Source organism: Dermacentor andersoni, chromosome 2 (assembly GCF_023375885.2).
Source record: "Dermacentor andersoni chromosome 2, qqDerAnde1_hic_scaffold, whole genome shotgun sequence".
Classification (NCBI taxonomy): domain Eukaryota; kingdom Metazoa; phylum Arthropoda; class Arachnida; order Ixodida; family Ixodidae; genus Dermacentor; species Dermacentor andersoni.
The window spans coordinates 68,666,033-68,738,121 of NC_092815.1; the positions used below are offsets into that span (position 1 = coordinate 68,666,033).

Here is a 72,089-nt window from a genome sequence, read left to right on the forward strand (position 1 = left end):
AGCTTTCCTTGAACATGGGGGTGGAGCGTTGCCGAGCCTGCGTGTTTGTTTGCGGAGCCTCCGCGTCTGGTTGCGTGCGGTGGCGAGCGTTGTACACAGAATTGGAGGCTTGCAGCGCTTCGCCGGCACGTCTGTGCAACACCGCCACCTGCTACTTGAGCATGCACGACAACAGCGAAGACGAATTGGCCTTCACAGCGGCGTTAGGTAAGGCCTTCGTATCACTAACCGAAGCCGCGGCAGAAAAGAATCTTTCGCGAGCCTTCAGCGATGCGAAGCGAGCCATTGCGTGGGCTTACCTTGCAGTGGTTACTAAAAACACTGACCGGCCTCCCCTGATGGCTAATGTTGCCCATGAGGGTGGAGAATCATTATAAAGAAGTAATGGATTTAACGAAGTAATGGATGTAACGAAGCAAGTGCGCCCTTTCCCCATGATTAAGGTGAATAGTGAAATAAACAAAAAATGTGCAGTAACATTTCAGAAGCATTAAGTATTTAACAGCGATAAAGTACGCCCAGCCGTGAGTTCGAGGCGGGCAGCAGTCAGAGTTGTGGTTGGTTACAAATACAAGGTGAGAGACAAGACCTCGCATGCAGCGTATACGGACTATTTTACGGAAGCATTTGAGTGTCGATATATCGTGGGATGGTCTACGCTGATGTTTTCCCTATGCAGCAACCAAATGCACAGCACTGCAGCCGACTTGCGAACATGAACATTTCTGTACAGGCGCGTTCTGTTTTCAGGACCAAACACGTAAATTTGATAAAACAGCGCACGAAACTGAGAAGCTGTCACCTTATCAGCGACGAAGGGTTGTGATAGATGCAATGACCCTAGTTCAGGACGTGTGTCCAACCATATCGAATGCCATTTATTGAACAAACTTCGCATTTTAAGATACAACCTCAAAATCCTCGCGTCGATATATACGCAGTCCAACATATGTTCGTGTCTCGCTCTAGTTCACATGCATGAAGAAATACTCTTTTTTTTCAGGGCCCCTTGAGTTCGCTGACCTTACGTGAAGCTCGCCAGTATAGGGAAGGCGATGTGAATATGAAACCGGTATGCAGTACTCGATTAAATAGAGAATCATTTGATGCATGGTTATGTACTTTCGCTTATATGTGTGGAACAAACTGGAAGTTATTCGGGAAAATATGGCTGACAGTCACCAGCTATAGAGAAATATTGTGGTGCTTCATGATTCGCAGAGTGACTTCATGCACCTACAGCTGTTGATACTAAATATTAGTATACGGGCCTTTCATTTTCCCGACAGGAAGCTGTAGCAGTGCCCGAATGACATCTTTCCGTCATTTCGTCGAACTCGGCAGTTTCACGCTGAAGATAGCGATGCCTATAGTCTGAGAAGAAAGAAACCCACAGTTCGGGCAAACCGTGGTCATGAATTCTTGTTTCTTAGTGACTGCCGTCAAAGTTTTCGCAAGTAGTCAGGAACCAAAGCGGGGAAAAAAAAACCCGTAATTAAAACGGTGGTTGTTGAACCTCCGATGCCTAGACAAAAAAGGCGCCGTATGCAGCGTGGTTCCTCTAGATGTGTGTGTGTGTGAGAGAGAGAGACAGAGAGCAAGCAACGGGCGCGTATCTGCGCATGCTCCGCCGAGGTTTCCGCGAACCTTTTACAATCAACATTTCTGGCTTGTGACTCCGCTGTCTGAGCGGCGCCACGCGTTGACCAACACCGGTGACGCAAGCCCGGCATCAGTGGCCAAGAGGATACTGCGTACACACGACTGCTTGTTTCATCCTTTGCTTCTTTCTCACACCAGATTTATCCGTCTAGCAGGCGTACATATAGCGCGCACTCGGGCGGCAGCCGAAGCACCGGAAACGCGGTCCGCGATGAATGAGTGAATCAAGTGAGTGGGCCCCCTTCCCCGGCGCTGTCGGTCGGAAGTCCCGAAGCCTTCTCCACCGCCGGTCGACGCCGCCGCCGACGCGCTCAACGACGTCGTCTTTCGACGTCTGCGAATGGCTTTGCGATTTTTACCCTCGCCCGTCAAATCGCGCGCTCGCGAGCGTGTCCCTCCCCCCTCTTTTTGTCGCGCATTCCGCGTCGGTTGCGGGGTGGGTGGAGAGGGGAAACCGAGGGAAGCGATTGTCTTGCACGAACGAGTGGTGCTGCGTCCCCCCCTCCTCGAGCAGCTTCCATAATTGAAGGCCCTGCTGCTGCTTATAGTATCATGCGCGCCGCATCACGTGCAGGACAACCCTGGGCAGCGCCTGGCTGGCAGCAGCAGCAGCAGCAGCCGGAGTTGCCGGGGACACACACACGCACACACACGTTCGCGAGCAAAGGGGAAGGTAACGGTATGAGGAAAGGTTAAGCGTATACGGCGCTGGCTTTTTGTTGTCGGCTGTTCCACCTCAGCTCTCATTGGAGGGAACAGTGAAGGGGCCGGTATCCTGGGGGGTCCTCGTCGGGCCACCCATAAGCAGGCTACGGCGGCGCGCCTCGCTTCCTATTGGCCGAAGCACTCCGGAGGTGGGGGGGTGCAAGGGAGGGAGGGAGGGAGAATCGATGAATCTTTTTCGAGTTCGCCGTCTCGTCGTCGTCGCCGTCGGCAGCAGCGGCGGCGCGCGATCGGAGGCGCAAGAGAAAAAGAAAAATAAGAGAAAGGCCAGAGACCAGGTGGGGGGTGTTGCGGGGGCTGGGAGGGGGGGGGGTCCCCCCTCCGAGAGAGGCAGAGGAAGAACAAGAGAAAGACGACACGGCGCGGGGAAAGGGGGCGAGGGAGAGAAAAAAAAAAGGGCATCTGCGCGAACGTGGAGACGGCCCGGATCCAGAAGGGTCCAGGACAGGTACGGCCGACATGCGCTCGCCCTGGACGACAGCCGCGCGTCGAGGTGTGGTTCGGGCCAGGGTACGACGCTGAGCGGCTCCGCTATGGCGCCGCGACGGTCTTCCACCGCGCCGCCGCAACGACAACGCTGGGCAACAACGTCGTCGTCGTCTTGGTGGTCTACCGTCGTGCTCGTGATGGTCTTCGTCCTCTTGTGCTTCTGCTGTCTGCCTCCGGGATCAGAGGCAGTGGGCTCCGACAATGTGGCCAAACGCAAACCGGGCCGAGGCCGAGGATCTAGATGGTGGTGAGTGACCGTTCCACTCGGGATCAACGCTTTTGCGCGAGCGCTTTTAGCCATTGAGAAACCAAATGCGCGCGCGCGCGCTCGACGCCGCGGACAAGGGCGTCGTCGTCAATGTCTCTTTCCCTCACTAACGGGTTGTTGCGTAGTTTCGTCCTCCGAAGTCCTCCCTTCTCAGGTCACGACTCTGCATAATCCGGGCTGCCTAATTATGCCCCGCTGATCGGTATCGTGCGCGCCGATGCCGCCGCGTCGGCGTCCGTTCATCCTTCTCCGGCGTTTCCCTCCCGCGCAGTGATATTCCCCCACCAGTTCGCGGACGGAGGAAAGATACTCCTTCAGCTTTGCATTGTAAATCAGCTCCGTGGCGTCGGCCTCCGACGCCTTATCGGCTGGGACGATCGATGGCAGAGCGCCAATAATACGAGAGCTAACACCAGATTCAATGAACTCGCGGGTCACCCGCCTTTTCACTTGAACGCGTTCCAAGTTTGTCTTTCTTATATACGTTCCTCGTCCTTCGAAACAGTTCGCAACCCAAGTGGGGTAATATTTCGTCAGGCAAGCAAACAAACATGCCCCAGCGCGCCAAGGAACGAAGACGTCGCAGGGACAGTCACTTTCGGAAGCGCTCTATCGTGCTGTGCCGTATGTGATCACAGGGCTTCCTCTGGTTCTATTAACAGGCGTACAATGTAAGCATGTTCCACGAAACTTCGTGGCCTCAAAGCATTCACCGCTTCTCGACGTCAAAAACAATGCTGTGGCCTTGAGAAAATGTCCCACCTCGTGCATTGCTCATTGAATGTTTCTCCATCGAACCTACTCGTATGATCTCACCTGGCATGACGCCTATCCAATGCGTTGCGTTTTTTGTGGCGCCTTCCCACCGAAAAGCAAATGTCACCAAGAGAAGTTCAGTACTTACTGTATATGGCTTGCGCACACACATTAAAAGGTATGGGCAAGTTGACCTTATGTGTAGGCACAACTGGAGATGGTTATTTCTTTCTTGGTGCAGCGACAATGAATGACGCGCGCCCTGTTTAAAGCTTATTTAAAATGAATAATTCTTCCAATATCCTGTATATAACGACGCTGAAAGAAAATTATTTGCCCCACAGCTCGCCTGCAGACACCTGCGTAAAGAGCGAAGCCTTCAAAACGCAATGGACTCGTCCAGGCGAAACCCACCTGGCAATGACGCGTCGGCGCAGGGACAAAGCGTCAGCAGAAAAAAAAGCAAAAAGAAGCAGGTTTTTCGCCTCCTCCAACTAGAACGGACGGACTGCGCACATACATTGTGAGACACGTGTAACGCCACTCACAGGCGCACATACGTGGCCACGGAGGCGCGAATGTACACGAAGTAATGTTTCGCACCGTCGCTTCGGATAATGGGCGCCCGTGGACGCGGATTCCCCGAAAGAACAGCCGCTTCGCGAAGCGACCCGTCCGTCGCCGCCACCCCTGCGTTCAAACGGAACCTGCCATTTTGGCCATCGAGCTGCGTGCCTTATAACGCACGCGTGCAGTCCGCGCGCACGTATATATACCAGTAATCGCGTATACACAAACAAACACGCGGCGGTGAAGACGTTTGACGCGTGTGCTGCGGTCGCACGCAAGCACGCACGCAGTGTGCGCATAGAGTGTTTCTCGCAGCGGCACATAATGGTTTTCAAGCAGCGTTTTGCCGGAGACCACATGACCGCGCGCAGTTTCAGTTTCCGGCCGAAGTGACCGCAGTATACGCATCCATGTATGCGTTCGAGACGCATGCAGTGCAAAACAGCAGGAAAACAACGTCGTATAGCTGGAACTTGTGCCGCTTCTTCGCGCCGCCTCCTCAAGGTTAAGCGCAGCTTAGTGACTTTCTTCAGGTATGGCGTCCGTCACACTTTTTATTTGTGATCTTCAACACGTGCGTTGATGTCGACGCCCTCGTTATTTTCACCTTTTTTTCTGACCTAAAGTGCGTCAGGCTTGCTCGAATGTTAAGAAAGTTAAAACTGCAGGTTCACCGGATGGCGTAGCCAATGTTTTGCGCCTGGGTGTCGGAACATCACCCGAAATTTCAATGATAGCCGCGAGGAGGTTGACAGGCTGCTTACGAGCAGCTCGCCGTATCCACGAAATCTATCGCAGGCTGGAAACACCCTCCAGAATTAATTCTTGGTTAGCCAGTGCCGAGCGTCCTTTTTTTGTGTGTGTGTGTGTTTGTTATCTTTAGAATTTCTTCAGACGCATATAAGAAATGAAATGCGAGGTCAGCACAGCTACATTTTTGAAGAGATCCAACATCTTTGTAGAGACAGCTGCCTCAGTTTCTCACGAGGCACACGGTAGCGTTTTGTTCGATCCTCGTGCCTAGCTGGTACTGTCATTGTTTAGCCTAAGCGTATCGCCTAGCAGTATTCGTATTTTAGCAAAAGCAGATATGTTATTACGTTTGATGACATCATTATTCTTGAATGTCTAAACTGAAGCATGATGAATGGGGAAGATAATAGAATCTTCCTATTTACAGGCGAGTAGTCAAATTTTGACTTTTCGCCAGCCAAAGCTAATGACCCATTCCTCAAATAATAGTGACGAGAAACTATTTTTTCAATGTTTCTTGTAAAGATGGGCGTTAAAATGCTATAGGGATGTGTGGGAGCGCTGGAATGGAAACTTCATGATTAAAAACGGTACCCTATAATTAACCTTTTGAAAACTACAGCACTTCTATAAAATTGGTGTGAGATAAAGTTGGAAACAGCCCATTCCATGTGAAAAACCGCAGCAGGCTCAAACGACTCATCCTGTGTTCCACTGTGGTGAGAATACTGTTCCCTCTGGGGCCCTTGAAAATTCATTAACTTCCCCCGACAGGTAAATGTAGGTTGAAGAACATGAATGCATATTAGCCAAAACAAAGAGTAGTCATTAAATAACATTCACGTATACTATTCATAAATTCGAACGCGAAATATTTTGAAACTACTTCAATCCAATATTGCGTTTCCAGTTTCACCTTGGATTAGCAGCTTCATTCAAACTCCAAAAACGTACACACTTAAGATTATCCTTTGCTTAAAAACCGGTCCTACCGAGCGATTGCGCGTCGAAAAATGCGTAAAAGGCACAAGTTGCTGTTCGCGCTTCAAATTAATTTTATTGCGGAGTTTTACATGCCATAACCAAGGTCTGATATTGAGGCGCGCCATGTAGGGGGATAGTGGATTAATTTTTACCATGTGGGGTTCTTTTGCGTGCACCGACATCTGTTCGCGTTTCAATTTATGAGCACTGCACATTTCCCAAATTATGCGCACTGTCCTTCCGCCATTATCTAATTCGTAAGCCTACGTGTTCCCGGTGACAGAGCCCGCAGAGAGGAAGCCACACATAACGCCACAGCTGTTTCGTGATAGAGCTACAATTTGAAGTGTATTAAGCGAGAAAATCAAACCTCTTGTGAGCTATAGCTGTGATTTTATATATATATATATATATATATATATAGCTTGGGATCACCGATAAAATGAGCGCGGATGTTTGAAATCTGCCCACAAAGGTTTGCGGAATGCGGAAACTGCGAGATAGTTTAGATACTTCACCCCTCGAGCATGCAGAATGCTCGGGGGAGTGAAGTGCAACACTTAGTGCAGAACCAAGAATGTGCTGCACTAGAGTACAGCGCCTTCTGCGGTACTCAGAACTAATGCCTGGGGGAGCGAAATATCTTGCCATTTCTTTCTCCCTGTATGGGCACTTTTCGCTTTACCGAAAGTTCATGTGCTTAGTTGTACGCATGCATCTCTGTAGAGGAGATTAAAAGCTGAAAGGGGATGGAAATGTCATACGTATTTTGGCGTTAGGCACTTAGAACTGTGACATTCCTGTACCCTTGTTCGCTAATTTCACATGTCAATGCTAGGCAGGAAGAGCACGTACGACTTATTCTTTTTCATTTTAGTCTTTTTTCTATAAGGTCATTCTCATCAGATGTTGGAAGGTACACTAGTAAAGCCATGACTTTAATAAGCACAATTGATGATGGTGCAAGAAATGCTGGTTGAGATAACATGGTCTAGAAACATTACTGACCACGTAACAGCCGCCTGTCCCAAAATCCTAACTTCGTTACTTAATCAACAATAATAGGAAAAGCAAGCAGAAAATATTAACAAACACTGTGCACATACAAGCATGTCAAAAGCAGACAAAAGTTTTTCTGGCACCAGCAGCGAAAACACAGTACACTCTGCCATTCGCACATTCTCCAAGTGCTCCACTGCAAGTTTATAAGAAAGTATCAAAGGCTGTAATTCAGCGCGACAGCTTGTAGTTTATAACCGCCTCTCTTTCAGTGCTTGTATACAAAGTTATACAAGCAATTTCGGTTCCATGATCCGGTTCCACACTTACTGCCTTGTAAGTCATGTGGTTCCGCCGAAACGTTAAAATGAAGGGGCTGGATAGAGATGCTCAGTACAAAAATAATTTCTTGTTTAATTTTATTTTTTTCCCTCAAGCAAATTTGGAAATGTCACATGACCAGCTCAGTTGGATTAATCAGGATGATTCGGATGATTTCTAAGAAAGCTACAAATAGGCTACTATGAAGGAGGTCACAGCGGAACACTTGAAGTTTCTTTCTTTCCTTCTTTCTTTCTTTCTTTCTTTCCTTCCTTCTTTCTTTCTTTCTTTCTTTCTCTCTTTCTTTCTTTTTAGCTCACGGCTGCCAAAGACACAAGGAAGCAAAGTGTTCTAACTTCAGACTAGATAATTCCTTGCTTTAGGGCAAAAAAAAACTATACCGTGCTACATGTTCTTCGACGTAGGAAGAATGCTTAACTGCAACGAATGACAGGGTTCCTATCGTCCCGCACACACAAGGTGTCACGTAAGGTGAAAAGCGGCGTATTCAGGCGGCTATCGTCAGCTGTACAGACAGAGCTATAGGGAGACAAAAGGAGTGGGAAAAAAATCAGGCCGAGGATGGTGTGGCGGGGCCCACTTGTCAGCTCTGATGGTGATGGAGCACCTCGGAATGTGGATAAGTGCAGGGCGCGAGCGTGTACACGCGTATACCTCCCGGGGGAGAGACGACGCGTTCTGTCAGAACAGCAAGTGCGCGCATTCTTTGCCGGTGACGATTTGTAAGCGCGCCGTGATAGATGACAACATTATGAATGGACGTGGGGAATTGGAGGAGAATAACCACGGCGCGCTAAGGTTTAAAGAGAGACAATTGCTGAAACCGAAAATCGCCGATATCCACACCCCGAGGGCGGAGACGGCTGAATGGAAAAGGCTCGCACGTGTAAAAAAAGTCTCGTATCGGGCTGGTCCTTACCATGTGCACCTATTTAAGGATTTACGCGGGCGCGCACGATTAGATTTTTTTTTTTGTGTGTATGTGTGTGTGTGGTTAGATTGATCATCTTGTTCGGTGCTCTCTGGTCTGTCACGTAAGTTCCCCAATACAAAACGAGCACTTCCCCTCGATGGTGCCTCTAACAAGTTGTTACCTAGGCTTACCAGAAAAAGCATTTTCTTCTACGTTCTGTTTCTCAGTTCGAGCATAAACGCGTGCCTTTAGTGCTATCATAAAACTTGGTGGGTCTGCGTCATTCTCGTTATTGCTTTCTGCATGCGAGTACAGTGCTTGACAAAGAGTTAGAAATGTGGCCCGATTCTACCTAATTGTGATACGAACACTTAGCGGAAATGGGACACCAAGTGACGAGAAAAAATATACGAATAGCACGTGCTCTCAGCTATGCGGTTCTTGAAACGATGACGTGCACTTTTTGAATGTACGCTGAGGTAGTAGAGAATTCATTCATTCATTCATTCATTCATTCATTCATTCATTCATTCATTCATTCATTCATTCATTCATTCATTCATTCATTCATCAGGCGTCACGTTTGCAACTCTGTGAGACGCCGGTATAAAAGTGAAGGTCATCAGTTTCGGTGCCGTTTGAATTTGTTAAAGAAGTGTTTGCAGTATACAATTTACCGTGAACTTGATAGTGTGCCACTTACAACAAGTGCATCCGTATACTACTCAAGTAGTTAAAAGCACGTTTGCGGAAATTGAGGGATCGTGTACAATGAAAGAGAGAAGGCAAAACTAGCTTTCACGTTTTCTATATTGCTGTAGATGGTAGGGGTGTGCGAATAGTGATTTTTGAGACTGAGTCGAATACGAATCGAATATTCGAATATGGAATACTTTTAGAATAGTTTTCGAATAATGAACAGCCGTTGTCACAATTAAAATAATACGATGTTCGCATCCCAGTATTTCTAAACTTAGCAAGTTTCTGTCATTACATAGCACGTTATGAAGCGTTGTTTATTAAAGGCACACATGGAGCATTGGAAGAAAACAGCAAACAGTTCCTTTGAGCGCACAAGGCTCTCCAGAAAGTGCGAATAATCGCTATACAGCCTGTAGAGTATGGCTACCTAAGTGACGTGCTTCACTACGCAAGTCCTCATGTTTTATGCCTATGTACTATGCCCACGGGGGCAGAAATTTGCCATACCATTGCTAGAATTTTATGTTTGCTTGGACGAAGTTGATGATGTTAAATATTCTCAAAGCATTCAAAAAAATATTCGCATTTAGGAATAAAAAAAGCAAATTTTACTTTGTTCTACAGAAAGAAAATGAGTAAGTGAGAGATTTAGAAAGAACAGATAAAATAAACTAAAATGAGATAAAGTAATCAGGAATTGGTTCCGCAGCACAAATTAGTGTCATGTGCCAGCGTGGGTCTCAATGCTGCGTGATTTCCTTCGAGATGCGCAATACGATATTGATCGTCTCGTGGTTTCGGTTAAAGCTTGACGCAGAGAGAGGCGACACTTTTAAAATGGCACACTGTAATTCAGCTGCGCGACTATGCTAATTCCAATTCACAAGTCAAGCGTGCGGCTAAGGTATCACTCAGGACCTATACTCTGACATTTATGACGTAACGAATATTCATACGTCACTATACGCGTCTTCTTGTGTAGTCCATTGTTTAGACGGTTCTGCTGTGGTATTCCAGTAAAGGCTCACACTGGGAGCGCCAAATGGTGTCGCAGTTTCTAGTCACATTCTAAAAATAAAAGTAAAGCGCCATCAACATCACTCGGGTCAATTAGATTCAAGGCCGTCTGCGATATATGCGCTCGAGAAATTTCTATTGAATATTTATCGCACGCACATTTGTTCAGCTATAACGAGGCGCAATGTCATATACTAACATACGTGCCAGCAGTAATATTATTTTGAATTGGCCTGATATGTTCCTGGATATCACACTAATTTCCCGCATAATTTCTGATAGAGCTGAAGAGAGAGAGAGAGAGAGAGGGGAGGGAGGGAGGGAGGGAGGGAGGGAGGGAGGGAGGGAGGGAGGGAGGGAGGGAGGGAGAGGGAGAGACCTGTGGGCAGATTTCTTTCAGCTGTGCAGAAATGAGTCGTATTGCGAAACAGTGCCATGACAGTGACCGAAAAACCTGAATTTCTTGCCGATAACGTCAGCGCATTTCTAAATATTTTTTTTTACATTTTATTTCAAGTACAAAAACAACAATGATTGACTTAAGACAAACAGTCGTGCGCAATAACCGTCACCCATAAGCAACGCTCACCGCATCTCATTTATGTTTCAGCGCTGGCCGGTCCCCGCTGTGATCGCCAGTCAAAAGTTCGTGCACCAGTGCATTCTAAATCGAGAAATGAAACTGCACCGTTTCGTCTAGCTTGTGTAGCGTTGTGTTGACGAAGCCTATGCGTGCACCGTAATAAAATGTATTCAAGATTTCTTACTTCGATATCTTCCGTGTGCTAAGGCGAAAATACTGATTCATTGGAAAAAGTTTTTTTTTTTCATTTGAAGCAGACAAATAAACGAACTGACCACAATTTTCGACATATGTAAAGTTCACAAGATATACGCACACGGAAAGATTTCCTGTCTCCGGAAATGTATACTTTGGCGTTGCATTTATTATGTCGCGCCGACACCTTTCACGATTGTTGAGTGGCAGTTACTGACGCCCGAAACGAAAATTACAACACAGATATTCGTGTTTAGGAAACGTTAGCTGACATGGCCTCTTGTAAACAAGCAACATTGTAATGTATTTTCAATGTAAAAAGTGTTGATTTAAGTAGCACATTATGTGCATGTGCCGCCAATCTGTGATGAAGGTTGGTATACGAAGTATAAAATGAAAAAAAATGCAACAGTTTAAAGCGCTAAACTCCAGAACTATATAATAAAACTGCATGGCGTCCTCGTAACTGACATAACCCAATCGGCAGGCGCATCCTAAGGCTATTAGCACCTGCATAAACGCTACTGTGTAGGCGCATGAAGCCAAGGCCTGAACGTATACTTGGAAGCAAGAGGGCCTTTTCAATCACGGTGTGTTTTCGATCCTGAAGCAGAAATCTTCGTCTGCTTCTCTTTCCACTAACAATGCTTCTCGCATAGCAAAGGTCATCGTATTTATATTTTCTGCGTCGAAAACACGCAGATGCGCAGCTGAGCTCTTCAAAGCGTGACAGTAAAGAAAACTTTACGGCAGCTTACGTGCGTCTCTTTTCTTCTTTCTTTCGCAGCATCATTTTACTCGCTTTTCGTTTCCTTGCATTCTTTCTCCACTCAAGAGCGAACTTCTTGGGGAACCGAGACGACGAGCCTGTTCCTTATACTTGCCAGACCTCCCGCATCCACCTAAGCAATTGACTACCACTTTCCAGCGCTCGCTTTCAGCGTCCCCACAATGTCCCCCGGTGAAACAGGTAACTCACTCCACGACCTCTGTGTCAGAGAAGTGAGCTCAAAGGGTTTACACGCCGCACTGAGCGATCTAAGTCACTACTCGCGAAGGCGTGTATACTTACCGTCAAACACGAGCAGTCGATTGTTTGAACAAAGCAAGCGAGCTATCCAGTATGCTCACAGCTCATGATCGGAAACGCAGGGGCTCAACTGACTTCATGCAGTCGTGCTTTCAGTGCCCGAACGGCTGTCCTTCCGTCGATGCTCGAAGTTCACGAGAGAGAAGTGACTCGAGGGGGGATAACAGCGGTTTGCTTTTTTGCTAAAGGGATCGAGAAGCGATGTACTGCAGCTGCCTCGGGAAGGGGGGCAGGGGATGCTGCTGCCGCCGTGGCTGGAAAGCCGCAGGGGCTTAGCGACCGCGTCGAACGCACGGCGGCGGCTCGAGGGGTCGAGCGCGGAAGTGGCGGAGCCGCAGGCGCAGGTGCGCGCGCCCACGCGCTGCTCGTGCCCTTCTCGTCCCATGGGGGTCTGTTGGCGCTGCCGCACGCAGGCCTTGCACGCGTACGAGCGCTGCGTGGCGGCGGCGGCGGTGCCGTTTCCCTCATGACCGGCGATTTCATCCTACACACACGACCGCGTATATAAACTGCGTAGCATCTTCCGCCTCGCTCCGCGATCATGACTTCGAACCCCCGCCTGTTACCTCCCCGTGGCTTATTACGCACGCGCCCTTGCCGACGCAATTCAAGTTCAGGCGCTGTCGAATGACCGCGCCCTTCTTTATTTCTCGCGAGATCACGCTGCCGTGTGCGCGGGCGTGATCTAGGAAGCGGCGCGGCCTGCAGTCAATCTTAGCCAATTTCCGCTCTCCGAGAAGGGGCCCGTTAGAGAAGGCGGCTGGCTGCCCCGCTTTCGAGGCGCGCCGAGTGTTTGTATTTGTGCGCGGGTGTGCGCCCGCAAGGAGGCCGCCCAATAAATCTCTTAAACCTACACGAGGAAGCGAGCGAAATATGGGTGGCGCGCAGGTACACCGCTGCAGGGGCTCCGCTGCGCGCTCGGTCCGTGATTGGGCACACCTCTCGCACGATCAGGATGGTGCGCCGATTGTTTTGTTATGTCTATATATACGTGCCTTTTGCACAATTAAGTATTCACTGCGGCGGCGTTACGAAGCTATACAGACTCTGCGTGAAGCCGCTGTATGAGGCACGTTATGTGCGATGTACTTATACGCACACGGCGTTGTCATCTTCATTCTTCTTTCTCTCCTAAGTTTCTTTTTCTTTTTTTTTTACCAGCGTCAGGCGTATCGAAAACGGTATTCTCGTAGTCACAATTTCTATGTGGTTCATGTATGCTATAGTTCCCTGTGCCTATCTTACGCGTATGTAGCACAGAGCAGCTTGAGACAGGATCGACAGAGAGTATACATGAACACAATGCTCATATCCAACCAAGATTAAGCTATTTGGAAAAGGAACCGCCGTTGTATGCTAAAAGGCAGGCGGTCAGGAAATGAAAAGCTACAGTGAGGCAAATAAACGTGCAAATCCAATAGAAAAGCAAACCAAGACCCAGTAGAAAGCAATACAAGGCACTTGTAATACGAATAACAATACAAATTCGCAGCTCCCTCTCCATCAGCGCTATACTAATGGCGCACTGGCGGCACAGTGACGGATCAAAAGCTGTGCTTTTTTTAAATACAGATAATTAGTTTAAATTAAAAGCTGCTGTTTGACGACCCTATGAGCGGTACGGTGATCTATGCGTGACTTCGTACGGAAGGAATCCAATTAACTTTGACTACATGGAGTTCTTCATAACGCGCATGCACACAAAGCATGCGATACACGAACGTTTTTGAAACACCGGCCCCGTCGTACTGCGCGGCTTCTCAGGCAAACGAACCCCCGACATCGTGCTCTTAAGCACGACACCCTGACCAATGAGTCACCAGAGCCGGGTCAACACATGGAATAAAATTATGTCTTGTAGTTTCCTCGGACATTAAAAATGCGACAAGAAAGTTGTGCACTATTCGAAAATCGTCAGGTTCGTGCGCACACGATTTTGTAGATATTTGTGCACTAAATTAACCAGAATCGTCACGCTGGCTATTCTATGGAGTGTTCCTGAAATATAAGTGCTGCATAGTAAACGTAGCATAACGTATTACTTTCTCCTAAAATAGGATGAAAAAAAGAACGACACATGCTTAAATTGGTATTTAAATGCTGTTTGATAATGTCGGTCTTACAATACGGCCACAGCTTCATGGATATTGCTCATTTTGATTTCTTTTCCGAAAATCCGCAGCTCTCGGGCGTGAGCGCTATAGCTATAGGACGACTGTTGCTTGCAAACACAGTCGTCTGGCATAGCGCCGTTTCTGGCATCTGTAAACTCGGTATTATAGCTGTTCCTGCAACCCTTGTTTTCAAATAAAAGCTGCCTTTAAAGGCGGTGTGAAACACCTTACCTGCAGTAATAAACTCAGCCAGCTTTCAGCAGTATATGTGGTATATAGCTGGTGTAGTATAGCTATGCAAACCGATCGGTTTCTGGAGCCGGCCCATCAAGAATCATTATCATCGTTTCTTCTTTAAAGTGATGCTTTCTTTTCCAGCAGATAAAGAAACGTGTCCAGCTTCATCGTGAGGTCAATTATACTAGCAAACTGGCGCTAGACAAGAGCAGGGTGTTACTCGAAAAGACCAAAGACCAGCATTAAAAGTCACAAAAAGCGTTCATTAAAAAGTCAGCTGCAAGTACACAGCCCGTGTCTCGCCCCGTTCTGTTTCGCGCTAATAATGTTCATAAAAATATTCTGTGCCAACTCGCCCAAAACAACCACCTTGTCGGCCACTGAAAGCTTCGCTCAAACCGTTTCCCGCAGCGCGTGGGATCCGCATAATTTTTTTTGAAAGATAATTCGCGCTGACTTGAAAACCTATACCTGTTACCTACGGGGAAGGACGTGGCAGGAAAGTGCAGTCCTTGCGCAAAAGTGCTCATTGCTTTACAGTGTCTCACAATTGTTGTTTCAGTTCCTTGCCGCATAATTATTCTTCGTTTAGCAAAACCGTATAAGTATCGTAAGTGCCTGGTGTAGCGTTACACTTCAGCGCATTTCATCTGCCTTCAGTGAGCGTCACACACTGTGAAACATTGATCGATCAATTGCCATTATTGAAACAGATGTTATTATGGCACCAGTGTGAGAGTTGGGTATCTTGGAAATGGTTTTAAGCGCGAAAAGTAAGACACAGATAACGGATAAAAGACGCGGACAGGCGCACACTCGCAACTGATGTTTATTTTCCCTGATGAGAGAGAGAGAGAGATGCAAATGAGAGAAAAGCAGGGAGGTTAACCTCCGATTTGCTACCCTGCCCTAGGGGAACGGAAAGGCGAAGTAAACACGGAAAGAGCGGGGACAAAAAGAAAGGGAGGAAAAATGTTCCTCGATGCTTCACTTATATACCCTCAGGCATGCGAACAGGAACATACACAGGTGAGGTCACATAAGATATAAACCAAACCTAATCATATCCTGTCAGCCATGAAACTAAAGTCATTCTCGTGAAGAGACAATGACGGAACGCTGATACACTGGTCACCAAGAGAGAGAGAGAGAGAGAGAGAGAGAGGAAAATAGAAGAGACCAAAAAGGCAGGGAGGTTAACCAGACGCAGGTCCAGCTTGCTAGCCTGCACTGGGGAAAGGGGTATCGAGATGAAGAGAGAGAGAGAGAGAGCACAGATTCACGCACAGTGGAAGGTTCTGATACACATCGCCTCTGCTAGTGCCCGTGCCTCCGTATCCTTACGTTTTCGTAATATGCATGCGTTTTCCAGCTAAGTTTCACACTTGCGCACTTTGCAGTGACACGAGCCATTGATAAATGATATATCAGCTGACTAATTTTGACAAGCTTCAATTTTTAGACCTTTATCCCACCCTTCATGAAAACCATGTTTGTTGGAAGAGCCAACCCCGCGCACAGAAAGAATTCTTGCCGTTTCATTCCACCCATTCGAAAACAGTAAAACGAGCTATTGCCATTTCTAGCTTACAGTTGGCTCTAACTATGTCTTGCCCCCATGTCATTCAGGAAAGCTTTAATTTGCAGGTGTCTAGGTTTGGCTCGGAAGGCTTCCCTGTTTCCTTGTTGCCTTCGGTGAGCAAAGCTTTGTTGAAGAAATTTCGGCGTCAGCCTACCAATGCTTCAGAAGAATGCGAAAAAAAAAAACGCAAAACGCGTCCTGTTGTCATTCCGTACATATACAAAGTTGCACATTCATTAAAGAATGTTGCTTCTATCGGAACGACGTTCCGGTAGTGTTTTCGGCTCCTCGGAAACTTTCTCGCATTTGCGCACGCCTGTCTTCCGTAAAGTGGCCGAGTGTCTAAAGAATCAAGTAAAGTGTTTCTTGAAAAAATGCTCCGCTGGCGTCGTGTATATTATTCCTTTAGACTGCGGCAAGGTATAGATCGATCAAACTGGGCGCTGTATAATTGACCACCTGCGAGAGCACGCTCTATCAATCAAGAATGGGACTGGATCGCTTTTTCCGTATCACTGCAAAGTGTGCAAGTGGGATCCTTTGCTGGAAAACACATGCATATTACGAAAAATAAGGATACGGTGGCACGGGAACTAGCAGAGGCGATGTATATCCTAATATCAAAAATCCTAATCCTAATATCAAAACGTTCGGTAACCAGTGTATGAGCGTTCCGTCATTGTCTCTTCACGAGAATGAGTTTAGTTTCCTGGCTGATAGGATATGATTAGGTTTGGTTGTTTGGTTGTATGATTAGGTTCGTACCTGTTCGCATGCCTGAAGGTATTTAAGTGAAGCATCGGGGGAAAATTTTCCCCCTTTCTTTTAGTCCCCGCTCTTCTTTCCGTCTGTACCTCCACTTTCCTGGCCCTAGTGCCGGGTAGCAAACCGGAGGCTTTAACTCTGGTAACCTCCCTGCCTTTCTCTCATTTGCATCTCTCTCTCTCTCTCTCAATCTCTCAGTAGCGAAAATAAAAATCAGTTGCGAGTGTGCATGCTCCTATCCGTGTCTTTTATTCCGTTTTCCGTGTCTTATTTTTTTAGCCTAACACCATTTCTAAAAGCCATGTACCAACTAGCCCGGCAGCAGACGTTACTAAAAGAGGGGGTAGATGACGATAGAAAAAAAAAAAAAGAAGGGTGAAATTACGTCACATCCGGTGGTCGACAACAGCCGAACGCGCGAATTCCCACAAGGCGTCTTTTTGGCACGCACGTCGCTCCTGGGTTTAAGATAGGCGTTTCGGGCACGTAAATGCTGGGTGATGTTTAACTGCAGTACACCGCAGAGATTGGGAGTTGAAAAAAAAAAAAAAATGCTTGTCTATTTACCCGTTTGCATCTATGCTGCTTTTCTTTTTCTTTTTTGCTTGATCTTTTCACTTGAGAACCAGCAAGATTGTCGATTTTCCGTTCAATATTCGATATCAGAATATTTAGAATATTCCTATGTGTTTCAAATCAAAGATTTCGTAGTTACCCTGCATTAGTAACAAATACATGAAAACAAACGTAGAAGCGATGCACCGATAGTATTATCTTGGTCAACAAGAAATTGTGTCTCACTTGCGAAAAATAAAATAAAAATAGTAATAGAGATTGCGATGAAGGACTCTTAGCTTTACAATTTGCACGCTTAATGGCTTAGTTTACAGACTTTCAGACATTTGTTATGTGCGCTGCTTGCAGAAAGAAACCGGAACGATAAAAACGCAATGAAAAAAAAAAAAACTAGGATGCGGACGAAGCGGAGAGAGAGATAGCAGTGAGGTATAAAAGATTGAGACATCTAGTCTGAACATAAAACCAGTGGCATAAGTTGCTGTAATCCTCGTCCGCTTAATATTGTATGCACACGCTGATTCGCTGACCTCCTTATACAGCTCTCGCGAGTTGTAGACGCACACCTTTACTGGTCCATCCTGCCCCTCTCATTTTCAGTTGGCCACGACGTTTGGTCGCTATAAAACTATATGCTAGCAAAAACGAAATTGCGAAGGTGATCTGATTTTATTTGTACGTGCGTGCGTGCGTGCGTGTGTGTGTAAATTTTCACGGCACTAAATTACTTTGGACTCATAAAGTGTGTTTCTCGGGTTTGGGCCGTTTCATCAAGCGAAAAGTTTCTTCAGAACTAGATAGGTTGAGTCTGTAGTTCATTTACAATGCAATGTCTAGTCCTTCTTTGTCGATAAACATTTACGGAAACTTTAACTCAAATCGACGCTTTCAATATATGTACATGACGTCGACGCTGAGCTGGTCCGGCAACTGCAGGGCGGTGTCGCCACCATCTTTCGTTTTTTTGCATATTCTCCGGCTTAGTACGTCTGCCCTCTCACGCTGCAGTAATTGCAGAAGCGCATATATGTAGTCCACTAATGTCGCTCGTATTAGGGTCCCCTCTTTAAGCTTCCTTTAAGCAAGCAGCAATTCGGCCCTCAAGAAGTTTTCACACTGCAGTGACGTGCACAGCGTTGCAAACACATATCCCACTTTCGGTACAGAAAAACGTGGAGCTCACGTAATTTGGCGATCGCACGCGCGCGTCAAAGGAGGGCCGCACTCTCAGCAGCCGTTCCATTTCTCCCCGCTAATCTGTGCGCCATGCACCGATGACGAAGATGTAGGGCGCATTCCTACAATAACTTCGGTGCGCGTTTCCACGGTCACCCAGTCTGCTGCCGGACGCATGCAGGACGAGACGGATTATCCGCCCGGTATCTCGGGGGCCCTTGTTTATGCGCGTGTCGTACAAGCCACGGCGAGTTTCCACGCGGGCTCCGCAAAAGCGCGAGACTCGGGCACTGCAGCACGGCGAGGGCGCTGTCGCGGCGAGCGATAGAGACAGATTATGCGCTCGCCCTCACTCCGGTGGCGCGTATGTATCAATTTATGCGCCCGTTATCTGCGCCCCGCCACTCGTGAATGATTTACGGCGCACGCATTCGCCGTGACAAACTGAGCCGCGAGCGAGAGCCTCGGAGGAAACTGGTTCTTGTTTGCCCCTGCAAAGGGAAAACAGAAATGCAAGGAAGATGGCGGCTGGCGGAGAGAAATGTAGAACGCATTTTTAACAACTCTGAGAGCGAGGGATGACGCTGGCGGTAGCCGATAAGCAAGTGTAAATGACTTCCAATTTTAAGAAGCCGACCCGCGCTTATCGGCGTGTCGGAAAGCCCTTCGCAGGCTCTTTTCTTCGTCTTGCGTCTCTGTCACGCGAGAGCGGATAAATGTCGATTTAGTTAAGTGGGTTTTGAAGAATGTGAGTGGGTAGACGTGCTACAATAACTGCAATGTGGCGGTACGCGCAGCTGCTGAGACAACATCACGCGTTACTTTTGTTTTGTTTTGTTTTTTGTACGTGCTATGTGTGTTTAAACAAAAGCGTGTATAGCCCCACCTAGCGTATAGAAACTGCAGTTCAGGCTGTGCGAACTTGTCTTCTATGAGCAAACACGTGTAGCTGTCTGTTTGATCTTTTTATGTATAACTTGGCAGCTCTATCGAATTCTCGTTCGAGTGATCCTCGTTCCTGGCTATAGGGCCGCAAGTGGTGGTGAATGTACGCTGTATACAGGCTGGAGCCCGCGTTGGTGCAAGCTGTCAGAGAGCCTCATCATAGCGCTATAAATACTAATGACCGGTAACGTCACCGCCAGCTCCTCACACACCATGGGTTTGGCATGTATATTGTCCATTTACGAATGGCGGGTTGATGGCACTGATAGAGCGGTAACGTTACTCTGGATATGTGTGCAGTGTACTCAGTGTGGAGAGCACTGAGCAACGTAAAACGCCATCCAAGTTGTGCATCGCCATACGCATATATGGGTCTCATATAGTATAGCTCTATTTATATTTACAAGTTTGATGCAAGTGCGCAAACGTCAGGTACTAAGGAGCTCGAATAGCTCGCGTTCACAGCTCGTGATCTTTGAATGGGGTGAACTGACGTTTGTGAATACGCACGCATGTGCAAGTCCAGGAAGTGTGACGCAAACATATGTGCTTAAACGATGCCGGACGTTTTACGATGCCGGACGGATGACGGAAGTTTTAGTTTTCACCAAATGCGTTGTTCAAACACCCCTACTCCGCTATACTGATGCTTGCAAAACAATATGTAAAAGTATTTGAAGTACGATTTTCTATAAACTGAATCTGCAATATTGGTTCTAGGATAGAGTAAATATAGCTTAAATATGCATAAAGCTGAAAAAAAAATTCACAGGAGGGACGTTAATGTGATGCCCGGCACAGTTCACTAAATGCTGTATGCGGGTGTGCACAGAATAACTTAAAACTGCTTATTTCTGTGCAAAAAGCTGCGAGAGAGGCGCAGACACTTAATTCACAAGAATCGTTTAGTGTAACTTTTTTTACATATGATACTTAAGAGATGTCGCCTTTAGTTGGCGCCGGCTCCTTTTCACACGGAGGTCGTAAAAATCAATTAACTTAAAACTAAACTAAAACCAAACTAAACTAAGCATTAAAACTAAACGTCAACTCCAAATCATAATAACACAGAGTGCAGTCACATAAGTGCACTAATGCCACACTAAAACTAGAAGTCAACTAAGAAACACAGCAACACAAAGTCTGGCCACGTAGGTGCACTAAAGTAAACACCAAGTCCGGTCACATAACTGCACTAAAATCAGGGCAAATAGGAAAGCACGGATCAGAGTCAAATGAAGGTATATTAATCCAGGCATTGAATTGCCCAGAGTCAGGTTTAAAAAGAGATGCCATAGAATGAGCTTATCACATTCAAACACTCTACTCAATAGCTTCTGAGAATATTGCTCGCTGCTAGAAATCTTTGAACGGCCAGTAATGCTCGTCTTTGCAATGAGTATGTTGACCACGGACCTAAAATCTTCCTAAGGCTGAACGACCTGCGGTCTAATGTCACTAAATCACGTGCTAAACGTCGTCTTTGTGTGGAGTGTCGCGGACACTCGACCGGAAGATGCTGTACAATCTCATCCGCATGACCACAAGTGCATTCCGGACCATCAGTTCTTCAAATTTTATCCAGAAAGTGTTTTGTGTACGCTGTACCGAGCCGCAGACGGTGAATGAGCGTTTCAAAAGCTCTGGTTGTATCTAATGTGGGTGGGAATTTATATTGAAACGATGAGTCAATGTGAAATAAATCTGAAGATTTCGAGTTCTGGTCAAACCGTGCCGCTTTGTAACCACGAGCTGAGATCTGTCTTAGTACGTCTTAGTACTGAGAGCATCTATCTTGCTGAAGCCTCGTACCATACGCTGAACATGGTAAGATGCTTGAGCAGGAGATATATGTACACCCAGATGGAAAATGAAAATTTTCAGACTATTTGCAGGACTTGATATTTAATTCGGGATGACATAAATGTAACGGCAGAACGAAAGAAAGAAAGAAAGAAAGAAAGAAAGAAAATAAATTTTTGAGCAGTTACGCAAATCGTAACACGAGCAATAAATCGTTTACGTAATCGCGTTCTGCAGAAATTTTGATGTTTACCATTCGCAATATCTTCCAGAACTGCGATTGCGTCGGACTTTTCAGAGAAGGACCTCGTAGATTGACCTATTTCAGGTCGCCGCGACATTCAAAAAACGTGTGATAAAACAAACTGAATTCCTATTCTCCCGAGGTGAACTATATACGACGCCGCTTGTGCAGAGAAGCGAAAGAAACGAAAAGAAGTCGTTTGCCCAACTCTGTATACAGCTGACTATCTTCGATGATCACGCGCACGCAGTGTCTCGCGAAACGTGACTCGAGTGTCTCGCACCAATGGCCTATACCGTCCAGGGGGCGCCACGGTCCGTGTACCGTGGGAAAAAAACCGCATTCTGGCGTCTCCCGCTTCCGAGAAACAAAGAGCCGCATCTGTGCACACACACACACACGCGCGCAGGCTCGACCAAAAGACTGTGTACTCGAGCCGCTAAGCATCTATGCAAACAGCGTGTGACACGGAACGCCCGTTGCGCGTCTGTCTTTTTCTTAGACACTCTGCAGCCTCTGCTCCTTTTCGGTCGGCCCTCTCCAGCCGTCCAGTACATCAGCCGCTCGACAGAGCGTGCCGCGCGCACTCCAACCCCGTTCGTCCCCAAAATGCGGCTATAGAAATTCAGACGCCGCATCCGCGTGTACCTTTCGCGGTGTCTCGCGCGACATTCATAAAGTTTTCGTGCGTACACCTATAGCTGCGCGTGCGGCGAGAGTGAGACAGAGGAAGAACGCTGGTCCAGTGACGCACGTCTGAGCTGGAATAAGTCTGAGAAAGAATGCGTCACGCGCCATGTCATGCGGCCATGCAAAGTCGGGCTTGCGGCTTCCCCCGCCGGCGCGCATGCGGCGGAACGGAAGCCCCGTGTCCAGACATCGTACGACCTTTCTAGCTCGTGATAAGCACACGCGCGAGCATCGCAAGAAAGAACGCAGAATTCGTTTTCGAGCAACTACACGTGTACCTTCAAAGTTGACTCGCGCGTATTTCGTATTACGACAGGCCGCATTATTTTCGGCGCAGATTCTGAACAGCTTTTGCCTCTTGAATGTAAACGTGAGTGCTATCTGACACAATGCTCAATGCATTATCTCACAATGTTATCTCACAATGGCAATGCATTATTCCGATTTGCGAAAAAGACTGTGGGATTGTCGGATTAAGGATGCTGCATGCGTGCATGCATGCGTGCGTGCAGCATTACGGCAATGACGATGGCATATGTCCGTGCGTGCGTGCGTGCGCGCATCCTGGAGATGCATTTCAAGCGGAGAGATCTTGCAAACTCACCTTCTACAATTCGTAAATTCCAATATGTGCCGTGAAGTAATTAATCAAGAAGTCAATTAGTTAATTTTTTTAATTCGTTCAAAATGTGTTTCGATTTATCGCGCTAGCATTGTCCGCCTCTTCGAATAACCAGCTCAAGTACAAGAGTTATGCTATCTGCAGGTGATTTTTTAAAGTTCTAAAAACTTAAAAATAATCGCAAAGTTCGCACAAACTCCCACAATTCGCTTCTTTCAATGCGAATGGCATTATTTGCCCCACTACAGCCGTTTGGAGCCTGCCTGCCTGCCTGCCTATCTATCTATCTATCTATCTATCTATCTATCTATCTATCTATCTATCTATCTATCTATCTATCTATCTATCTATCTATCTATCTATCTATCTATCTATCTATCTATCTATCTATCTATCTATCTATCTATCTATCTATCTATCTATCTATCTATCTATCTATCTATCTATCTATCTATCTATCTATCTATCTATCTATCTATCTATCTATCTATCTATCTATCTATCTATCTATCTTACGCCAACCCAGTACCCCAAGTTGTCTACCTGCTTAGGTAGCTAGGTATGTGCTCCTGGCCGAGATGTCATCGTGGTCGTTCTCTTTTCGTCATTCCAGCCTCGTGATCTTAATCTCGTTGTGCCGTCGTCGTCAACACGCCATCTACCCCGACCTTGTCACCCGAGTTGTCTGAATAGCTTGGGCCAGTAGGTATGGCCTCGTGGTCGGGATGCTGTCGTGGTCGTTGCATCGCCGTCATTCCAGTATTGTCAGCGGACGCTCATCATACCGTCTCGTCACGCCATCGTCGTCATACAGCCGTCACGCATTTGTTGTCAAACCGCCACAGTGTTGCCATCGTGGTCGTTCAATCGCCGTCATTCCAGATTCGTGAACTGACTCTCGTCATCCTGTCGCTGTCACACCTTCTATTCCGACCCGATGGTCCAAATAGCTTGGGGTCACAAGATACGTGTTCGGGGTCGTGATGCCATCGTGGTAATTGCATTGTCGTCATTCCAGCTTTGTAATGCGACTTTCGTCATCTCATCGTGATCACGCGATTGTCGCCACACAGTCGTGGTCATGTAGTCGTCGTTATGCTGTCGTTTTATCATTGTCATCACTTCAGTAACATCATCCCATCGTCGTCATGCCATCGAAGTCATACCGCCTTTATCATTCCATCGAGGTCAATATTTCTTTATCATTATCTTGTAATCATACTGTCGTCGTTCGATCGGGATTATGGCTCCACTGACATGCCGTCATCGCTTGTTGCTATCATGCCTCCATTGTCACGCCGTCGTCGTGATGCCTTCATGGTCGTGCCATCATTGTCACTATAGCTACGTCAGTCGACTCTCGTCGTGTCATCGTGTTCAAGCCATAATCGTCACATAGGTTTCGTGATACAGACTTCGTCACGCCATTATCATCACGCACTCGTCATCCCATTGTCCTCACGCCGTTGTCTGGCCATCGTCGTGATGCATTTGTCATACCATTGTCGTCACGCTGTCGTTTCACCATCGTCATCACGTCAGTATTGTCTTCCCATTGTCACCATGCCGTCATCGTCACACCACTTTCGTCGATCCATCGACGTCATTCCTTGTTCGTCCTTCTATCGTAATCGTGCTGTAGTCCTTCAACCGTGATTATCGTCGACGTCATCCTCCTCATTGCGTCGTCGTCACACAGACGCTATCATGCATGCGTTGCCATACCGTCGTCGCCATGCCGTCTTGGTAGCGCCATCGCCGTCATTTTCGCCGTTTCTTCATCTGGTTGTCGTCGTACCGTCGACGTCACACTATCGTCGTCATATCATTGACCTCATGTCGTCTTCGTCACGTTGTCATCCTTATACCATCCTCATAATTTAAGAATCGACGTAACATTGAGGCCATGCCGTCGTCGTCATACGCCTTAGTTGTTCCATTGATATCATTCCTTCTTTCTCATTACTTCTTCACTGCGTTGGCTTCATGCAGCCGTCGTAATGGCTTCGTGCTCGTTGGCGACCTTGGCAAGCGAGCGCCACAGAAAAGTGGGACGATAACGGAGTATGTTGCATTATGTTGCACATAGCCGAATCAACGAAAGTCTCAGAATTACCACTGCATGTGCTAAATGGGACGTCACGGATAGGGTCTGTTGCTGCATTGCTCGAGTGATATTCGCATTACCGTCGACAGTCATCGTTAGATGAGTTCTACTGTAATTTTATTTCTTCCACTCCATTACTGACACTGACTTGCCTTTATTTAGTCCGCTGTACTATAGTGTGTTGTACTGCAACACAGAATACTGTATTCTGCTCTGTATTGTGTTACTGTCATATGCTACGATATTATACTAAGCTAATATATTGCATGTACTGTATACCGTGTGCCTTCTACGGGGTTTGAAATTTATACGCAGCAGTTGTATCGTGCGTTCCGGCGGCCTGTATAAACTGTGTTACCCGCTTTTAACCTGAGATGTCATGCTATGCATAAACTACCTGGTATTTAAATTCTATTGGTCCCATTTTTTTAACCCGCTCTTGTGCTTATCTATCATATTTGTTAGCCACCGTTTACTTGGTGCACTCACTCATTGAACAAGAATGTACCTCTGTGCTACGTGCGGCATGTCTGGCTCTTTTAGTATTTCTGGTTCTCCGAGGTTAACAAATGCTATTCGCGCTCTAAAGTCTTGAAGCACCAAAAGTAACACAGGGTACTAAGGACGTATAGCCGTACTATAGCTTCGTTCTCGGGCACGTGCAGTGGCACTGAAACTTTCGGCGAGGACTGTATATTTTCGCCAGTGTGAAAGATGATCTTGAAACTGTATGCTGATCTTATGCTCATTGCTCATGTGTTCTACGAAGTTCATACATGGTTTGCATTCCTCTCTCCGTCACTGTTTGAACCAGCTGTTCCAAGTTTTCTTGACAAGTAATTGCTGTTTCCTTGCTCTTCGGCTGCTCGACATGGAAGTGGTTGCGTGCGGTATGTGCTTCTTTCTACCGCTCAACATTGATCGAAGTTGAGGCGCATATAACAAGGTGCACTGTGTGCGATTATCAGTCAGCCAGTAGACAGAGGGGGGGGACTTCAAGCTCAGCTCGGAGCGCTTTTAGATTTGATCGTTCGATTGCGGGAAAGCCTTTTCTCCTACCTAATTTAAAATGACGCAGAATGGCAACAGACACGACCGACCCTTATCTCGTTCAACAAGACGGATGGCTGGCGTACTCAAGTGGATTGCACTTGCTTCGGACTGTCGTTGGAGATTGAGAAAGAGCACGCAGAGGCGCTCGGAAAGGCACAGCAGCCAGCGAGGGCCTATATACTACGGAAAGCCGGATCACTATCGCGGTCTACGGTATTATCCGCATGTTCGTTATGGGAGCATCAGTTCGCATCAAGGTGGAATTAAAAGGCTGCTAATTTGTTATACGGGAGCGATAGAAATCGCGCCTTTCCAAACGTCACTTCATCCGTATACAACACAAGCACATTCAAGGGGAAGACCCACCAGCAGCCCTACACTCAAGATTTCTTTTTTCCTTTCTCTTTTTACTTCCTCGTTCGTTATTTGGATTGTGATCACCGGAATGTGCTCGCACTGGTATACAACTTCGAAAGCTCTTGGAGCTGCGTGCGATAAAATCAGACAGTACAGCGTTACCCTGGCCGCGCATCCCAAGTCACGAGAGAGAGAGACAGCTACGCAGGGACTAGCGCACTCGCTCTGTATGTGGGAAGTGCACGGCTGTGGACGCAGAGTCAGCGGCCGAAGCGCGCGCACCTCGGCCGGATGAAGCCGCCACGCACGCTGGGAACCGCCGGGCTTCGCAATCCTCTAAAAGACAACGAAACCAAAGCGCGACATCGCGCCCCGTGTTTGCGCAGGCACGCAGAGCCACCAGACGCGAGCGCCTCCGATGCGCCTTCACGATAAGCGCTGGCAGCAGAGAGAAAACGCTCAGACTCGCTGGTTCCGAGGGGGGAAGAACCGTCCATCAGGGAAGCCCTCGGTGCATGGCGCGCTAAGTTCAGCAGCGGGGACACCTTATATAACCTGTCTCCCGTTCTCCGGGGTTTACGCGGCGGTTTGCTTCTTCTCGTCGACCACTTTGCTTTTGTTTCTCGCTCACGGGGTGAACCTATGGACGATGGTGCTTTAAGTTTTCCGTAACTTTAGCTCCGTGATCGCTCTTCGAGCCGCCTCGACCGGGACGCTGCAGAGGGTAGAGGCGCGCATGCGAAGAACTAGTCTTCTCCTTAGACAATGCGAGAGGCTGGCCGAGGGCCGGGTGAGGGGGAAATGGGGGAGGGACCGACAGGAAGCGAGGCAGTTGCACGTCGTTGATGGAAGAGGTGGAGCTGCCGGCTGCCGAACGAAGCATGCGTCTCTTCGCCCGTAATGGCCACTCAAACAGACTAAGGCATTTCGTATACGAAGATATGCAAGGAGCGGGTAGGCAGACGAGTAAGAGCACCACGGTGTCGGGATTCGGAAGTCACTTCAACGCGCGGCCAGCCTATATAGGCTCGCAACTATCTGACGGCTTGACGTGAGTTTAGCGCAAACTTGCTGCGCACGGAGATGCCTGCTCCGAGTGTTTCCCGCGGGCATGGAGGCGTTCGATGACGCTTGTCCGGTAGTGACAAGCCGAGGTGCCGATAACATCTCCGACGCGCGCGTTGTCTTGCACGCCCGCGGCCCTTCGTTGAGCGAACCGAGTTGACGCGCTACTTCGCTCGGGGCGCGCCTTTCCCGTGACCCGGAGGGCTTCGCTTTTCTGCGCCAGACTGGCTCGCGTCTTTCGAAAACACGTGTCGATGGGCCGCGCGGACAAGGTCTCCGAGTGAAGCGTCCCGCTGTGGGGTGAGACAAGGAACCGAACGGCGTTTGGATTCTCTCTGCTCTGTTTCCTGTTCTCGAAAGACGTGCCAAGCATTCGCGGAGGTCATTGGAGGTTTGACTCAAGGTTTCTTCTTTCTTTTCTTTTCTTTTGGTGCGGTAGCATTAAAATAGTGCCAAAAGGAAAGAAGCGCATGTGTGTGAAGTGTTGGGAGCCGGTCACGTAGTAGAGGTATGTATAATGAGCTCCCGAAGAACACTTACCAATGTGGTGAACTGTGTTTAATCATGAATCCGGTACCTCAAAGAGGGTGCGACCTAATGGTAGACGCATTTATCTCTAATTTACCACTAGATTGCCACTGCATTTTTTTTTTCTTTTCACGCGCACGTACGTCGGAAAACATGCGTAAAGTCGTGTGCACACCTCTGATTTCTCTTACGTTTCTTTTTATGTCAGTGACGGGGCTACCTTGACTCGCATATTTTACAAATAAAGCTTGTCAGAGTCCGTGAACAGTGCGTCATGGTAATCGTGTGTTTTGGACTGATTTAATGGTAATTCTGCCGGTTTCGAATGCTGCACATAAGCGCCGTTCACATGAATGCCACACTGGCGTATCGAGTTTCTTAGCGCATCACGGTAATGCAACGCAGCTGCGTTCACGTATGGAGCATACCCCTTCGTTGGAAACAAGCCGGAACAAGTTTCCGGTGAGTGCGTTTCGCTAGTGAGTGGAGGAGAGCGCACGCTGCAGCATTCGCACCACGTTTTATCTGTCATTCGATGCGACACACCAGCGTTTGCACGCGTGCCGTGAGAAGACTTACCCGACTTCATCTACCATCTTCTCTCTCTCTCTCTCTCTCTCTCTCTCTATATATATATATATATATATATATATATATATATATATATATATATATGTGTGTGTGTGTGTGTGTGTGTGTGTTCCCATATATCTTACAGGGCAAGTTCTATCTCATTAAAGGAACGAATGAGGAGGAGGTAGGAGGAGGAGAAGCGCTGCTAGCTTCAGGCGAACCTAGACTTGCAAAGGTTGCCGGTAATTGCTCCGCCGGAGCGCCATTTATCAAGCGCGAATTCGCTTTCAAGTCCATCACGTTCCATCTGGTAACATAACGTCACCTGTTAACACAATGAATTTGATTCGATCTGGACACGCCACGTAGAATACCGCACGTTCCCATATACTGTACGGGGATCTCCTTATGTCATATATTGGAACATACGGGGTTTTACTTTCGACCTCATACGTTCATATAATCATATGAACGTATGGGGGTATTCCGTGATAACCTGAATTCGTCGCGTGTTAATATTGTATAACGACGTTGCACTTTGCTATTTTTGTCATGTAATTACTATTGCTTCCCCCCCCGCCTTACTCAATGCCTTTCAATGGGCCTGTAAGGCAATATGAATAAATAAATAAATAAATATGGGACTCGCCCCATACGATATATGGGAACATGCGGCTTTTTGTGTGGGGACCCCACATGTTCATAAGGGATCGTTTGATGTGGGGCTTATTGGCATTTTCTGTAGGGTAGCCGGATAAAGAAAGAAAAAAAAAAGCGAACGTTAATGCCCGTCCCGGATGACTGTATATACGAGGCGGCGGTGACGGCGTGCCAAGCCTACGTAACGACTTGCCCTGTTGCCACGCGTGCAGGGGCCTGGCGTCGGGGGGCCCCGAGGAGCCCAACAACGCGGTGGTGGCGACGGCGCTGGGCAGCGCCGTGATGAGCGGCACGCAGCTCCAGCTGAGCGTGCCGCTGCGACGCAAGCAGCGCGGCCTGGTGCGCGCCAACCCGGGTTCCCTGCAGGCCATCGCGCGGGGCATGCGCCTGGCCATCGCCGAGTGCAAGCACCAGTTCCGGAACCGGCGCTGGAACTGCCCCACGCCCGAGTACATGCGTGGAAAGTCGCTCTTCGGCAAGATCGTCCAGAGGGGTGAGTGGCGCGCATATACGCCGTCTTGTTATCGAGCAATGGCGCTCACACACCACGCGGAATATATATATATATATATATATATATATATATATACTTTTACGGGAATATCTTGTAAATGTTACATTACATAAATAATATCTTATAAAGTTTAATTGATCCAGCCATATAGACAGGAACTATTCGGTATTAATAAGTATACGGGTACATGCCTGCTAATGAGGCATTCTTCTCAGTGATCTCCTCTTCCCCACCTTCGTCGTGATTTTTCTCAAGTGTATTCCCTTAGTTTAGTCATTTTAGTCAGAGAAAAAAAAACCATTGCTCTGACGGAAATGACTACAACGTACAATATTACTGAAGGTAATGTTAAGGGGCTATATTATTATATAGGTAGTTGCTTGAGAAGTAAATTTGTGATTTTTTTTCTTTATTGGTTGATGATATGTGTTCTCGCTTCTAGTGCTGGTAATCTCCGCCTCTTCGAATAATCGAGCTCACGGTTGTTCTACCTGACACAGGCGATTATTTAAAAATTCCGGAACACGTAAAATATGATCACCCCGTGTATAGATGTGACAGGAGTTTGCCCGTGAAGTTCAGTTAACGCGCTAAGAATTTGTCGACACTGTGTGTGCTTAGGAATATTTGCAACGTTGCTCACTATATAGTATATACCACTGACGAACAATAAGAAAGAAAGATTGATAACCACAATGATAACTTTATATAAGTAGTAAGAATTATGACAGTCAAACGCACACGCCATGTGTACTGAAATAAGTGTGCATACAATATACAGTCTGCATAAGTATCGCATTGAAAGCTGAAAGAAAAATGGAAAGTGTGAAGCACAAAACGAAAAAACGAACAAAAAAAGGCGAAGGAACGTGGGTCACTCACGAAGACTGTGTATTGTCACGTGGCGTCTCAAAACAGTGCGTGCCACTAGGGAAGGATGGGGATAATTGGTTCGCTCTCGCCTGTTATGTTAACAGCAACCTGTTATGCGATGTGGCGAACACGCCAGTCGTCTCAAAACGATACAGTTGGCGTTGTCAGGAAAGCCGCATGGGTAGAGCATCGGGGTCTTAAGCTGGGGTCTCTATAGTTCAAACCCTCAATCGGACACGCACTTTCTTTTTATTCGAGAGACGCGAGAGCAGCCTACCTGCGTAACGTACCTGATATCAGACAACGAATGGTTCGCACTTAAAAGAAGAAACAAGAAAGAACAGGCAGCGGTTGATTTGTATGCTCCAGGAGCTTGATGATAAAGAACATAACAAAAAATGGTCGCGCGGGCGCAGGAAAGCCTTTTTATTTCCTACGCGTCCGCGTTTGCACTGTGCATCTCTCACCATAGACGCATGAGGCAACAAAAGACCATGACAAGAACGCAGCGTTCGTTTGTTCTGGCGCCATCCTTAATTGTCATTCCATGATGGAGGTTGACGAGTTCTCCTTGTATATATCGCATTAAAGAGTGGCGTATTTATTTCCCATGTTTTGTTTTTCCTGACAACAGGCGGTATTTAATAGCTAGTTGTACGTGATATATGCGCTGCATCTATAAGAGAACTTTTAACATTCATGATCGTTTTATCAAGAAACTGAATGTGCTATAGCAGCAAATGTGTGCCCGACTGCAAGCTTCTACACAAGCGTACCGGGAATGCCTATATCTCCTTAATCCCGACTGCTTAATCCCGTACTGACTTACTTAATCGAGCAGTTTTATTCTGTGCCATTAGTATTGGCGCTTGCTTACCGTATGTTTTCTCATCTGTCGCACCGCGACGTTAATATCACTATTTACTCTTGCCGACTAACCTCGCTGTCTTTCCTTCTTCCCAGTCACTCACTTCGGCCCTATGTCAAAGTCGTCACAGTACTCACGGGATCCTCCTGCAGAACATCTGTCACTGTCATGGACAGGCGGAATTTGATCAATCAATCAATCAATCAATCAATCAATCAATCAATCAATCAATCAATCAATCAATCAATCAATCAATCAATCAATCAATCAATCAATCAATCAATCAATCAATCAATCAATCAATCAATCGTGGTTGTTAACGTCTAACGATAAACCAGGACTACGAGGGAAAGCATAGCGGAGGGCTCCAGATTAATTTTGACAGTAGCGTAGCCAGAAATTCTTTTTAACGTGGCGGGGGGGGAAGGGGGGGGTCACCCACTTAACCGGGGACAGGAAAGAGGAAGGGGCTAGGAAGGCCGCGTATTAACAAAGAAAATTTCAGAGGCGAGGGGATGGAGAGGGGGAGTCATGTGCCTGGTGTGTGCCCCCTTGGCTACGCCACACGCACCTGGGATTCTTCAATGTGCACCTAAGTGGGATCACACGAGTGTTTTCGCATTTCGCTCCCGAGTCGCAAGTTAAGCACTGGACGAATTATCGCCGTTGTCTTATAGATACGTTAACATGGTACAATTGCGATACCGAAACAGAAACAACAAATGTCAGTAATCGGCATGTATAACGAAGAGAAGGAGGGGAGCAGCGATACGAAGAAAGCTCGCCGTGATGCGCACCCACGCTCACATGTACACCCGCACGCTCACATGCACTCACACGTGCACAGGCACGCATACGCACACAAACACACACATATATACGCTCGTGCGCACACACGCACGCGCACGCAGACGAACGAATGCACGCTCACACACACACACGTATACGCGCACATAGAAAAATAAAAGAAAGGTCGACTCCGCCGAAATGGGAGCAGCGCCTGCACTCCTCGCGCATAAGAGACGACGCAGACAGGCAGCGACAGCAAAATGCGCTCGTGCATGCATGCTAGCACGCGCCGTGCGCGTATGGCGGCGCGGTAAGGAAGCTCTTAAGGGACACGGTGTAAATCAGGTAGTCGCAATAGCCGCCACTAACAGCAGCAGCAGCAGCAGCCAAGTTCAGGGGGAAGAAGCAGGCCCTCTCCTCTGTCGGCTGCGACGGCTCCCGATACGGCCGCCGTCTATCTTAATGACCGATCGCAGAGCGCACGCGCCAAGCCACCCCTGCGCCTCTCTCGCTTCTGCAGCGCACTTCCCCGCAGAACGCCCCGCGCTCCCGCTTCGCGGACCGCGGAGCGGCCAGCCCGGCGCGCGCCGTTCCTCGGACGGTGCGGCACGTTGTCTCGGTTAAATAGCGTTCTCCCTTAACAGGCGACCGGACAGGCTATCCGCAGGCTACACATGTACCCTCGAGGGTGTATAGCACACCAACGTCAGCGTTTTCAAAAAAGACGCCTACAACGTCAAACTGGGAGATCTGAGACCACTTAGAATATTTCAATCGCGTGGTAAAACTTATCGCCCGCAATCTGGCTGTGCGAGAGTGAGCCCGAACGTATACAAAGTTTAAAAACGGACTTTAGACATGTGTGTACAGTGTCCTCGGACAGACTGACCGCGCGAGTCACTTCATGCGCTACCGCATCCTCTTCGTCCTTCATTTTATCTATTTTTCTAAATAAGAAATTATTTTCCTGTGGGCGCTCTGCTGTACTGCGGCCCGTCTGAAGATGCTCGCAGACTGCAATGTGTGACTCCGAAAGTAATAAAGCGAAATAAGCACGGAAAATTCCGGTGTGATTGAAGATCGTGGTAAGGTTATGGAACTACTATGTAAGTTCTATATATCGAGGCAGCACTGGACGAAGCGTTTCCACGCTTGAGTGCGCTATGCGCCAGGTTCTGTGTGTAACTGTATTTAAAACATGCACAAAATTTTATTCTTTGTGGTCCCGAAAATATTCAGAAACTGGCGTATAGTGTAGTTGAGCGTGGAGCCGAATGACGCCCCTCTCGTGCCTTCCGATGTGTCTTGAAAACAAAGAGAAAAATAATAGAACGCGCACATAATTTACACAAAAACATTCGCGAAGTGAGAGTCGTGATACCCAGGTCCTCCTATATTTTGTTCCTTGCACTTCTTCTTATATATATATATATTCAAGAGGTGTCTAAGGGAATACAGGCCGCTCACGATTCTGAGAAGTGCGCGTGATCTACTTGGGACAATAAAAACCAGCATTAGCACTCTCCTTCTTTTTCTTTTTGCCCGCATACGATCGCGCGAAAATAACAGCCCCCGCTACGGAACTCCAGAGGTCACGCGGTGAGAGGTCGTGGACCGAACATCGTCGCACCATCTCAGCGTCCACATAAGCTTCCCGCACTGAAGTGCGAACAGAGAAGACGACGCGAGTTCTCACAGAAACCTCACGCTTTCGAAATGGTGAATAACTCGCGGACAGAATCAAAAGCAAACTTCTTCGAAACAGTGACAGCTGCACAAGCGCGCGCTCCCACGTAGGCACGGAAGCGCGCGAGCAAGACTGCTTCTCTAAACCCTTCAAAAAAGTTCAGCCAGGAGAGTAGAACAAGGTTATCCCCCACTTCTCGCGATTTTCTAGTTTTCTCTCTCTGCCTCTCAGCCCCTCTTGGAATTCAAGGCAAAACTACACAGCTCTCCCGCTGCTCTTCGTGTGCGCTGAGTTTCACGCTATCAGATAACCTTACGAAAAATCCTGTCCGACCCAACATTCGTTCGACCGTGCTGGACGAATCGGGGTCGTACACATACGAAGCTTTCCTCAACTTCGCTACCACCCATCGTTGAAAGCGCACGCTGAGTCTTGTATTAATAATTCTTCGAGGTTTTAATGTGTAAGTTGTTTGCTTCCCTAGTGTGCTGTATAGATATCAAGCGTTTAATGTATAAGTGATCCAAACATTTCTCTTCGCTAGTTGGTTTAGTTCTCTAACAGATGCGTAAACGGCGTGGAACAAAGAGAACAACGTATAAAGGCCCATGCGTGCATATTCGTATCGTGGTTTTGGCACGTAAAAACCCAGAATTTCTTTTAAAGGCGCACATAAACACACATGCGGTCGCCAATTTCTTCTACTGTTTATTCATTTATTCAGCACGGCAGCTTTATAAAAGCTTGGCCTTGAACGGTTAATTGTTATTTATCGCGATAGCAGTCAATCTTTATTATCAGTATGCTGCGCAGTTGAGCGGCAGATTTCAAGTAAGGAAAAAAAAGGCAAGAGGGGAAGAAATGGAGAAAAACGGGGTGTGTGGAGAAGAATAATCTCAGCGTAGCTTTTTTTTTCCGAAAGAAAGGCTTGTGCAACGTTTTTTCAATTAACCAACAATAATAGGTTGGGTCAATACAAATGTGAACAAAATAAAAATATTATTGAAACTAGATCGTATCAAAAGCAACGTCAAAGGTCAAAACAGCACGATATTAAAAGGAACAGTTGAATCATAGGGTCTTACCTGCAAAAACCAACAGCACGATATGAATGCAACACTTTTATCAAGGTGTTAGGTGTTGACGAAACACTGTATTTCATAACATCATTTTCAGGGCATAAATAATAAGGAGAAATCACCTTCAACCACTCAGAAGAGGATTAGGAGGGAGTGGGGACAACTTCGGTCGGATCGTCGTGAAGCGTTCCTGGGATCAGGACACTTTGTTCCGTGACTAGGGTGTAAAAAATTCGCCCCAGCAATTTCTGCTTTCTTTTTTTCTTTTTCTACAGCGCTGGTGAAGTAGCCCACTGATCAGAGCAAAAGAAAACTGAAATGTCCGGCACCATAAAAGTTGAAGGAAGACAGTGCGAAATCTTTAAGTGAAAGATGGAAAGAGGCGGCAAAAGTGGTCAGAGGTCAAACGTCGGCTCCGCTCCAGCCGTCATCAAGTGGGACTTCGCTCCCAAACGCCTATCCGTCCACTCGGCATATGCCGAGCGGCGTCTCGCCTACGGTCATCGCGCGCCACAAAGGGGGGGAGGGGGGGCAACCTTTGTGTTGGGCCACAACGGACGACTGCATGCAGTATGCGCGCAGATGGGAGGTTACCAAAGCATCGCTGAACGGCCGAAAAGTTGGGAGAAGGAGGAGGAGAGTAGAGGAGGGGGAGCGTGCGGAAAGAAAGAAAGAAAGAGTGCGCAGAGAAATGGTCCTGCACGCCTGGCCTCCGCCCGACATTAAATCCCCCCCCCCCCCCCCTTTCTAACCTCCCCGTCGTTTTGAGCGTTGACTACTACCCCTGCATATCGTGAGCGCGGGGCTGGTCGCACCGGGGCATCGTGAAACCGCTGCCATTAACGAACAGCTTTTCACTGCACCCCCCCGCCCCCCTCCCTCCCCCGCGTCCCGCCGCCACCACAGCTCTGCCGCCGCAGCGTTGCGCGTTGAAATATGCATGCGCTCAGTCGTCGCAACCGCGAGAGGTCAAATCGCTGCCTAAAGCGTCTTCCACCCTCGGCGACGAAGGATGGTGGCGAAACCGCGGCGACGCGGGGGCAGCGCCACACTGCGGACCAACTGGGCCTCGCACGGTCGTCTGCACAGAACGCGTTTGCACAATCGGACTAGTGTAGGTGTCATCGCATTGGTGCCTTCTTTCGGGGTCACTTAATTGGTTTGACGCAATAAGAGAGAGAGAGAGAGAGAGAGAGAGATTTATTATGATAGAAAAGCTGAAAGGTCGGCCTGAACCGAAAGAGTTCTGACCTGCTACTGAGAGGGGAGTAAATAAAAAAAGAAGAGAGAGAGAGAGAGATGATGTTGGTGATGTCTACCCTTATGTCCAACTGCTTAAATGGAAGTGTGAGCCCTATAATGAACGAACGCGTTTGAAGCGAACGAGATCTCAAAATATACAAGCACACTTGCAGTTTAGAACGATTTACCTCTGACAGCGCTGCAGAACTTATTACTCACGCAAAGATTGAAAGGACAAGGATTTCTAACACGCAAGGATTGACAAGGAAAAATCCCACGCAGCGCGCCCGCTGCCTTCACTATCAATGCGAAGCATCCTTTTCCTCATTCCTGGAAATTTGCGGTAAATAGGCAGGTAACTTCCTATCTCGCCGCGTTTCTGGTCTCTTCAATGAGAATAAATGCGCCACCGATGGTGGGTTTGAACCTCGGTCTTCCAGCCCAGCAGCCCGATGTTCTGGCCACTAGGCCATCATCACATGCACATACTTCTCTCATGCCAAAGCCGACTATACTCAGTTCCATACATAGCAGTAAACGCTGTGGAGGCTAGGAAGACTTCTTGCAGCGGCTTCGTTCGCACTTGGATATAGTTCGATGTTTTTTAGACCGCAATTGTGCGCAACTGTTGTTTATATAGGCTCAGTATTAAATGAAACAAGTTTTAATCCTGAGAAACAAACGCACTGCGGTGCACGGCTGGTAATGCGTTGTATTACATCATTTTTATTTTTGTTGTTCATTTCGTTTTTTTTTGTTTTTTTTTTAATTTGCAATCCGTCGCGAGGAGCCTCACGTGCATGCTCACGCGAGCGAACGCTGTTGGCGCGCAGCGAGGCATAGACGGAACGCGCGGAGTGATAACTTTCCTTGACCGAACTTCTTGCGTAGCATTGAGTGCTATGTATGGAACGGAGTATAGTTATGTGAGACGTTTGCTGCCTGCGTCAAGTGTCCGTTTGTCGCATTATTTCCTCGTGACAGCTCGCGCATTCAGACGCTGTGTTTGACTTCATCGCCTTAGGGATCGGCCTTCATTCTCAATTCCTTTCCCCATAGCAGCTAACGCTACGTAGAAGCTGCGCGATATTGTACCGCCTTCATGTTCGACCCAGGTCGCACGGGTTGTAAAGTTTCTTCGTTGTAGCACAAATGGGATCGTCGTTTTAATGTAACCCGCGGAACATAGACGCTTCTATAACTCTTTGTCGTAGATTAGGTGACAATCCATGTTCATTTTGCTTACGTCTCCGTGGAACCGTCCCCGTGTGTGGAACCTGACAGTCGACATGTCATAAACTCGCGTCGAACGGTCATAGTAGAAATCATGGCATCGCAGTCCTCACCGTTGTCGTCGTCTTGCTATCGTCTTCACGCGTACGCTCGTGTCGGCGCCCTGCACTCCCCCCTCCTCCCGTGAAAAAGAAAAGGAAGAAAACAGCTTACCTTGAAAACACGTTGGTCCGTCTAGTAACACCTTGCGTAACCTCGAATGTTGCTAGATGGTCACCTACCTGCAAAATGCGTCGTATAACATCGATTCCCAAAGTACGTAAGATCTGCACATGTTCTTTCCGCATCGCAGTAGTGAAAGCGGTGCTTCTTTATCTGAATTTCTCCGAAGTATCATCACCATTGGAACGTGTACTTTAGTGTGGCGTCAATAATGCATGTAAGGAGCACAGGTTCGTCTTCTCTTTGCAGTGAGCTTCATTCACAGGCATTTGTGTACTGTGGCGCAAGCAATCAACAAGGGACGGGAAAAGACAATTTAGGGTCGTCGAAAAGGGACACCGTTTGAAGGCGGCAGGCCCCATTCGTGAACACAAGAGTGATAAAAAAAATTAATATACGTGCGCGAAAGAGATATGAGAGCGTGATAGAGACATTACACGAGAAGTAATGAAGTCTAGGGTTTGACGAAAACTTGTCTGGCGAGGAAAGAACATGGCTGAATAAACGTACACTCGCCAACTGAAAAAATTCAAAACACAGATTGACGTTTCGGCACCCAATACAGATGCCTCGTTCCCAATGAACGAATGCATGGTTGTCTTTATTATATACGCGTCGGAAGACGTAATGCGCTTGCGTACAACTCAGGGAGGGCTCTCCGTGTCCGGTTTATCGTGTTCATATTATCGTGGTTTATCGTGTTCAATCAGTGGTTTAGCAGAATTGGACCTCTTGTCAACGTCTTGCAAAACCCACAGGCTAACACATGAACGGGTTGCAATATCGGTGGCAGTGATGTAATAACTCATCACAGTGTTTGACATAATGCTTTTCTTGGCTGGATAGCATAAGCAAGCAGAAAGAAGACCTTGTAAACTGTTTGCCTCATGTAGGCTTGTTTGGACATACATTGTAGAACGTGCTTAAATCTGTTAAAGAACGTAGCTAGACGGAAGCGAGAGCTTTCACATGTAAGGATATAATGGGGGAAATTCCTACAAGAACAATCGGGCAGTGCTACTCACATCAAAATTTATCGAAGGCCAATGTCGATCAGACAGTGGTAAAGATATTATGCGCACAAAGCATATACGGTTCATTACGCAGTAGGACTAGCACATCGGGCTATCAAACTTTTTTTTTTCTTCCATCAATTACCTCACCGAGAAAATTGCAGGTGTTGAACTATAGCTGCCATGCAACGCAAGAAGTCATTCGATAATTCGCTGCGGAATCGACCAGTGATGTAATTAAGCACGTTAAATAGGCTAGTTGAGCACTTGAAATTATATCGCATACGTCCACATTTGACGTGTTCTAAGGCAATTATAATCAAATTTACCAAGTCGTCTTGTTTTACTGCTCAAAGTCAAGTTAGACCAGCAGTTCAACTTCTTACATTAAACAAGGGCAATGAAGAAGCATCCAGGGAGCGCAAACTAACGAACAAAGAAAAAAAAAGTACTAGAAGATGCGGCGAGTAAAAGTTTGGTTTATGTTCCGTCCGGGGGTCCCGAGGCCAGCGCGCGCTCGTCGGCTGCCGCAGGTGAATAAGCAGCAGTTCCGCGTCCAAACAACCACAACCGGCCACGCGCTGACCACGCAAAGGGACTTCGTACGCACACGACCCCCCCCCCCTCCCCCCCTGCGAACGGAACGACCCCGTTGCTCCGCGGAACCAACACACGCAGCGCCCACGCGGTTCCCGGTCAGCGGGTGGCGCTGCTCCGGAGAGCTCAAGGGAGCTCGAGCGCACGCGAATGTTCCGCAGGCCGGATACAACACCAAGAAGCGAGGATAGGAGCTTCTTCGAGAAGCGGGGGCGAGAAGAATACTAAAGAACGGAGGAGTTTGCGGCTGATCGTAAAGCTAGGGGGGAGTTGTCATTATTAGGGCCATTAAAAAGGCACCTGGTCCGCTCCGAGGGGGGGTTGCCATACGGCCGTCAGCGCGCTCGGGTCGAGAGAGGCCTCTTCCCTGCCGAGCGCTAACGCGGTGCACTGCGGACGGGTGGACCGCGACTGTGTCCGTTGTTGGCTGCGCCGCGCCGAGGTTGGGAGAGAGTCCGCGAGACGGGCACGGCGTTCTCGCTTTTTCGCTCTTCTGCATGTGGCCTTTCCCGTCCTTTCTTTCTTTCTTCCGAGTTGTGAGGAAGAGTCAGAGAGAAAACAAAAACAAGACGTGGGGCTTTCCGTGTGTTCTGTGCAGACTGGTGTCCTGAGGCCAAGGTACAAGGGCCTTTATTTATTTCACGTGCGTGTTCTTTTTTTCTTTTTTGCGATCCCCGGTCTTCTTCTGTGGACCTCCTGGTTAACTATTTCACCGGAAGTGCTTGGGTTAACTCTCAGGGTTCGAATCTCACTCCAGTTCTGCGGAACCACGCAGCACTCGACGCAGCTGTCGCACAATCGGTCCGCAGGGTTCCATGAACTCTGCATGCAGATGAGCGATGGTCTATGACCGGTGCGGTATGGAACGTCGGTACGTCAGGAATGAGGAACCCTTCCTGTCAATATACACCTCTATCTATACGCTTCCGTACAGGAGGGCTGCGGGCTTTTCGCCACGGCGTTCATCGTTGGTCTGGCGCGTATACGCAGTTTTCCCCAGCGTTCTATTGGCTGCTTGTCAGTGCGCGTTGATTGCGAAGCCCTTTATGTCACTGCCGAAAAAAAGGAAGAGGCGTAGAGTAGCCTGCAAGTCGACTTCCAGTACTGTTTAGGGAGGCAGCTGCCCCCGCGCAGAAAAAAAAAAAAAAAAGAGGGTCTATTCACTGTCTGAAGCGCCGTGGGATGTCAGCTGCCGTCAATAGAGCTAGCTTGTTGTTTCCGGATTCATTGTTTCCTTCAATGTAGCCTCACAGGAATGAGAGGATGACGCGTCGCACTTCGACGGAGCATTTTCCAGCTGTATTTCGCGTTTTTCTTGCTGTGTTTCTGTCGCTATTTTGCTCGATGTCTAAACCTGTATTGCGGACCGACCACTGGTGGCGATACCTTCGCCGCGATACCTTCGTAGTATGATCATTAAATGAATGATCACGCTACGCAACATTTAGTAGACCGGCCTTAGTAGCTCAGTCGTTTTGCAGGAGTCGACATTATTATGACCTAGTGGGGCAGTGCAGAAGCTATGTCGATTCTGCGAAACCCGTTATATCCTTAAAAGCAATAACTTCAAACATAGCAAGCAGGTATAAAAGGAAAAAACATCGTTTATCTGTTCTCGAATACATTTCGATAGAGGAACTTGGACGCAGAACTAAAACCGCACAGCTGTATTGTACTCGCCATAGTGAACTCGTGCTCCCAGAAGGTAAAGTTCGACAATGGCAGGAGCAATCACGTAATTATGTGCAAAACTCAGCAGTGTTCATCAAAGCAAACACGTCGTATTGAGTGTGCAACAGCGTCACAAGAGCCAGGACGCCCTTCAATGTATGTATATCTATTAGTACGCTCACTATTCGCTGTATTGGCTCACGTTTTTATCCACAAACTTTCCTATGTGAGCACGTGACCAGGTGCCAAGGTTACATTGACTTGCCTCCCTTGCCCCGTATGTTGCAGTGGTCCTGCAGCACGCAATGACTTCCCATATACGCTATATAATGCACTATCTTCCGGGAGAGTTGGACTGCCGTCATCTCGGTCTGTGAAAGCTGTCGTTTTTTAAAGGTAACTACTTATTCGTTGTGCTATTTATGGTCGATTTGTATGCACGAAAATGGTTGTACCGGCGCGTTCAGTGTTTCAGGGTCATGTTAATTTGACGTCACTGGGTACAACACTGAGAAACTGTGCGCATAACAGCCCACGATGGCCGTGCCCATGAAGCCAAAACAGAACTGTTTTAGCCAATATGGAGATATCACTGAGAACATCAACTCTGGAACTAAAGATTAAGAATTTCTCATGCCTCGGCTTCGTACAAACCTAACACATTCATCCCCTTCCGAATGCAAGGTAACACAGAATCAAACACATACTTCTGGAGGAATCAGTAGACAGGCAGTGCTTGCGTGCGCGTGCGTGTGTATGTGTGTTTCATTTTCCCTTGTCTTCCCTTCGAGCGTCTTCTCGCTTCCCTTGCAGTATAGGCACCTTTGCCTTTAGTACGTGGCATACATCCCCACTTTTCTCTCCAAGCTGAGATTGCACTACCTCCTGTTTTCTGTACACAACTTCGAACCAGTGTCTTGGAGTTACAAGAAAAGAGATCTTTCAAGCATCCTCACAACAGGCGGCACGTGACCACGCTTTTCCTACCTCTTAACTGCGCTTTCCGCATTGTACAATATGTACGCACCTTTTATACACTGCATGCCCTCCCATTTCCCCTGTTGCACAGACGATATGACTGAAGAAGGGAGAAGGCAGCAGATCGTGACGACTCTTCCCGCCGCTCGGACGCAGATAGCGCGGCGTTGCGGCGGCTGCGCGAGTTTAGGCCTAAAAGCGCTCGGAAACAGCGCTCTTCTCCCAGGTGGCGCTGCTCGGACGTGGACCGGTTTAAAGAGCGGCCGATCGCCGCCGCTACAGCTTAATTGCCGAGCGGCCCCCCAGGTGGACGGAGTGGTGTTCGGGGACGACACCTCGGAGAGGGCGCCACTTCGGGGCGGGCTCACTTCTCGCGCACGAGGCGGATAATATACGGCGCTCCCGGCGCGCGCGTTCCTCGCACGCATCGCAGGCACCGATGCGCTGTGTAATTAAGCGGTCAGACTTGTGTGCTGAGAAGTGGGCGCGGGAGTACTGGAGATGGAGGGAGGAAGGGAGGGGGGGGGTCTGTTTGGACCAGCGGGCACCACTCTGTTCTTTTGCTCTCGCGCCTCTTCATCCTCACGCGAGCAAGCGTGGTGGCACTGCCGCTGGCCGGGCCTCGTTAATGTTACGCACGAACTAGCCGCCAGAGGGCGCTCGTGTAGAGGCGTTTCCGGGACGGCGACACCACCACGTGGCGGGACTGTGGACTAACAGCACGTGGCGATACACGCTGCGCACGTTCGTTCAGCTCTTCTCGTGGTATCTCACCTCTCCTCGGACCTTAAACCGCGCGTGAGACGCTCTAACGAGTCGGCGCGGACGACGGTGATGAAGAAGATAATTATGGTGGCGATGATGATGACGATGATGATGATGGCCTTCTGTTACGAAACTGCTGCGTGAAAGAGCTGGAGTCCCATAAATTTCCGCGCTCGTAGGCGCGGTGTACTGGCACTTAAGCATTTATGGCTCTCCCGTGAATGCTGTACCAGAAGCGTAAGATGTGCGGTTAAAGGTAGTTTAGGTGCGTATAATGGGTCTCCTGTTGTATATCCAGCAGTGCGAACGAAGCTTTACACGGAGAGGATGAAAGTTATCATCAATCTGCAGGGTTTCGGAATATCAGTGATGCAGTAGTACATAGAGTCACTACGCTGCTCGCGGTCAGCTTGATCACACGCTGAATGAGCAGTGTAATTTTGGTAAAGACCGTGCGAACTACTCTCGTAAAGTTTAGTTTCTACTTCTTTTTCTTCATCTTCTCATCCTTCTTCTCCTCCTCTTCTACTGCTGACGCTTAGAGCACGAGGCGAAAAGAAAGCCCTGCAGCCGCTGCCGTTTTTTTGACTACAGGGGCGTAGCCAGGTTTGCTACTTGTACGGTGGCGGGAAGCTAGATGTCAGAGCACACCTTGAAAATCTAGTAGTAATCATGGTGAGAACATACATAATAAAAAAAGCACTATTAAGGAGAGAAATGATGTCGAAAACTCACTTGACACACCCTTAACATTGGTGTGCTTTTTTTTTACCTTCCTTTTCTCTTCCATAAGACCTATCTACGACGAAAGCAGGCTGAACACTTAAGTTGTTCATGAATATCCGAAGGAGACATTTTCACAAATTGTGCCTTGCAAAGGTGGTATGGGTAAATAGGCGTTTCCTCTTGGTGGCGCAGCAACGCAATAGCAGTTGCTCTATTTCTGTATGTACCAGCTTAGTTTTTTTTCTTCTCTCTATTATAGGGGCACTAAAAAGAAAAATTATTTGGGCCGTATCAGCCAATTAACCTTCCACAATACCAAAAAAAAAAAACCACTGTTGCCGTGACAACATGTTTGGGGCGCCAGAAGACACGCACTAATGAAAAGCCGGTGACAACGCCACCTTGATGTTTACGCATCAAGTTTTTGGGAACCATAACAGGGCAAACGCGGCCCAAATACAAGAAAACACATTGAAATCCGTGACGTACCACTGACGTATACCAACGCTCAGCTTTCATTTTTTTTTTTTAAGAAGGAAACTTTGATCTTCATTACCGCTTCTAATAATCCACATTTTGTCGCGAAATCAACGAAAATGTAGTTTTTAAAATAATGTGTTACAGTTCTAAACTGACTTATTGTTTTTCTTTAGTGTCCTTTATAGCGAAATATTTTTGTTATATACTAGCGCACGTAGAAGTAAAGAATACTGTATTGGAAGGCGTGGCGTAGATAAGCACATGTTTATGCAAAGCACTCATGCAATCATGAGCTTTCTGACTGTTGCCCCGGGGCGCGCTCTTACCTAGGAAGTCTGGCGGAGCTCGTGTGTATTGTGCCGCTTGTCGCTATCGGTTAATATCATTATTATGTGGCCCTTAGTGTAGCCAGAACGCTGTGTAACAGTATCATGAACACTATGAAATAGTTTATTATTTTTTGTTTCCGTAAAGCGCGTCATCCCTTCCTAAGGTAGACAATTCAGTACAGGGTTATTCTTTGAATGATACTAAACGAATAAGCAATTACATCAACAGAGGCAAATCTGCCAACAGCGCTACAAAATCTCGAGCTGGTAACCTCATCAACAAGAACTTTCACTCGCGTCATAGGGTTAGTAGGACAGCACTTACAATACAATACAATACAATACAATACAATACAATTTTATTTCCATAAAAAGATAATGATGAAGGAGGTGGGAAAAAAGGCGAACGCGCTGGACGTGGTTCCTCCACTTTACAGCAGGCAGCGACAGGAGACGATTGACATTCTCGCCAAAAATTCTGACATAAAACAATTTGAGATGTAGTGGCCGCGCTCACATTAAACACAGTTGATTCGACATAATTGATGCGAGTCAACAAGGCCGTGTAAGCACATGTACAAAAACAGCAGATTGCGTTTCAACCTCCTAGTAGCTTTCTTCAATAACCTCAAGATGAATAAAAGCGTCGATCGAGTGCAGTCGTTAATACCCCGGTTAAGATTTCTGGGACGTCACATTCGCATCGGGGCTTTATAACACGCATGCGTTGGCTGTTGTCCCGAGGCATTTCTCTTATTGTGATCCTTTGTTAAGTCGCCACTGTAACAAAGTTCACGCGGTTCTTGCCTCATAGCTTCCTCTCCCCCTTTGCGTGTGTGGTAAGCGTATGTGCGTGCGTATGTGTTGGCGTGCGGACGGCCTGTACTCGTGTGTCTACGCACCTGAACATTATTACATCGACACAATGAATAAAGTTGTTTCCCTCACTCACTCACATCGAGACAACACCCTTAATATGAATGCTCGAGGGTGCGCGAAGAGTCCTTTCTTGCAAAGTGGAAAAATGCAAGGGTCTTGTACATATACACACGGTAATATGTCACCGTGAATGCAATTTTATTTAAAGTGCATTCTGCTGAATAACAAAATGAACAAGATAATAACACATGCTGAAGTGGTGACTGCGATGCGGTTCAGGGCAGCTGTTTGCGCACATAAATGAAGGCCTTTGAACCATTTCATGGCTAAGTGGCATATATAGCTCTGAGCGGCTGTAACCGTCTGCATTCTTTTCGGTCTCTACGAGTGTACCACTACACCGTTAAAGCGACAGCGTTAAGGGCCCCGTGTCCCAGAAAATCCGGTCTCGGCATCGACGTCCGGCGTCGGCGTCGCCATGAGCAAAAATTTCCTTAGGTGCAATGAAAGCACATTCAGCGCCAGCGAACAAGAACAGAAGGGAGACGACACCACAATGCGCTGTGGTGTCGTCTCCCTTCTGTCCTTGTTCGCTGGTGCTAAATATGCTATCACTGTCTGTTTACCAACAAGCCCAACAAATGGCAATTCCGTATATATTTAGGTATATGTACGGGCCACGCCTTGCAGTATGACATGCGGTATATTCGGGTTATATTGCCACATCATTCTAGGACTAAGGTTGCTCATACCTTGTCTTACATTCTTGACAAAGTTGTTCCTCGGAATTTTGAGAATAACAGCCCACAAACAAATATCAGGCAACAAATCTTCCCAGACCGATATATTAGAAGTGCAAAACAGTAACAAAAACCTGGAAATGAGGAAATTTTTGGCGCGGTAGTGCACAACCCCCGTGATAGACCCACACAAGAGGCCGCAGAAGCTTAAACGCCCTCTTATTTTTAGCACTCGTCTTAAGCGTGTATGAATGCACCTTTGTTCGCTTGCACGCCTTCCTTTGCGCAATCAAAGTCTGCGGTGGCACCAAACGGCAAAGTGGTCGCCCCCTAAGGTATCGGCAACCCAGTGAAAGTCTGAGAGAGCGGAATATTGGCGAATTATTAATCGACGGAATCTGAATGGTAAGCAACGTTTCGCTATACTATACGTGTGATGAACTGTGTGGCGGGCAGATGTTTGTACTTGAGAACTCAGACGGGGTGCGCCCTGCGATTTCCGAACCAAACGAGTCGCTCTATATTGGTGACTCACTGCAACGAGAATTGTACAGGGAAGCAGATATGAAAAACAAATTCTAGGACTGCTATTAGTACGAGCGCGGTAATTTTGCCTACTATAGTATTTATCATTTGTTTTGATTTGTTTCATTTATTTGCTCCTTAAAGGTGCGGTGGCATTCCATAAGAAAGGGGAAATGGGCTGGGGGCTTCATTCTATGTGACAATATTAAAAAAAAAATTTTTTTTGAAAGTTGCAAGATGGTGCCTTTGGGTAAATTGGTACGCACCAACCAGAAATTAAAAAAAAAAAAGGGGGCGGTGCGTTCTACAGGAAGCGGCCAGAAATCAGGTATATTGCATCATTCCTTGCGTAGCTCTTCCATATGTCCGCGGGAAATACGGCAGCCGCCTTCTTCTTTCCGTTCGCGTGCGACAAGAACTGGCATAACGTGCTGCACAGACCGCCGTATAGATGCACCTCTCCCATATGCGCGGACCCTGCGTGGGGTGAGTGAAGAGCTTGCCCACTGTCTGCGCGTACAGAGGCGCCCCGAGTGACAACACGGACGTTTTATTGCCCCCAGGCTTTACAGCGCTGGAGCCTCGACCGGATGACTGCGGCGTGTCGCGGGACAGCTCGTGTATAGGCAGGCAGGCCTGTGCCGAGGCGCGCTTGTTCCGTCCTCGAGCCGGCGTCAGAGCGGGCGTACTACGCACGGTGTTTGTGCCTCCCAAGGGTGTTTAGGTGAAGTGCGGGGGGAGGGGGGGGTTGGAAGTACGGACAGCCCACCAGTCGCGAAGCACACCGCGCTCGCAGGGTCCGCCCCAAAAGCACACACGCGCCAGTGCGTGCACGGGGGGGCACCCCGCCCACAGCGCAAACTCGCCGTTTCCTGCGCGCACACCGTGGGTCTTGCTCGCTTGCCAGACACGGACCCTCTCCCTTCTTTTCTCTTTCTTTTTTCGTTTTTGCGAGATCCCGTTCGTGCCGAAAGCCTGGTCGAGGCGGCGATGGTGGGCGACCATCGGCTTCTGCCCGTTAGCGCGCACTTCTCCCCCTCTCGATTCCTCTTTTGTCTGAGCTCATTTCTACGCTTTCCGAGGACAGTTGCGTGAGACTGTACGCGTGCACGTGCTATACGTGTACACACGTTTACACACGTTTACTCCGCGTTCCTGAGCGCTCACTTTGCTCCTGGTTGTTTAGTTTCTTTCTCGTTTTTCGTCGGCGAGCAGGATGTGAATCGTGGTCTGCTCGGCGGGTGTGCGACTTATAGCCTTGGCGCTCCAGGTGCCTATTTACTCATTTACGCCAGACGTGTTGGTTTTACTCCGCAGTTCACGACGGCTATTGTCGATGACGTTGCGGTGTGGCGTCAGTTATTAATGTTGTATCCGAGGCGGCCCACATGACGTCTATTTCCGCCCCTGACAGAGCATCTGAACTTATCCAAAGCCGGGGGAAAAAAATAAAGGAACAAGAGCTTCATGTAACCTCGGTATTGGATCCTAAGCTTGAATAGACCAAGCGGCATTAGTGCCTTTGACCCATTCGTATGCAGTGATTGCTGATGCAGGGTCTTTCGAACTGCAATCGTGGTGCCACTGTCACGGTGCCGTATGCTCGTATAATAACACCTCGGTAATGATCATCGCCAAGTTGTCGTGTTGCCACAAATGTATCTTAAAAAAATACACAAAAGAAGGCGATTGAGCCGGTACAACTTGGAGCACGGCGTCCTGAAAACTGTCTCTCCAAGGACGTGCAGCACCACAATATCCTGGTACTTTATTTATTTATTGTCTGCGATGACATAACTACTACAATAGTCCGTACGTTATCGCCAGCACCATTTCAGGCCCTTGTGTCGTGCAGGCAAAATAAGATCTCTACAAGCAGGGCACCGAGAGACAGCAGCGGCCTTGTGCCTGTTGTGGGCGGGAGAAAGCAGGCACCGCTGGTCAGTGAAGCTAAGCCAAACCAACGACACGAAACGAGCTAAGACACCAACGACACACACAATGCAGTAGTACAGCTATTGTAGCCACGATGGTACGAGGATGATGATTACTACACCACTCGATGTTTACAGCTGCGAAGCGTGTGTGACTGTCACATAGAGAGAGACCCAAGCTCTCTGTTCTGGTCTTCGCGCAGGCTGCCGCGAGACGGCGTTCGTGTACGCGGTGACGAGCGCGGGCGTGGCGCACGCCGTGTCGCGGGCGTGCAGCGAAGGCGCCATCGACACCTGCACCTGCGACTACCGGCAGCGGGGTCCCCCCTCGGGTCTCGACTGGCAGTGGGGCGGCTGCTCGGACAACGTCCACTTCGGCTACAAGTTCGCGCGAGCCTTTGTCGACGCCGCCGAGAGGGGAAGGGACCTGCGGTTCGTCATCAACCTGCACAACAACGAGGCCGGAAGGCTGGTACGTTCATCTGCGCACGAGCATGCAGGCATCGAGTGCACAGAATGCCGGATCCTTTTCTTGTTGTTGTTGTCGCTTTTTCGTAAGTGATGCCGCGTACGTTTGCAGTCATCTTTGATGTTCAATTATTCTAAGATGTCTTCTAGTCAAGGGCTTCAACGGCGCTCTTTAAGCAACAAAAGTATGAAGTGTACCTGAAATGTAAGACCGTCGTCATTAAAGGTCACGCCGTGTGTGTTGGCCGAGGTGCAAAGGACAACCTGTTCTGGTGTTGGTGATGTAATGATTTTGTCGCCCGTGCAAGATTTGCGATATTGTACGTCACAATGTTCGCGATTAACTCAAATTTGTTGCTTAAACTGAAGTATACTTATGCTAGATTAAATCTATACGCGATACAATTTTCAGATAAATCTCAGAGGATGAACTTTTCCATTGATCTTTTGGCGTAGTTGCTCTAGGTATAATATAACTAAGCACGGCTATACCAGAGCCAAGCGTTGGTGGCCGCGTAAATTCGTCGCATGCTGGAGAGTGCCGCTAGAGTGACCGACCTAACTTGGTTTATCAAGCATCTAACAGAAATGTAAGATATTTCATGCTGGGCGTAAAAGGATGTTTGCAACTAAAATTTAGTGAATCCTGATAGTTAGGCTTAGTTAGCATTACTGCTTAGCCTAATTGTCTCCTTTTGAAAGATTGCTTGATGTGCAACTAACCGTCCCACAAAAACTGCTCAAGATTAGTAGCTGGATATGCCAATCAATAAATTATCGGGTAATTGGTGTCTTAGTGGCAATAATAAATTTTGACCAACTATATATTGCGTCAACTTGTAGTGAAATTTCGGTACAAGGGTGTTTTGCATTCTACCCCCTCCTGAAAGTTTGAAATCAGCGCTCGTCTTCCTTCCTTTTTTGCCTGCTTTGTCTGGTTCCGCGCGGCGTAACGAGAGAGCAGCAACTAGCCCCGTCTTATACCTGTCTGAATGCCGAAAATTGAACGAGTAGGTTAGCGAATAGACGGCAATTAAGCCTGACGTTTTAGCCTAAAGCTGTTAACGTACCGGTTACGGACACGGTCACTCGGATAAAATGGCTACCCTGGCAATATCTCATAAGACGTAATTGATCGGAGGTAGACTATTGTACAAACAAGGACATCGTTTGTCGTGGCAACATCAATAACAAAAAGAAAGAAGTTCATCGGCTTTAATGCGAATTAGGAGCGCAGCTGTTCAGGTGTTTTGAATTCGCTATATACTGTGGCAAAGAATTTGATACTGGACGACAGGGTCCTCTATATAGGCGGCGGCGCTGAGCCTCTGCTCGGGCAACTCGTCTAGCAGCAGCGGCAGACGAAGCAATTCCATACCGCTTGCGTCACTCATTGTTCAGTAAGAAAGCGTGAACACGGGAACGCGGGGCTCGCGCTGAGCGCATTCTCTAGTGGCGGCGGCGGCGCAGGTGAAGTCTAGCGCATGTGCAGTGGTTCCGAAGCCCAGGTCAGCGCCTCGTTTCCATGTAAGGTATCGGTAGACGCGCTCGCCGCATATTCCTGGTCGCCGTCGTGGAGCACGTCTCGTGCGGCACTCCGCTTTCCTCCCCACACTTTCGCCATAGTATCCTCCTCCTCCGCTGTCCTCCTCATGCTTCCGCTGCACCCTCCTCCTCTGCTTTTCCCCTCGTGCTCTCTTCTCTCTCGCCGTCTTTCATCCCCCGCTGCCCCTTCGCGTTCGCTCTTTCATCCTTCGCTCTGCTCGTTCGCTTTGCTCGTTCGCTTTGCTCGTTCGCTTGGTTTCGTCGAGATACGAAGCCGAGGACGCCGACGCTCAACGCAGGAACGGGCGCCTAAGAGGCGTTCTCTAAACAAACTCAAAGAGCTGTAGTGATATGGAAGGCGAGAATGTCAATTTGGTACAATTTGGGTAATTTTGGCACAATGTATACCTCTCGAAAGTGTATGTATACCCGTATACCCAAGAAAGTGGATGGGAAAACGGTGCCGCGGTAGGTCAATTGGTAAGAGCATCACAAGCGTAATGCGAAGACGTGGGTTCGTTCCCCACCTGCAGCCAGTTGCTTTTTCATTCATTTTCATTTCGATCAATTTATCATTTCTTTAATTAAATTAAAAAGTACAAGTAACTTCCCCTATGCTGTCCTTGGTGTCCTTGTTTGTTGGCTTCTTATGATATGACTGTATATATATATATATATATATATATATATAGGAACAGGGTTGAGCAGCGGAGTACAGGTAGCATGGAGAACATGGGAGCAGGTTGCAAAAGTTATGTGTTGCAACTTTCAAGCAGATTCCGGACCATTCAAGTAGGCAGGTTGACAAAATTATGAATAAGAACAGCAACGATTTGCGAAATCGAACTTGCTCTAAGGAACTCAAAGCTTTGAGGCGATGAAATTGGCCGAAGTGAGCGTGCCAAAATGAATTCGCGCAATGACAAGGAGAGATAGTGCTCAGAATGACTGCAACATACGAGCGTGCATGTTCGCGGTGTCGCGGACGTCAATATAGATGCTCGGGAGATAAGACTGAAATGGTTTGCCTACACCATGAGAATATAAAGACCTACATTGGACTGAAGGCAATGGAGATTGTCTTTATAGGGCAAGGAAAATGACAGCATCTTAAGAATAGCCCGCAGGGCAATATTGAGCAACAGCAAAAAGCTCACGGAGCATCGGATGACTGATGGGGATAAAAAACGGGGGATACAGGTGACCGAAGCAGCCACACCAAAGGCGAAGTGCCACCATCGACCGGTTTTTGCGTGTGGGGCAAATAGGGCGCATTTCCGAATACATTGGCGAAAAAAGAATGAGGGCAGGGCAGGCTATAAACCCTGAAGGCACGTCACGTCCCTGCGATACCGTCCACTGCACTTGCAGCGCAGAGTCAGGTAAGGATACAGTTCCACACCTACAGTCACCAAACTTCGACGAAATGTGTCCCAGGGCAGCCCTTCTATAACGACGCTATCCTATCTTCATAAGTGCCGTTGTGACGGCGAAGCTCGTTCGGAACCAGGCCAGGGCTGCTCGCCGCAGCGCTGGGCGCCGTCGCCGACAGCGCTCGCCCCGCGCAACGACTGCGTTGTGCGCAACCAGTGGACAGGTTTCTGTGCCCCGGTGTGCCTTCTTCACACTCGCCGTGAGCGCGCGGCCGGAGCAGTATATAACACAGCGCACGTACCGACTGCGGTGGCGGCTGCTCGGCAGGGTGACTCCAAATGGGGGCTCTTTAGGCGCCCCCCCTCTCGCGCCACGAGGCCATGAAGAATCGCGGATTGGGTTTCGGAAGCGAGGCCCCGTCCAAAAGCGCAGACTGGCGAACCCCCCGCGGACTTGCCGACCGCCGAGGGCCAGCGGCGGCCATAACTCAATGTGTCACCGAAATCCTGCTCCCGGGTGGCTCTTGCCCACTCGCAGCGCGGCCGTCTTCGGACCCTCTCACCCCACGTGCTCCCACGTCTTCTTCTTTTTCTTTCTCTTCACTCAAGACTTTGTGCGCTCTTTAATATTGCGTCTTTCTGGTTCTCTTATACGTCCCTGACAGCTTTCTTTTTTTCTTCTTTTTTTCTGAACGAAGACGCAGCGGGAAGAAACACTCGGTCTTGTTTTGCTGACTCCCCGGGCTCGCTCCTTCGTCGTCGTTCACCAGGTTGCTACTCTCCCTCGCACGACACGGAGTCGCTAAATTGAAGAGACTCTATCGACGCGGCGGCTGGCCGCGATGTGGTGAGGAAGAAGGGAGACAGCGCAGGCTATAGAAATGGTCCGGAGGAGGTGGAAGGGGACGGGGCGGCTGCTGGACTCGGTGGTATTGGGTTCTCGGCGCTGTATTTTGGCGTGCATATGCGGGCGCACATCGCTGCGCCATCGCGGAGAGAAAGAACGAGAGAGCGCACCTTGGACCGAAGCAGAGGAGGCCACCTTTCCTGCTTTCGCGATGGACGGTAAGACGCGCGAGGAACGCTTCGGGTCCGAGTGCACAGGATGCGCAGGAGGGGGAGGGGGGCAAGCGAAAGGAATGCGATACAGAGTCTTTCATTTTTTTCTTCTCCTTGCCGCCACCTTTGCTCTTTCTTTTATCTTCCATTCCGGGGAGGAGCTGCCGCTGACCTTTCCTTGTCCCGAGCACTTGTAGCTGTATCCCTCCATCCCACTACCTCTCTGTGGTCATCTTGTAGTCGATGACAAGCGTTGCGTAAGTGGTTGTGTGGGTGGGAGTAATGCGTCTTCCTCGACTGCGACGTGTTGTCGCTGGATTCTTTCTTTCCTCCTTCGCTTTCCGTTCTCCCCTCTATTTCTATCCTCTGATTTTTTCGTACTTTCTTTCTTCTCTAGCTTCATTTCTAGCCTTGGAATATTTCGGAGCGGCGAGCCCACGGTATAGGGACTCTGGAAGTAGACCTGCAGATAACTAAGTGGCGGAGCTGTGGTCTTCGTGGGGGACATTATGGGTCTCCGAGGCCCCCTTATACGGCTAACTTGACAAAACAGCTCTTCGGTTGTGTCGAGCCTGTGTCAGCGTCTGTCCCATTCGCGTTTTCTTTTATCGGCGAAGCGTTACCTCGCGACCTGAGCTTCGTTAATGGCCGGCCGTATGACTGATAGCGGCGTAGCACCGGCCACGGGGTGGCCCTCCTCCCGTCCCTGTCGTGATTGATGCGATGCACGAGAAACGGATGCATGCGACGCCTATTCGCTTTTTCTTTCTCTCTCTCTTTCTTTCTTTCTATGGCTTGTTCTGCGTCGGGTACACCGGATTGCGTCGTAACGCGCTTTGAGAATGGCTCTCCTCGACTGTGCGTAGTCTGGACGCGTTGTGGTGTTCTATGTTTGATGGGGAAGACAAGGCTGCCGCCCGCAGCGAACATCGTCTCTTTTGCCTTATCGCAGTAGAAGCAGATATGTGTGCTGCTGGTTGGGCATTCCGGGCATGTCGAAGCGTGCAGCAAGTTCGGAGTATTGTACAAGGTAAGCATCCTCCGGGGAATCTACGGAGGATGCGAATGACTTGTTTTATTAAGCACGCAGTGGGGTTGTTTCTCTTTCTTATCGTGAAGAAAAGTTAGGAAATGAGACAAGTACATTTCACTAAGCCGTTTCATTTCTACCTTTGCAGTGATACGATGACCAGGTACTCTGCCCAAAGCCATTTCCTAAGAAAGGAGAAAGAACTGGGATAGTTATTTGACTATTTATATAACGAATGACTTAATTACCCTTATACGTCGGTATTAAAGTTACCTTGCGTGCTTAGGACACTGTGAGTTTACTCAGTACAAATAAATTACTTTAAGATCGAAAAGCACGGTGTGACTTCGCTGGGTAGGTAAGCAAATGCAATGACACCGTAATTACTATGAAACGGTAAACGATGCACTTCTATCTTTATCAGTGCGCTCAGGGAAGCATAATTGGCTATGACTTCCAGTGACTGGAACAGCTGGAACGGGGAAGAAAAAATAAAATTAAAACACGAGCTTGCAGCATCTAGCTTTAACGGTGACAAAGACATGGAAGTGCCTTGTCACTGTAGCATAAGCTCTTACCACGAGACATGGCCTCCAACATCGGGCGGCGCGCGCGTCTGCCAGTCTTATGCGTTAGGACTGCAGTTACTGTGCGTCAGGGTTCTCAGACATGCTGCCCCTGGGCCAACTCAACACCACCTAGACTGAACATTATAGAAAAGAAAATGTCTAGGTGTTGTTGGCCCACTGTGACTGTGTCACTCTCGATGTGAATGAAACTATGGTCAGTTGCTTCTGTCCACGAAGAAAATATAGTGCGGTCTGAATGGGATTGCGTGTGATGCAATGTATGTTTCATGCTTGATGTGAGTTTCGGTGCACTTACTGCACTTGGTGCCTGTGAAATCCTGCTCTGTATATAAGTGCTTGTAGTGCATGAGGCCCAGCATGCACGTCGCGTAAAGAGGCTCGCGGAGGCGCCCTCGTGAGGCCGGCGAAAAAGGCTGACTGTCGATCTGTCTTCTCCCTTTGCAGCAGGTGACGACCGAGACGCGGCGCGAGTGCAAGTGTCACGGCATGTCCGGCAGCTGCACGGTGAAGACGTGCTGGATGCGGCTTCCTTCCTTCCGCGACGTGGGCAACCAGCTGAAGGAGCGCTTCGACGGCGCCTCGCGAGTGCTGCTTAGCAACCAGGGCAACATCCGGGGCTTCCGGGGCCGACGGCGCAAGGGGCAGCCGCGCTCGTTCCACCTGAAGCCCTTCTACCCGGACCACAGGCCGCCGTCGCGCAAGGACCTCGTGTACTTCGAGAACTCGCCCGACTTCTGCGTGCCCAACGCACGGCTCGGCGTGCATGGCACCCGTGGCCGCCACTGCAACGAGTCGTCGGCCGGCGTGGACGGCTGCGAGCTCATGTGCTGTGGCCGCGGCCACCGCACCGAGGTCCGCGAGGACCTGGAGCGCTGCGCCTGCACGTTCCACTGGTGCTGCCAGGTCAAGTGCAAGGTGTGCAAGGTTCGCCGAACCGTCCACACGTGTCTGTGAGCAACCCGCCGCCGCTGCCGAAACACCGGACACGAGAAGTGCGCGGCTGACTTGCTGAGTCACCAGAGCGCTTTGGCGTATAACGCTCTGCAGTTACCGCTACCGTCCGGGGCACTTTCCACTTTACGAATGCCAGCTGAGCCTCGCCAGGTGGATGTTCGGCGGTGCTTAGCTAGCCTGCGCAAAGCTGATTGGTGGCCGAAGCGGTGCCAGTGAAGGTGAACCTGTAGCTGTTTTCTAAAGCACTCTATTCGTGCGTACTGGTCGGTAGATGAACTGGAGGGTGCAAGGCTTGCCTTGGCTGGTTTATACGTTTCAAGGCCGCGTCGAGAGAGCACGTTGCAAACAGACACGCTCGTAACAGCCTTCTTCTCATCTTGATCTTCTGGTCTACGTGCCACCGCGGCCTCCAACGTGTATCCGTGGACCTTCGCACGGTAAACTACAGTGCATAGTACATCGACGGACGAAATGACCCCGTGTGACTTTGCGGCGACGTGTTCTGAACTTGGTGGATCTCTATCGCCGGAGGTGACTGTCTTGTAGTGCCCCGGGAACTGTTGGAAAGTGGGAGGCGCTCCTTCGCACCTTCGCTTACACGCACGGGCGCTTGAAGTCCGAGCGCTCTCAAACTATTCTCGTCAATAGGGCTTGCCAATTGTACGACGAGTGAACGCGCGTCCTCGCGCAGCGTTTGTCGACGGACCTTGCCGGTGAGCTGTGGTGAAATGCGGCTGTCCTGATTGAGAGTGCGAGACGAGAATTCGGTGACAGCCTGTGTTTATAATGGACCGAGTTATGTAAATTGTGAATAAGGTGTTTCCTACAGGGGCACTGGGTAAGAGTTCGGAAAGTGCTTTCCTCTTCCTTCCTGCTCGCCACACGTAAGCACTCGTGCAACAAATTGTCAAGCAAGGGATAATGTGCCATTCGTTCATACCTATAATAGGATGCCCTGCTTCCGCTGAAAGGTAACTTGTTTTGTGAGCACACAGCCAGTTGGAATGTTCAGGACGCACAAGACGTGCTTCGCGATTCTTCATCGGACCATTTTCTATACACACGAAACTGGGAAAGACAACCGTTTACGTGGGCACTGAGAATGAGTTTCGGCAGATTGGGAGATAAAGTTTTAGGCACAGCAAATGGGTTAACCTCATCGGGAACAGCACCTGGATAATGCCGGAAAAACACACACACACAAAAAGCGGCAGACGCACGGCAACGCCTTCTTCATATTTATGCACTCAAAGATGTCACGAATTTCGATTGCCCTTCCAGGCGGATAAAAAATTGAGCAGTATTCATTAAAAAAGTACTCATGCTAGGACTGTTCCCAAGAGCAGATACTGACTAATCGGAATATCGGAAACATTATTGTGCAAGGTGGCCGGCTAATAGCAAACAGCATTTACGCACGAGAACCATCGTGAATTTGACGCCTGTCTATCGAATAAAAAATAAATAAAGAGCACACTACATTCTATTGTAAGCATATAATATACGTACTAATCTTTGGAAGCTTTTTTTCCACAAGAAAGACCAAAATGCAAGGAACTGTTGTTTGTGACGTCAGGCTAACCTCCCTAGTACCGTAATTTAAACTTGATGTTTAAAAAAAGGAAAGTCATTTTGTGCCCTACTAAACAACTCTCCCCGCCAAAGAAACAAAAAGAAAGTATTCTGAAAGGTTACTCTGTGCATGTGAACTGCTTTAAATGTTCCTGCTTAGTGTGTCTTTAAAACATGCCGTACCAGAGCTTGCGCAAACCAAAACACTGAAAGAGAAGTGGAGCCTTTTTTATTCCCTCTCCTTCTGTTTCTTTTTTTTTTTTTTTTCGCGCACCTAAATGCGGGAGCCACATGCAACATCTCAGGATAGAGCACACTTGTAGACAGATATTATCGTGCGTGCGAGGTTTTATACCGACCTCCATGTGACAATGTTTCGCGTTATTTGGACCTGTACTTCTTTTCTTTTTATTTTTTCCCTAGAGATATTTATCGGCGACGTTGGCAAATCACGTCTTAGTGCTCTGCGTATACAAAGAAACAAAATATTGAACACGAGAAATAGCGCTCGAGGAGCTCAAACGAGATGCTAGCAGGTCGGCGAGTGGTGATCCATTGTTGTGAGCAATTTGCTGTGCGCCTCCCTGATAACCGCGCCACCAGCGAACCTTGCTGTGAAGTGTCCTTCCTACTTGAGCGTGCTCACCAGTGAAGCGTGCTTTACCAGAAACTTCGCGAGCATGCACTGTTCGCGCGATAGAATCAAATCGTGTGCGTCTGAAGTGTTCGATGGCTTGTTGCTATTTACTGTTTAGATTAAACTGCAGTTTTCAGCTAGCGGCTATCACAAATTGCGTGAAATGTTTAAAGGCGGGCTGACGGGCGCGAACTGACTGGTGCAGTTCGAGAGACCTATTTAAACAGTGCAGAATATCATTACTCGGATGCATGCGCGTTAACTTATTATTATTATTACTATTATTATGAATATACTATGTACATACTCAATATGATCATTCAGCTCTCTCTTTTCTTTACATGCTTTCAGAACGCTACGTAGCCGTCCTCACTCATCTTCTTGTTTATTACTATTATTATTATTTTATTTTTATAGCAGCATGGACATTATGATTGTGTGCTCGCCAACACGTTTCCCGATAAAAAAGAAGGGCCAAAGGAATGGGTTATGATAACAGTACACTCCTCAAATGTCCGAAGCAAGTACCGCTTGCCTCATACATGGGAGCGTAATAGTGTTCAATTACCATGCACATGCAGCATTGGCCCGTAACCTTTAAGAATGACAACGATAAATCACGAACACATCAAGGGTCGGCTCTGATTATGCGCTGATCAAGTGACGATGTGACAAATTTAAGTTGAGGTGAGACTGCATCCTCAGTTCAGGCGATAACAATAAAGGCGATCGAAGCTAGATGCAGCACCGAATGATGCGAATTACTCACAAGAGGCGGCGTCAGGTACGCCATAAAAACGCCACTCGAGAGGCCTGCTTATCTGTATGTGTTCCAGCAGCAGGTAACATGTAACAAAATTAGGTATTTCTTTGTAATTGCATAAAATTAATTTGTTTAACATAGTCAGTGCGCTGTGCGTCCCTTTTCTCTCTCTCCCCCCCACTCTTATTTCTTATTGTTAGGCATAGGTCCTTCAGAGACGTATACTTCGTTTCTTCAGTCGATCGCTGAAAGGATGAATCCATCAATCAGTCAATTACTCAATCAATTTTTTTTCTGTTGTGACAGATTTATTTGTTTTGAACAACGCGTTTTTCGCCCGTGCAATAAGCGTCGCCTGGTGAATGAACAAAAGTGTCTGGGAAGGTTGAGCAGATGTTCGAGAAGGCCAGGTAATGTTTGGGTCAAGTAATGCATGAGTGCAGTTACGCCAGCTGCTGCAAACCAAAGCTGCTATGTATGTCTGTTACGCCGAGCAGTCGTAGTGTATATCAAATTGCATTCATTGTAGCCCCTTTGCTATGGAAACGAGCTCTGCTTGGGCACCATCTCACCTAACTTATTCTTGTTTTGTGAATCGTGTCGCCGCAAACACGAAACGTGCCATCAGTGACATGTGAATGCATCGCCTACAATCTACCTTTGGTTGTTCTTCTCTTGCACTGTCTACCTTGCTGAAAATGTGTATTGAGGCAGACAAAGCTACTCGGTCTAACTTCACGCGCTTTTCTCAGGCGAATTATGTGCACTACCAAATATTTCTGCGTGCACAATGTTCCTTGTATCAAAACGACGTTCGCCTTATCAACTTTTATGTCACAAGGTGATGCAGGCATCAGTATATATTTATATATATATTTCGTGTTCTAAGACGGCAATCTGTTCTGCTTGCTCTTTTAAAAAAGTCGAATACGAAGATGTAACTGATTGGTGAATCACTGTCAGCATTGTCTATATAGTGAAACTTGCCTCATGTTTGTTTGTTTCTTGTTTTATTTTTATTTTTTCTCTACACCCCATGCACCCACTTCGAAATAAATTATCCTAGAACTGTTCGTTACATCTGTTCTTTATTCCGCTGTTAAATGCACAAATGAAAGTATTTGAAGGCAGATAAGTTTGCTGAAAGTTAAATGAGCGGCGACGTAATACCGCCGTGCCAGAACAATTGAACTCTTTTCGTAATTGCAACGCTAGCGTTCCCGCAAATCAGTTTGCCAAGCTAACTAGGTCGCAGTTATTTGTAGACTCGGCACATACGAATGCAGTTTGCTTGTCTTATGACATAGAAAACGAATACGGGATGAAACCATGCGCAGGAGACAAGCCCCAGCATGTGCAGCTACAGAACGTCGTATTCCTTTGAACTACTTATGTCGTAATTAGGTGGAGAAATGTGCGATGCAGGGAAGCGCCCTTGCGAATTGGAAAAATGGTGTTCAGCGCTACTCATTGACTCTGTGCTGTGGATTTTCGCAGCTCATGTTTTCCTCCCTCCATACGTGCTTAGTCTTCACTTCCACTGTGCCAAGCAAAATTCATTAGTATTTGTAAACCGAAATAGTAATGTCTTCGCTTTACATGTAGATCAAAAAGTGACCGTTCTCTTTATAGCTTCCACACGAATACGCTAAATTTATATCCTGCATTACTGAACTACTGATCTAAACGGCATTTGCATACGTCAACAAGTCCAGAACATACCTAGCATTAGGATAAGCATAGGCTAGAGGCCTTGTTAATGGCTCAAGCCTGTGCTTACCCATGGCTGTTATGTTAGAGAGACGTTAAACAGACGGGTTCGCAGAATATTGTACAGTGAAACTGCTTTAGAAACAGTTTTATTAAAATTTGGTTGGTCCTATAACTATTTGCACAAATTGCTTACAGTGACGAGAGCCGATAAGCTCTAGGGAATCACTACGAATTCCAAACATTCTAATTCTTGAAGTAACGTCGACTGTTGGATATTATCGAAAGCTTTCTTATAATCTCCGTAGAAACCAAGCACCACGCACAATTTTGTTTTCTAGCTCTAACAGAATAAACTTCTTTTGCTGCAAATTATGAGTTCCGAATTTAAATTGAGCACATAAAATTAGAGCACGTTTCTAAGAAAAAAAAATATAGCACAGAGGTAAAACATGTCTGGCGCAAGATAAGGATACTTTGGAGGACCCCCTCTCCTATAATGTGCTGTTCAATATAAATGCGGCAACATGCTGGCACCCCGTACGTCGTAGTGAGGTCTGCAGTTAAACGCACCATACTACATCGAGCACCAGGAAGTTAAAGTGCAAGAATGAACACCCGCGAGCTATTCTTTTTTCAATGCTTAATACACTTGTATGTCATTCCGCACACTTCTTCCAGGTCCCGCCTACTGACCTACGTCCAGACATCGCTATATGCTTGTTGCTTTCAATCAGTTAATCACTAAACCAGTCATTCAATCAATGAATAAGTTAATACATAAAAAATGAATCGAATACCTAATTATCAAAAAACATAAAACACCGGTATAAAACGCTGCCCAGAGGACTATCCGTTATGGCTATAGTGCCTGGTCAACGAAGAATACACCAAAGAGGGAAGTAGAATACGGCTTCTCTTTGTTATGTGCTGTCTCCATTTTCCTTAATCGTTTGTTTCTTTGAGCCGGCGTATCTTTGATATTTACTGTTTGACTAAAAGCGAAGGAGTATTGCGGGCCTGACCCCTTATGCCAGCCTTTCCTATAGACGCTTATTTAAAAATAGAAAGGAAAAAGAAGCCGACGCTGTCTGTGCGCCCAGAATGCAGTCTTTGACTGCTAGTCGGTAGAGCGGCAGAGTGTTTTAGCACTGTTTAGACAAATCACGCAAATGTACACGCGTATTTGAATACCGAACGATGCAGATGGTAACATCAGCGTGGATACACCACCATATACGCAGTCTTCAACTAAAGTGCGCAGAAATCTTACTGGCACTGAGCGATTATGTTCTACTAAGCTGTATATAGTGGTGCGTAGTCTCAGCAGTGACATATCAGATACATTTTTGGGTGTTTGTGTCGAATTGCGGCAAGTGACAAAAATGCTTTTAAAGTATAAAGGGCTAAACACCCTGTCACACGATGCCGTCATTTGGAGCTCGTCTACGTGTAGGCCAGTTCTCTGCTATATGCGCTATACGATGAGACATTATCATGTAGCACAATGTTCTCCTTATCAGACTACCTTGTTCTTCCAACCACAGAGGCGAATGTCGACGCCAGTAATTTGACCAAAGCAATCAATTTATTTCTGCGCATTGGAGATCCAGAACGTCTCTCGTAGTTCGTATGCTACATTGAGACGTCGAGACTGCATCAAACACTTATTTTCACGTTCGGGAGTCGTTTGAGAGCGCTCCGGCAATGTTTACATACAGAGTTGGGGAAAACAGTTTTAAAGCTGTATTGCGAGAATAATAGATTATCAAAGGGAAGACACTACTACTTCCTTTGTGAACATGAACCCGAATGATCGAGTGCTCCCAGAATTCGTCTCAGTCAGTTAGGCAATCATCAATGTAACCAGGTTATGCTTGCAGTAACGCCTATAGTTGCTGTTTTACATTATCTTTGCAGGGGTACCAGAGAGCTCGACTGAAACGACCACCCGAATACCCCACTATATAATGACATTCTTCATCACTCAGATTCCATTCACTCCTTCGAAGGAGTGAATGGCGATCGATCGCCTTTCGATCTCTCTCCCTCTATTTGTTATCAGGCACGCGCAATGCTCTTTTTAGGTAGAACTAGACTCTCCAACTACATGCCGGCGCTGAAAACATTGCCGAGTAGGCAGAGCGCCGGGCTGGGGATCACTAGTTTTTATATTTGATCCCGAACGCAAGTGAAAGGGCAACCGGAATCTCTCCTGTACTCCATGAACTATAGATGATTTGACTTAGAATGACATTGCTTACAGACTGCGTTAAGCCTGCTGGAAGCGAGAAGCTTATACGAAAGCGAATATCCCGAAAACGTGACATCGCATTCTTATGGACAATAAATAACTAAAAGGGCACTGCTGATGCATTTCAATTCGAAGTACTTGAACGATACGGCCGATTTATCATTTCAATGATATACCGGCCGTGGCAGCTCAGTGGCTACATATTCCTGCATTCTATTGTGGAGCATTGCACCATGGGCTTTGTTATCTTTATCTACCGTAGAAACTCGTGTAATGGCTGCAGATTTTAAAGCGAACCTTCATTTGCCTCTTCTCCCGACTTCCCGGGCGCTGCTGCGATTGTCTTGCCGCGCGTGCCGCTGGGTTTCTTGCAACAACGCCAGATGGCGCACCCCTCCGTGCATCCCACAATGCCCAGCGGTAGACTTAGGCACCTTTGGCCTCGTTGAAACAATTGGATTCAGCGAGAGCAAAGGGAAAGTGAACATGCCCGCAATAGAGATTAGTAAGAGGTGATTGGAAGATTGGTAGCTTACAACGGAGGCGTACAAAAACAAAGTTCCCAATAGGGGTTCAGAAAGTTTGGTTGGGAATTCTTCATGTTCTTTTTTTTGTTCCTTTCCTCTTTCTCTTCTTTAACATAGGTAGGGCATTAAACAATATAATAACAAGAGCTTGGTGGCGGAACCCGCCACCCCGTTACAAAGGGGACACTCATAGCATCCATCCATCCATCCATCCATCCCGGCCGGCCAGCGCGGCCGCCGCGGGCCGGGATGCGTAGTTTGTGCATATGCATGGCACGTGCTGCGCTTTCTTTCCTATGCGACAGAAATGCAGGTGCTGGGCTGTGATAGTGTAAACATTATAATCGTTGATAGCCTGAAGAGAGAGAGCTTGGAACAGGCGTCTCAACAGCGTGCTGGTCACGTATGCAGAAGGAACACGTGAGCGCACGCCAGCAAAATGGTCGAAACTAATGATCGAAACTAATGCGGACTCTTACCTTGCGGCGTGTCCCATATAGACGACGTATTATTGTGATAGAAATTATATGTACACTCCAGGCGCATTTCTGCCGTCGGTATCGCCGTGATGTTCCGTGTAGAGTCTAAGGGTGATAACATCGTCGACGCGGGTAGTAATCCGTATGCGCGAGTGAAAGCGTGCGAAGGTGAGCCGACGCTGTAAATTCCATCTCGCGTGCTAAGGGCGGAAAGCCGGGCTTCCGGAAGCGCGCCGTCTTTCGTCGCGCGCAGTGGCTGCTGAGTATGGCGCGGTCGCGCAGGCCCTTTCTTGAAAGCGATCTACGATGAGTACAGAGTCGAGGTGCGCCGATGGCTCATAGCTTCGTGCGCGCTTGTACGCTGTGTTCTCGCCGCTTAGTTCATGTTGAAGCGAGAGGCAGCATGAATGTCAATTCGCCCGCTGCTGCTGCCGCGTTTCCTCACTCTACTGTTCTGACGGCGAGTTTCTGTGGTTATCGAGTGAGATGAGTTCGAGTTTGCTTGTGCGCGCGTGACACCATGCTTGTTAATTTAATTAGTAAGCGAATAATTGCAAGTTTATATGGCCGATAAAACTCCTATCCTTACTTCGTATAGCTGTCCACTGATTTTCTGTCGCAGTCGATGCTTCACCTTTCAGGCGAGAATGCGACATTTTACTCGCAGACGTTAAACACAATCTATCTATCTATCTATCTATCTATCTATCTATCTATCTATCTATCTATCTATCTATCTATCTATCTATCTATCTATCTATCTATCTATCTATCTATCTATCTATCTATCTATCTATCTATCTATCTATCTATCTATCTATCTATCTATCTATCTATCTATCTATCTATCTATCTATCTATCTATCTATCTATCTATCTACCTACCTACCTACCTACCTACCTACCTACCTCAAGATCTTGAATGGCAGCATGCAGACACGCTGCGCTTTCTCCCGTGCGCCTGGACTATACATGTTCTCACTTTTCCCGCATACATTCACCCAAAAAAACTTTCCAATGCTTAGCAGATTTGATCAAATGAGGCTTCACTACTCTTCATCCCACACTTTCTCTACTCGCGCGGCTGTAGAGCGCGCTGAGTTAGACAAACGGAATTTTGGGCTATCTATTCAATTTGTTCAATTTCCGGATTTTCTTTATTTTAGTTATTTTCTATCAACTTAGGAGACCCATAAATCTGGCAGCACTCTTGCTTTTGACACATTGCGAGACACGCCCAAGCATGCCGTTCGAGAATCTTCGTGCTAAACAAACTTGACGAGCACGCTATTCAGTGTCAGAGACACCTATTTGCAGCAGACGACTGTGACTGGAAGTCAGCAAAAATGTGGGACATCTTTGGGGACAGAACCAGAGGGCCGTATTGCGTGACTGACTTAAAGGTCCGGCCTTGGCGCCATCTTCAACGTGATGTCTCAGTACATCTGCTAGACTTGGAATGGTACGAAGTCGTTGCGCCGACGTCAGGCCTCACCACAGCTCGTCTCTCCACCAGCCCCTCTCTATACATACATATACATGCGAAGGGCACATAATACACGGACAAGCGACGACGACAAGTTGCGATTTTGAGCATTGCATCTTGCGCTCTCCGCCGCCTCACTTCGACAGCACTGCAGACAAGAGTACAGTGTGAGAAGGGAGGAAGAGAGGCGACCTCGCAGGCAAGACAGCATTCCGATCTGGCCGGCCAGCCGGGTCTTGCTCCTGTCAGCCGCAGAATTGACACATCAGCGATTTTCGAGCCCGGGGCAGGCAGCCAGCCAGCCAGGCAAGCAGGCGCAACGCGGCGAGCAATGCATGCGCTTCTACAACGTCCGCACACGCAGCGACTGCAGCAGCAGCAACAGAAGCGCAACACACACACACACGACACGCAGGCGCGCTTCTTCGTCTTCTCTGCACACGACGCCGCCCGCCCCGTCCATTTCGGCGGGCGCTTAGGGAAGCCCGCTGCCTAATAACCGCCCTTGCCCGGGGGCCGAGAGCGGGCGGGAAAATTTATTAGTCTCTCCCCCCTGCCCCCTACCACTTCGAGTGGTGTCCGGGCACCACCACCACTACCACCACCGGCGGCGGCGGCCAACACAACAGGAACTGCGCGCGCGCTCGCGCACACACGGACGACGACTGTGCCCAGGTAGAAGAAGCGGAGGCGATTGCCTCGCGAGAGGCGTGACCGCCGCAGAGAGCGGGGATGGGGAGGGGGGTGCCTCCGGCGGGCCACACAGGGCGGCATGAGGCGCGCGTGAACCGGCTTGCCCGACGCGCGAGGTGTCGGACCCCCGTTGAAGGCGTCGGAAATTACCGATAACGCCGGCCGACGCGAGAAGAAGTGCTGTTTATCTCCCCCCAATTGCTAGTCGCCCCCCCCCCCCCTCCCACTATATATACCTATACCTGCCAGCCTGCTTTTTCTAGTTGACTCGTTTTTCTTCGCGGCGCCTTCTCCCCTCACGCAACAGCCGCCGCCGTGTGGTAGCAGTGCAGCTGAAAGAGAAAGAAAAAAGAAACCGATGAGGGGGTCGATGTTGCTTGCGGGCCTCCCTCGCCCGCGGGGGTTTTGTGTCATCCAGCGATGACCGCCGGTTGAACACAGTTACTTCTTTGGGTTCCCTAACGCAGGAATGAGCGCCTTCCAAAGTGGTCGGCTTTCATCGAGATTTCCTTTCTTTTCTCTCTCCCCGCCTCCCCTTTCTCTCGCTCTAGCTCGTCTTGTCGACCTTCAGCGCCCGTTGACTCTCCTCGCCGCGTTGTAGCTGTTCTACGCGTTGTCGTCTGTGTCCCCCTCCCTCCCTTCCCTCCTCCTGTTTACCGCTGTGTTTTCGTCACTGTACTCGGTTCCCGCGCTCGTCGCGCGCGAAGGTGAAGCCGTGAACGGCACGCACACGCAAGGAAATGGGGGTAAGGGGGCTTCGTTCTGTATGTACCGGGACGAGGAGAGCTCGACGAACTTGATTGGAAAATAGGCAGTGCAGGCGAATCGCTCACAATGAGGAGTGTTTCTGTTCGCGGTTACAGCAGTACAATTTGTCGAATTGGAGACTGCGCTAAATAAGCGCTTCTTATCTGCTGCCGGTGACCCTTGAGTGACCTTGTGTAGACGAAAAGCGTGAAATGTGAGCCTTGCGCCACGCCGTCTGCCGGCAAAGAGAGGCGGCAGGTTCGATTACGCCACCCCCTTCCAGGGGGCGTCAAGAGGGCAAGGCTTCTTACGCTAAAGTATAATAAATCGTAAAACTGGGTCAGAGCAGCCGCAAAATTCAGCCGCGTGAAACGCGATGAACTCGTATTCACGGCGTGAAGCGAGGAAAGTCACCAGAGAACCAAGTGCGAGTTGCTTTAAAACACGGACGTTATAAATATGTATACACCGGTGTGCAGGTAAGTGTACAAGAACGAGCTTGTCACTGACGGAACACTTTGCGAAAAATATTACAAGAGCAGCTGCCGGAGTAAAACGCATCTGACGCTTATACATCAATAGCTACAACCACTAATGCACTTCAGCATTTGCACAAGGTCGCGCTTAAGTGTCACACGCGAGAGGTCGTATTTCATGCCAGTATAGCTTCCCTGACATTTGCATTCAGTGGAAGCGAAGCTGCCCCGTATTTTCATTTTTTTTTTCTGATACGGGAAAGCGAAAACTAGTGCACCATATTCACCAGGCGAAGTACGTAAAGTTGCAATTCGACACACTAAAAAGAGCTTTCGTAGTATACTTTGAAATGAGTGGTGCGTGGCACACTTCTAACGCATGCGTCTTAAACATAGTTTTATTTCTCTTTTTAGAGTGGCGCTCTTAGGCTTAAGAGACTTAGATGCACTAGTTAGTTGCCGGTTTAATGAAATATGGCATAACTGCGCGTTTTAAGGACGAGACACAGAAAGAAAGCACAGAGGGCAGTCGCCGAACTTCAACTGAGCTTTATACTGTGGAAAAAAATTGGCTGCGGCTTAGCTCAGATAACCCTGTATATGCAAAGCGAAAGCTTGGTTTAGCTAAGGCCCCTCCATCCACGCGTCACCGCCGCGTCACCTGGTCGGCGGTACGTGGTGGATGGAGGGACTTTAGGCTTAGCCTGGTTAAGTCTTGGTTTCACTTGGTTAACCTTTCATTTAGCTCTAATTATTATAGTTAGGTATACAATCATCGTTAAGCCAGGTATGACGGCTGTGCCTAGGTCCGTGGCTAGGCATGACTGTGATTAGGCTTGGGCAGACAAGCATCGTTCGACGGTGCGACGCCCGTTGTGCCACAGGGAAATTTAGCGCAAGTGCTAGACATGCAAAGAGACGCCGCGAACATGCGCATCGTCGAAGCACAAGCGGACCGGGCGCGAACGCGGTCGCTGCATTGCTCTCGACGGTGCGACGCCTGTTGCATTCCGGACCATCTCCAGTGAAGCAGCTCACCGGGCGATATCCGCGGTGTGGTCAGACGCCGTTTGGCGACGACGGCTCCAAGCCTCCCGCTTTCGCGCCACGCTCTCACCCATGACCAAGCTCGCACTGAGTAGGCGAGCGCGGCGCTCTAGGCGCGCGGGGAGTGACGTGTTCAGGCGGTGACCCAGCTGCGGAGAGCGCATGCGCCAAGCCGGTGGTAGCGGCGGCGGAGGAACTCGGTGCGGCGAGTCACGCGATGCGTTGCCAAAGCTACGGCGCGGCTGCGGTCAAATGAAGGTCAAATTGCTGGCGACGGCAAAACTCGGTTCGACTAATGGCTTATGCACACCGGCGACTTGATGAGGTCGCGCGACCATTTACGACTCGCGATCAAAAAGCGACCGAAGGCGACTGATGTTCACACCGGCAAGCCCGGCTGAGCACGACCCGCAAGTCGCAATCCCGGAGATTATCGTTCTCAGCGAGAACTCTCGGAATCTACGTGAAATTTGCCGCGACGCGGGAGGAGGCCGAATGTAGACACATGAAAGATCACTTCCGGTGCGCCGCTGATTGGTTAATCAGTTTTGCGACCACGGTCGCGCGACTAAATATTGCGTAGTGAGCGACTGGCCCAACATGGTCGCTTTTCGAAAAAAGCGACCGTTTGCGACTATTTGAGACTGATCGCTTTGCAACCAACTTGGTCGCGCGACCACTGTCAGTCGCCGGTGTGAATGAGCCCTTAGCAAAGCTTTCGCTTTAAAATACACAAGCAGCAGTTGCTGCTCAGTTGTTGCTGTGTCCCGTCCTCAAAACAAGCCGTTATAACCCTGTTCCATCAAGCTTTTAAGACCGCCCCACATTCAGCGTTTTCCACATTAGAACGACAGAAAGCTGAGCTAGTTGGTAAGGATTCATAATACAAAAAAGGGGTAAGGCGTGCAGACATGGACACAAGAGAAGTGGACAACACGGCGTTCGTGTTGTCCACTTGTGTCTGCGTCTGCACGCCTTACCCTTTTTTTGCATCATGTTTCCCAGATGCTTTCTGGCGATTTATCACCCGGCGTCGCTCGGCGTCGATGCTGGGGGTTTCATGCTCAATAGGCACAGATCTCGACGCCGCCACTGGGCGCGGCTCGATGAGGGCAGACCGATCAGCGCTGGCCTGCGTGCCGCTCGTGTGGCTGACGTCATGGTATGAAACTGATGAAACTCCATGGCTGACGCTCCCTCTAGCGCCGTTCATGCGACGACGCCGAGAAACGCAACGCCAGAAAACGCCAGCGAAAACGCTGAATGTGGGGCGGAGCGTGCCCGTTCCTGCGTTGAGCGTTGGCGTGCCTCGGCGTCCCTCGTAACCGAGCGAACGAGCACAGCTAAGGATGAAAGAGCGAACGCGGAGCGCAGCGGGTATAGAAAGACAGCGATAGCAAATAGAGCGCGAGAAGGAGGGTGTGGCGAAAACGTGAGAAGAAAAGCGTAGTGCCGCGCAAGACAGGTTCTGCGGCGACGCTGGCTACGAGGTGGCGCCAAAGTAGCGAGCGTCAGACATATAGAAACAAAGCACTGCATGAGCGGAAATCTGTCTGTGGCAGTTGCTTTGAATCGTCCCCACACGTCACCCACGCGCCGCCTCTCGCGATCTCCCGAATAGTGAGGCAGTCGTGCCACACTTCGCTGCGTTGGCAACGTGCCGCACGTGAAAGATTGTTCACGCGAGCCACGTTACACACAGTGGTCTGTGAGTAGCGTTTTGACCGCAATTGTGCGCAACTGTTGTTTATATAGGCTCAGTATTGAAAGAAACAAGTTTTAATCCTTCGAAACAAGCACTGTGGTGTGCGGCTTTTAATGCGTTGTTTTAGCTCATTTTTAAAATTTTGATTGTTCTTTTCGGGTTTTTCATTTGCAACCCCTCGCGAGAAGCCTCATGCATGTGCATGCTCGCGCGAGCGAACGCTGTTAGCGCGCAGCGAAGCATGGACGGAACGCGCGGAGTGATAACTTTTCTTGGCCGAACTTCTTGCGTAACCTCCACAGCGTTGACTGCTATGTACGGAACGAAGTATACACTGTAAAATAATTTGCATCCTAAAAAGTGATAAAAGTGTGTAAATGAGTCTATAACTCGCACCCTTAGTGTGTCCATTATATTAGATAACACCGTAAGGGTGTGAGTTATAGACACATTTACACCCTTTTTCCCTTTTAAGGGTGTAAATTATTTCACAGTGTAGTAGTCAGTGTCTTCAAGCGAAACTGATATTGGTTCACAAGTGGCGTTGTCGTGGTCACGCAAAAAATCAGTTGCTCCCAGAACACAGCAGCTGCGGGAAAGGTCGGTTTGATGAATTGACAGCTGCGCCGGAGCGTGAGTCATTAGCAGGGATTCCAGCTGCATAGGCGCGTGCTCACGCCACGCGCGCAACCGATCAGAGCCGTTTCGCTTCAGCCAGAGGGGGAAAGGGCAGGAAAGGGTTTCACGCACGCTGCGCTGGCTTCGTTTCCATTCATTTCAGTCTGGGAAAACGGATGGGCAGGCGCTGAGTCGTGCTCCCTAAAGGGCTGCAGAAAAATAGCGCCTCTTCCTCTTCACAATCCCACACACACACACTCTCTCTCCCTCGGAAAATGGATGGGACGGCGACGCGTTGTGCGTTCGCCCGAGGAAAGGGCAGCGTTCGACGAGCAGCGGCGAGAACTCGCCCGTGAAAGGGTTTGCCTTCTGCACTCCGATCCAGCCATTAGACCCGCCCCAGCCCAGCCAATCCGAGAGCAACGAGAAGATACCGATCTGAGGCCGAAATAATCCGGCACCGTTAACTGTGGGCTACTTAACCGAGACGAAGGTCTGGTGCACGCAGGACAAGCTTCGCGTACCCCCATTTTCCGGTAGGGGAAGGGTTGGTCATTTTTATTTAGCTTGTAGTGGTACTGTCCGTTCCGCTCGGACCACTGTTATGCACCACGGTGTGGTATGCTCGCAACTGCTCAGCAGCAACAGTATAGTGTTTGCGCGCACAACCAAATCGGCACAACGCTCATGCCACCAGTGGGAGGCATGCAGAACGCTGCCTTGGCTCCTCGGCAGAGTCGATTGAGCTGAAGGTGCGTTCATTGGGCTTCCTAGCGTTTTCGCAGCCAAAACGCAGTGCATGTCTCACGCATCTCTAGAGACATTCTAACCTTCCACGTGCAGGCCGCGCATGCACGCCGATAGCGTGAAAGCACAACGGCGCCAACAGCGACGATACGGATGCGCCTCTAGCGTTCGTATAATTGCGATCGCAATAAAAGTGTTCACCAAGACGCTTTGTATAACTCCAGCATTACAAAGAAATTACAGTTCTCATGCCATATCACAACTACATGCATTTATAGATTTTAGGAAGCACTCGTCCTGTCGACTTCGTTGTCCTCCCATCTTTCTTTCATATGATTTGTCTGGTGCTGCTAAAAGCCTAATTAAGAAGGGAAACGTCGTTGTGCTCGAAAGAAATTGGCAGCAGCATGCACGCAAGACCCTTCCCAGCTCTGCAGCTATCCTTCCTTTCGGCATATTGTAGTCAATTACAGAGAGCTGCTAATCAGAATCACGATTATCGGAAAGCTCTCCCACGTTGATGTGTGCGCATGCACCGTCGTGTGGGCTTGGCACTAATGAGCGGGGACGGAGCCAGTCGATTAGGTCGTCGGACTTCGCCTCTGAACTCTCGGCTCATTCCCGCATAGTGTGTGCGTTTCGCAACCGCAAAAGAAATAAGAAAGGTGTGTCGGGTCCTCACAGATTTACTATCGCAGGCCCGAGGCGTGGCTAACAGCACGAGCATTGCGATGCATGCGCGTCAGCTAAAGGTGTGAGAGGTGCAGCGTGAATGCTGTCTGGTGGTGGGGAGTAGTCATCGCCGAGAGAGAGCATGCAGTCTCCTCGAATCATCCTATAATCCGGCCGGCCCTTTCAGGGAGCGAAAAAACGAACGCAGAAGAGCTTTTGATTTGTGGGGTAGGCGTGAGTAACTCCTTTGGCTGGAAACGAAAGGGGCGCCCTTCCCACGGACGATTCGAGGAATTCCCATTACTCAGCGTCGTCTGGATGCCGTATACATTTTGATTACTCACTGGCACCGGTATAGGCCCGGGTCCAGTCACCTCGCTGGAGCTTGTCGAATGCACTGTGGTGAGTTTCAGCAAATGGCCCCTTCATTTCCATTTAAACCTCGCAACTTATCAACGTAGCAAAATACGAACTAGCTCAATAAAAGAGACAGAAATGCGCTAATAATAAAGCAACATTACCGCAGGTAAGCGTTGTGAGCACACCTGTACGTCCAGGGAAGTATAAAACATAGCGATGTATATTTAACGTTTCAACACCTCCGAAGAACGTGCGATCGATCAAGCATCATGCGACCTCGGAGACATCCC

At 48.4% G+C, this 72,089-nt stretch overlaps 1 protein-coding gene across 1 annotated transcript; it reads left to right on the forward strand.

The window, feature by feature from the left end:
* The first annotated feature begins 2,630 nt into the window (after positions 1 to 2,630).
* LOC126541920 (protein Wnt-1-like) lies at positions 2,631 to 59,356 on the forward strand. The gene is made up of 4 exons (XM_050188886.2): positions 2,631 to 3,121; positions 29,356 to 29,636; positions 48,491 to 48,759; positions 54,797 to 59,356. The coding sequence occupies exons 1-4, from the start codon at positions 2,919 to 2,921 to the stop codon at positions 55,304 to 55,306; spliced, it is 1,263 nt and encodes a 420-aa protein (XP_050044843.1). The 5' UTR covers positions 2,631 to 2,918; the 3' UTR covers positions 55,307 to 59,356.
* Positions 59,357 to 72,089: the final 12,733 nt, after the last annotated feature.

Bases quoted from the DNA above. Each gene is read 5' to 3' on its own strand.
- LOC126541920 (XM_050188886.2), top strand. From the start codon at position 2,919: ATGGCGCCGCGACGGTCTTCCACCGCGCCGCCGCAACGACAACGCTGG. The intron at 3,122-29,355 runs GTGAGTGACCGT...CCACGCGTGCAG, and splicing joins GGCCGAGGATCTAGATGGTG to GGGCCTGGCGTCGGGGGGCC. The intron at 29,637-48,490 runs GTGAGTGGCGCG...GTCTTCGCGCAG, and splicing joins CGGCAAGATCGTCCAGAGGG to GCTGCCGCGAGACGGCGTTC.